Source organism: Oryctolagus cuniculus, chromosome 12, assembly GCF_051225735.1.
Source record: "Oryctolagus cuniculus isolate XC-2025 breed Fujian yellow rabbit chromosome 12, ASM5122573v1, whole genome shotgun sequence".
Taxonomy (NCBI): domain Eukaryota; kingdom Metazoa; phylum Chordata; class Mammalia; order Lagomorpha; family Leporidae; genus Oryctolagus; species Oryctolagus cuniculus.
The window spans coordinates 69,198,706-69,270,794 of NC_142878.1; the positions used below are offsets into that span (position 1 = coordinate 69,198,706).

The window sequence follows — 72,089 nt, forward strand, 5'->3', positions numbered from 1 at the left end:
GTACATATTTTAGGGGGTTATTTCCAATATCACCTCCACCGTAAAGCCTTTCTTGATTTTGCTTAGTGAAATATGATCTCTCCCATTTGAAGTCCCCGCAACTGTTTTTTTTCCATCATATCTAATGAGTACCATATCAGTAGTTGCCCTTTACTATAATCATTTGACTGACTAATGCTGCTTTTCTTCCTTTGAATTTACCGAGCTTAGAGATGATGCCTTACTTATTTTTGTTATCAGCCCACCCCCACACCAATCATAACTCCTTTTTGTGCACACACACACACACACAGACACATAGACTTGTATGTAGAACAATGCACAAGTTCCCAGGTACTTGCAGTCTTCATGAAGAGTTCGAGAAACATCCATCCTGCTGCTTCCTTTGTGTGTTTTTATTTCATTCAGAAAACATACACTAGTGCATTAATCATAGCTATACTTTTGTAGTCCCATGGCATCTAAGCTCTGTCTCACTCCTTTGGCTCGTGAACCTTTTTTTAAGCTAATTAAGACTGGAGGCACTGTTGGACCTGGCTGTCCTGCATATTTGAGAGCCTCTTTATGAAACTGTCTACCCAAGGGTCACCTGCCTCTCTGTGTCTCCCAGAGGATTCAGACAGACCTTGCCGATGCCTGGCCAACTTCAGAGAGCTCTGCCCTTCCCAGGTGGGGTTCATGTCAGCCTCCCCAGATTAATTGGCCATTCCCTGTGGGATTTGAGCATGGCGAGAGGGGGTTGTTCCTAGCCTGAACAAAAGGGACTTCATGCCTGACTTGCTCCCCAGGGAGAACAAACACAGCCATGTTTACCCTCACCAGGGCACATTTGCAAGCTGAAAAGGCCTGGGCGGGCATAGTCTTTCCTTTCCTGTTTAGAGTAATGGGGAGCCCAGCTGGGTTGGTTACTGAGTTCACAAAAATCAGGCAAAATTTTGGCAAGCCACTGGGAGACCTAGCAACACAATTCACTTCCCTCACCCTCTTTCCCATCCATTTAAAATGAAGGTTGCCTCAAAGCAGCGTGAAATCTCTGGGAACTTCTTGTGCCCTTTCAACAAATCAGCTAGATGGAGGGAGGTGACTCAGTCTCCTTTGCCCCCAAAGTCACAGCCAGCTCTGGCTACCAGCAGTCTCTGCTTCACAAAGAACAATTGACCACAGGGCCCCTCCCAGACTCCAGTCAGTCTCCCTGCTGCTTCAAGGGCCACCAGAGAGGGTGTGTACACTGGCTAATACCACTGCTCCTCTGGAGATACCTTTCAATGGCCTGCGTGTGGAAATGTGCCCGTTTGCAAATGGATTCCTCTACTTGCCAAGTGGAGCAGCTCAGTGCAAATGAAAGCAGCCTTCTTCACTTCCATTGACTGAACTTCTTGCTTTCCAAACGGGGCAGACGAGTTCTGGCCAATTACTGATTCTGCTGACTCTCAGCAGTTGAGGTCTGTTAATTAAAGTGAAAATGGCCCGCTTTCTGTGTTTCTTAGAAAGGATATATATATATATATATATATATATATATATATATATATATGCATACATATATAAACCTGTGTGAGTACATACTATATATATATATATATATTTCTTTTTAAAAAATGTGTGTACTGACTTTTTATATTGGTTTAGGAACCAGTTCTGACTTGGCCTGGAGGAAGTGTGCTAATGGCAAATTGAGACCCAGAGATACATCTCATTGCCTGATGGATGGGAGAAGCCATCCAGCCATGTTGCCTCATTTTTCTCAGAAAGAGGGAGACTGTACTTCTGCTCACGGGAAATAAATCAGGGGGCCAGAGGTCAGAGGTTATTAGTCTATTAAGTTTTATGACCTATGGCTGACGGTTATTTCTTTTAGAGAAAGAAACAGGAGAGAGAGAACTGTGCTAGCTCTCTGTTCGTGTCCTCTCTCTAATTTCCTTGTTGCATTCAATTCCGTAGCATTGCCGTCTCAGCATTTCTATGATTTCTTTCTCATTAACTCTTTCGTTTTGACTGCTGTTGCTCCAGCATCCTCTTTACCTTTTCTAGTCGTGCCAGCACTGTTTTGTTTCAGTTCCTCATCCTTCCCCCAGGAACGTGCTTTGCGCCAAGATGTGCTCACTGACAAATTTCTGCCTCCTGAAAGAAACACTGAATTAGGTTGTAGAAGTAAACCTCTTGTGTTCTTGTAATTTTTCTGCTAAGGTTACTTTCTTAATTACACATATATTTTTGTATTTCTACATTTTTGTCTTGGCTCCTCTAAGAGGTATAGAATGAGGGGGAACACTAGCTACACTTTCTTCTCATTTTTCCTTTCTATTTAATTTAAAAATAGATAAAACTCAGAAATAGTATGGTAAAAACAAATGAAAATTGTAGATTTTTAGAAACTTTAGATACAAGCAAACCTCATTTCATGCAGCTATGTGATATATTTGGAAGAACACATTACTGAGTATTAATATCCATTCTGGTTGTTTGAACAATACAAGGATTAGGGATGAAATCAGGAGGAGTGCAGCAGAACACAATAGAGCTCAGACATACTTCCCCCAAATTTTAAAAATGAGGCTGCATAGGAGTAAGGAAGACTAAAGTTGGAGACCATGTTACAGAACCAGGTTAGGATGAGCCCTGTGCCCTTCTACATCCATGATAGACATCATAAACTGTCACTGATTGTGGTGACATTTCAGTTAGGTTGAGTGCTGCTGCTTTTGTTTTTTCCAAAAGACTTTATTTATTTTGAAAGTCAAGTTACAGAGAGGAAGAAAGGAAGAGAGAGAGAGAGAGAGAGAGAGAGAGAGAGAGAGAGGTCTTCCATTAGCTGGTTCACACCCCAGATGGCTACAACAGCCAGGGCTGAGTCAGGCAGAAGCCAGGAGCTTCATCCTGGTCTCCCGTGTGAGTGGCGAGGGCCCAAACACTAGGGCCATCCTCTGCTACTTTCCCCAGGTCATTAACAGGGAGCTGGATGGGCAGTAGAGCAGCCGGGACACAAAGCAACACCTATAAGGGATACTGGCATTGCAGCCAGCAGCCTTACCTGCTAGGCCAAAATGCTTGCCCCAGGTTGAATGCTTCTTTGAGGAGACTCTGTGTCTTGTGTGTAATTCTACATCTCATCTTGCTTATAAATCCTAATGTAAAACGGGTGCTTGTTAAGTATGTGCCTGATGCATTGATGGCTGAATGAAATTATCAAATACCGATGCTAATGGAGCTCAGCTTGCAGGATTCTCCTGTTCGTATCTCTGTTCTCTGCCAAACTGTAGTCCATGATACAATTCTATGATCCCCCGAGTGCACCATGTTTTCTCACTCCATGTACCATGCATTGTTCTGTCTGTTGGTGCAGGGCCCCCTCTCTCCCCACTTTTGCCTCCTTGTTCCTATTAGTGTTCAGCTTAGATGATTTTCCTTGGGAGCCTGGCACAGTACTGCAGCGCAGAACATGCCTCAGTCTCTCTCTCTTAGAGTTGCATGTTTGACTTGTCTGTACCATTTGCCAGGGCAAAAACTTCTCAAAGGAAAGAACTGTACCTTTCAAATCTCTGTCTTCCTGGTGTCTCTCCTGGAGCATGGGAGGAACAGAAGCTCCACAGCATCTTTGGTCAGCTAATAATGAAAGAGCACCAACAACAGTGCAAAGAAATGGGAGAGAGAATTACAAGAGGGATGTGCTACCGGAAAGGTCTTTTCCTCGAGAATGCACAGCACACCCTTATCAGACACTGCAGGGATTTTGATTTCCATCTCTTTGGACCACATGATTGCATATTTGCTGTTCTGAAAGAATTGAAGGTAGGGAATGAGGCTGATGAGCCTAGCTCCTTCCATTGGAGTAGAAACGGCCAGCAGTCCCATTGTCCTGGGACAAAGTGAAGACAGTTGGGTGTGTCGTGCTACTTAAGCTGCTGGAACTTAATCCCTACTCTGTCACATATTCCTGCCTCTCTGCTTGGGTTTATATTTTACTGACTCCACAAAAATATCTTAATAATTTCTATTTCACCTTTTCTCACAATGTTCCTTTTCTTTGTTTGTCTGTTTTTCTTCTCTTGTTTACCTATGATATTTGATCTTTCAAGGACCAATTCAAATTTTGTTTCTGTATCCTGACTGACCAAAAGTTCCAAACTAATCTAGGCCTGTTGTCTTTGAAACACCTGTAACGTTGCCTCCTACACTGTACAGCCAATATGGAACATAATTATGAGCAATGCTATATTTCCCCCTGCTTTATGCATCCAGTTTATCTCTCAACAGACTATGAACCCCTTCACTGTAACGTTAGACTTTTTGTAACTCTTCAAGCCCTTGGCCCAATAATGTACTCTTTAAAAAAGGGCTAGTAGATAACTGTAAAAAATAGGTATTCACAGAGTAATATTGTCTTTAGACAGCTTTCTCATCACCCCAAATTTTTGCCTCTGTCATGAAATTTGGGGCATCTAGGTTTTATAATTCTATATGGGCATAGGGTTGTTACATAGATAATCATATGGTTATAAATATAGATTTAAATAGCTGTTTAATTGGAAACTTCATATTCAAGAAGTTCTTATATTTTCAAGCTTATTTTCTCTACTTTTTCATAAGAGGGCATAATAGCCAGTTTTTACTGCCCCTTGAATAATATAGTGTCATAAATTCTGTTTCTGGTTTTCTCCTTTCTTGGATAAACAACCTTAGCCCCTTTAGACATTTAAATGAGATGAACAGATGCTCAATAATATACTTTGTGTTCGGGCATAATTCATAGTGCTTGTTTATGGAAGTAGATGAAAATAGAAGAATTATGTATTTTTAAAGCTTTTCTTCTACATACGGTATACTTTACAGTGTGTGAGGATTTAGATGAATGGATAGATGACTGCAGCTAATATTCTCACTTCAGCCTCAAATAAAAGGGGGAAAGGAGAACATCAGGATGAAAGCAAAAATGCCCAAGATGCTATGTTAATATTAACTCAGACCTTCCGTTTGCCAGATGGTACTGGAAGAAAGCTTTTGTTGTCTTGATTATGGGCACCTTTGAGTTTTGCTAGCCAGACTCGTTTTCTTTCTTCTCTGAATCTGCAGATAGAGTAGCATTCTCTCATGCACCTCTTAAGTGCAAAAGCTGGTTTGGCATTTACAGTCATTGTATACTGAGCCAGTTGGTTTCACGGAGGGGAGGCCTTGCTTTTAGATCTATTAAAATCCTCAAGGGTTCAGGAATCTATGCCTGCTACTATAACAGCCTGCAATAGCCTCACCACAGTAAAGTTTTTCCCCAACTGTCCAAATATATATATTTGGACATATATATATGCATATATATTTATGAAGACTGTGCATATATATTTATGAAGAATTCTTTCTGATTTATCTTCCTATCCAAGCCTGGCACATAGCAAATGCTCATTAAACATTTCTTAAGCACATGCGCAAACCCAGATGCAGACACTCAATAGCAGGATATCAGACTTAGATGCGTGTCTCGGACACAGGAGATGGGTGTCACATTTGGCTAGACAGATGGTGTATGAATTAAGTGTCTTGTTATGAGCGCTGGATTTTAGTCTAGGATCTCACATTAGCTAGCTATGTAGAGGTAAGCTATAGACGTGACTTTTCATGCGTGAAATAAGGGACAGGAATATCCCCTAAGTGGCTTCCTTGCAAAAAGTTACATGATCCTAAAGAAAATATTTACTTCTGACAGTAGATGATAAAAACGTTTCCCTAAGGTAATATTGGTATGGCTCTGAAACTTTCTATCACATTCTCATTTACTGAAAATTACTTCATCATTATATCTGATCCACAGGCATGCTCCACATCATCTTCTCTGGGTACCACATCTTTTAAATAGGATCAACTTGCTTGTTCGATGTTCTTCCCACAGATTCATTATTGGATTAGAGAGGTGTTAATATTCACAAGGAAACTGCCCAGGTAGGTAGGTACTTTGTATAGGTTGTGTACTGCACAAAGGCACTGAACTGACGATGCGACTAGCAGCTGTGAGCAGGGTGCCTTGGTGCAGGTGCATGTACACTGAAGGCAGCTGAGCCTTTTTCTAATTCACTTTAAGATTTAGTATGAGCTATGGAGGTTAGGTTCATTTATTCTAAAAGATCTAAACTATACCAAACTAATTAGCAAAGATTCCTCAATGTTGACTATTTGTCACAAAACTAATTACAAAGGACTCTTTTGTTGGGGCTAAAAAAGAGATGTTACATATCAATTCCTCTTACAGAGAAAAACATTCCAAACAGGTTAGATTAAATATTTTCATCAGCCTATTTTGTTGGAATAACAATATATTATTGTGGGAGGACACCTTTTTTAAATACAATTTATTGGACAAAACTTCCTCAGGGCTAACGTAACACTGAATTTCTGCTGAATGATCTCAAAGGAATAAAGTAAATTACATGCATACATTAGACTGTGGAAACATAGGGCACTCAAAAGCAGATTCAAACAGCAGGTACCATGCCTGGCAGGGCAAGGAAAATCTTACTGCAGCCTTTGTTGGTATTCCTTCTCCCTCCTGAAGAATTATGTAAAAATTTTTGTTTCAGAAACCTATTTGTGGCTTGGGGTGCAAACATGGTTTGGTGAGGCTGCCCTAGAATTTCACAGAAATTGGAAATTGTCTGAGTTCTCTTCCAAATCAAATCAAATCACGCTGAAATCAGACTGAAGGGCTCCCGTAGCTCTCCCTTTAGCCATTAGCTGGTCCCATTAGTGCCAATTAATGTAGAGACCCTGGCAGTCTCTATGCATGATTGATTAATGATGAACCTCATTTACAGTTGCAAAAGTAATGCGATGGAGCAGCTGCAAGTATTCCTTGCCCCCTCCACAACAACCCATGCCAGGCCAGGCCAGCTGCTGACCTCTCACTATGGAAAAGCTTCCCTCCCTCTGGCTTGGGGTAGCTTGTGCTCAAGGGACAGTGGATAGTAGCAATAGCGATGGTGAAATCCAAGCTTCCATGCTTACTTGAGACCAAAAGCAAGACTGTGATTCTAACTTCCCTTTCTCAAATGAAATTTCTAATTCTATTAAGGATGGCCCAGAGAGGCTGAGACCTCTATTACTTTGCAACACAATGCTTTGCTACACGGTGCTCATTTCACTGACATCCTGTGGGCCCCATTACTAACATGAGTCCAAAACATCACACTGGCCCAATGAATTTATAACCGAACTCCTGGTCATCCCAGATACTGGCATTTACAATTTGTATAAACATGTATTTAATTTAGCTTGAATATTTCTTTACTGTAGATGCAGATACCCTTGTTATCTATTAAATTGTACAAGTCATGTAAACAAGTCCCCACCTTCCTATTCTCCAAGTTAATCAAGTATATAAAGAAGAAATCACTGGGGTACTGGGTCTCCCGTGTCTGCTGCAGTCAGAACAGTAGACAGAAGAACCTCAGTATCTAAGGAGTCAAGAGATATGAGTAGGGGCCGGCATTGTGGTGCAGTGGTTTAAGCTGCCGCTTGTGATTCTAGCATCCTACCTGGGTTCTCCTTTGTCTCAGCTGCTCCCCTTCCAGTCCAGCTTCCTGAGAACACCTGGGAAAGCGGCAGAAGATGACCTGGGTCCTTGGGCCTCTTCTACTCACCTAGGGATCAGGGTAAAATTCCAGACTCTTGGTTTCAGCTTGGCTTGATGTTGGGGCCACTGGGGAGTAAAGCAACATATGGAAGATGGATCTCTCTCTCTCTCTCTCTCTCTCTCTCTCATCTCTGTAAATTTGCCTTTTGAATGAATGAATGTAGCAATCCTCTTTAAAATGAGCAAGGGGCTGTCTCTACCTTGGAAGGAGAAGCATTTGAGGTCTGCGATCTTTTCTGCATGGATTTGGCAGGCAACTTTCTCCCTCCTCCCACCCTTTCTCTTCCTGGAAGTGAGCACTGGACATGTAACAGCAGAGTCTTTTAGGCACTGCTTTGCCAAAGCAGGATCACAGTCTAAACAAAAATCTTTGGCTTTTTGTTTTTATTTTTAATTTTTAAGTGAGAGCTGGGCTGAGATATAATGCAATGTCTGAAGTCATGATGAAGAGGAAGAGTTTGTACAGTTACTTTCAGCTGTTTTTCAAGACTTTTAGAGAAGTATATTTGGTAACTATCCCTCCTGAACCATTAACAAGCATGTAATCTTGGACCAGTCCCTAAACCTCTGTAGACCTCAGTGTGCCCATCTGTAAAATGAGACTCGTGGATTAGATTTTCTCTGTGGATCCTTACAGCTCTGAGAGGTGAGACACTATACATTAATTGCAAGTGACTCATACCTGGGTAATAAAATCAGTGGCCCAGAGCATGGTTGGAATGAAGGCTGTTTCCAGCTTTTTATTTTTTCTCCTCCTGGATGAAGATAGAAATAGCAATCATTATCTGGGGCCTTGGGGGCTGCTTGCTTGTGCTTGGGATTTCTGGAAGGGTGAGATGCATTAATTGGCTATCTTCTGGGCCTAAGTATGCTTCAAAATTGAGTAGGGATTTTCTACTTTCCCTGTGAGATTCAGAGGTGACGAGGTTCTCAAAAGAAGTTTCAGTTAAACAAGGAAGCAGAGTTCTCTCTGTAAGGCTGTAAGGAGACCAAACTTCAGTCCTACTAAGCCTTCTGGTAATTTTCCAGGGGATGGAGGGACAAAAACTTAGGTAAGCCAGAAATGTCTGATATTTTTAAATAGCAAAGGCGGAATACTTCTACATCTCATAGAGTTGGGATGATGCCAAGTAAACTATCAGCATGTACACAGTTAAGATTATCCATTAGGCCATATGCAGATTTATGTTTGTGACTTGCCACCTATTTTTAAATAATGTTAGCACCTGGAAGGATTCAGTGACTATGATACCAATTTCAATTTTTTTTTTTTTTTTGGTCAGGCTGTATAATCAGATTGCACAAAGGTTAACAGCGTTAGTTTGTTTATTTTCAGAGCCAAGCAAAAGCCTATGGACTTATGGACAGAAGTCACACAGGGTTAACTGTGTCCTTGCAAGCTTCTATTGTGAAGATGATAGCACTTGGGCTTCGCTCCCTCAATGGCTCTATCAGTGGAATAAGTGCTATAATTTCATTTCTTGTGCAAACTATTCAGATAACCCTTCACACAGAATTATAGCTTCTATTAAAAATGTGTATTCTTTCCCAAAGCTTTCTTCCTCTCTTGTTTTAATATGAAACAATTGAGAGTTATATCAGCGCATTGGGAAAGAATTATTATCCTTGTCAACATCCTTAGGGGACCTGATTAATAGAAGAGCTGCTTCTTCCTGACTAATGATGGTACAGGCGGCAGGAGCTTTCCCCAAACAATTGTGTAATTCAAGCCCTTTGTATCTGCTGTGTATCTGACAGCCTAGTCAATAGCTCCAGCTGGAGAAAAGTATTCCTCTCAATTTCAATCACAAAGCAACCTCCAAGGAAATTCTCAAGTCTGACAGGTAGGCTGGACTTAACACACCAGGCTCCACTGTGACATTCTTGCCTCACTTGAGATGTTACATTCCAAAGAGGAAGTTGCACAGGGAATCTGAGGATGAATGACAAGGAGAGGTCATGGACTATAGTATAGAGAAGAACAACTAGGTAGATGGTAAAAAAAAAAAATCTTAAATTCTTCAACACTATAATACAAGCAATAATGCAGTCTGTCAGGCTTGTATATTGAACACTCGGGCCAGCTAATCTTCTTAGTGCTTTAGATATATTAACTAAATATGCCAACCTTCTAAGGTAGTCTATTGCACTGTAATCAGTAAAGTATTTTGCCTACTAATTTTACTTTTTTATTTGCATTTTTCAACATTTTTTAAAATTTGGTTTGTGAAAATTGTTAGAATTCCATCTTTTGTTTTTTATTGCTTTGTTCCAATATTGCAAATTTGGTTTTGCAAGTTTACTCTTCGGGAAGAAAGGGCAGAGACGATTCAGAAGATATTGTTGGGACAGGTACGTTGATGAGTGTTAATTTTGTTGAGGAGCTTCTAAAGGTGTCAACTGTGTCAGTGCCTTTTCTTTGATAACTCTTTACTTATGTCTGTGATTGTGCCAAAATAGTGATACATTTGCTCCCTATTATAGGCTGAATTGTGCCCTACTCCTTGCAAATTCCTCTTTTAGTCCTAATCCCTAGAACCTCAGAATGTGGCTGCTTTCAAAGATAGGGCCTTGAAAGAGGCAATAAGGTTAAATGAGGTCATTATGGTGGTCTCTAACCCTGTGGCCATGTTTGCAGATAAGGCCTCACGGTAATAATTAAGTTTAAATGAATCCAGTGACCTGGGCCCTGATCCAATCTGACCTGTGTCCTTCTGTAGGGAAATTTGGACTCAACGTGAGACACTAGGGGGCGCACCTGCACAAAGGGATGACCATGTAAAGCTGCCGCAAAAGAGGCAAACTGTAAGCCAAGGCCTCAAAGTCAGCCTATAGAGTTGTGAGAAAATAAATTTCTGTTGTATAAGCCAAATATCCATCTGTGGTATTTAGTTATGGCAGCCTTAGAAAACTGATACAGTGCCATAGAACAAAATTAACAGGTTTTCATGCTCTTCAGTTTTACCATTTCCCTTTTAATTAGTTCAAAGAAATTTGCATTGAGGAAAAATCAGGTCTTGATTTGTCCTTTCGACATATGTATTAAAAAGTGGCCAGACTCACAGACTGAAGCTATGTTTCTGTAGGTGATTTAATCTGACTGTTTAGTGCCAGGCCTTGAAGCCTTGGGGAGTGTCCAGCACAGGAGTGGTGGTTTTTACAAACCTGCCTACCAAGCACTTAGTGTTCCTATACATTGGGAACTACTAGATATTGTAGCATCTCATGGCCATGGACACCCTTGGTCCATCGACTGTGTACCTCCAAGTAGTGACAGCAACCGGAATTATGTCTTAATACCTCTGCCTTCCTGTGGTGGAGCTGGGTCTTGAAACCAGCTGCCTGTTGCTTTGTCTTTACTTTTTCGGTGCATAGACTTAACAGTGTTCTAACATTCAGGTATGTATTGGTTACTAATTATATATTAAATACCTGTATTGTGCATTGGATAGTGGGAGAAGGATCTGGAAGGGTGTTGGTACTTGGTTGAATGTATTCTTTTTCTTGAGGGACTCCTAAAGCTTGAATAACTGATATCTGTCAGCTTGCCACATAACCATCCTGGGTACTCTTTATGTATCCTAGAAAATCAAGCCCATTCTTAAATAGTATCTTTTAAAAATTTGACATAAGCTTTTATGACAGTACCTTGATTAGACTCAAAACAGATAAAAGCACATTCTATCATTTTTAAACACAGATGTCTCCCTCTGGAGAGATGCAGTCAGTCGCATGTTCACACGCACACTCACGTAAGCACTTGCTCAGATGCTGCCTTTGGCTTCCCATTGAGGAGTTTAATCACTTTCAACATTGAGAAATATTTTTGTATATAGCTGATCTTAATCTGCAATGCAGCAGTTTATCTATTTCTTCCTTTTAGCCCCACAGTAAAAAGAGAGAACAGCTGGTCCCAAGCCTTTTTATGTTAGTTCTTCACAAACCAGGGGACTTAGAAGGGTGATAGGTCATGCCTGTCGATTACAGTATCAGATTTGAATTCATAGAACCTTGATTCTTTTAGCTCCCTACCCCTGGGAAACAGACGGTGGGGAATAACTGGTATTTGGCAGGATTTCATATGTTGTCCTGATCATTTTTCAGACAAAATTTGTCCTCATCAGATTTATCCTAATTCTTTAGCAAAATGCCTAGGGAAATACATACAGATTAACAAATAAAATTTCTTCCTGATTGAGGAAAATTCATGAAGAGACAACCAAGTCCCTCTGATTCTTCTTGTATTGCTCAAGTTTTGTTAAATACTCGTGACCCTCATGACTTCTGAGTTGTTAGTCCTCAAAAGCAAAGAATTATAGAGAACAATTAAAATTAAAAAAAAAAAAAACTCTTTGAAGTCAATCTCATGTGGCTTAAACAAACAGAAACCAGAATGGTGACTGTTTTTTTTGTTTGTTTGTTTGTTTGTTTGTTTTACAGGCAGAATGGACAGTGAGAGACAGAGAGAAAGGTCTTCCTTTTGCCGTTGGTTCACCCTCCAATGGCCGCTGCGGCCAGCGCACCGCACTGATCCGAAGGCAGGAGCCAGGTGCTTCTCCTGGTCTCCCATGGGGTGCAGGGCCCAAGGACCTGGGCCATCCTCCATTGCACTCCCAGGCCATAGCAGAGGGCTGGCCTGGAAGAGGGGCAGCCGGGACAGAATCCGGCGCCCTGACCGGGACTAGAACTAGGCGGAGGATTAGCCTATTGAGCTGTGGCGCCGGCCGGTGACTGTTTTTGAAAGATGAGCTGATATATATGCAAGTTGCCATCTTTGTGTCTATTTGTCTTATAAAGTCAAATGTAACAGAAAGACATAACTGTCCATGGCTGAGGTGTCAGTATGTACAGTTTGGGTCGTCAGCGCAGTCAGGGAGGATGGATGTTGAAAGGGGAGGGATGAAGAAGGAGGCGATCCCCAGGACATGTGTGAAAGATTTACCCGGCTTCATAGCTAATCACTAACTGGCAGGAGAGGCCTAAGGGTGTGGAGAGAAATCAGCTGGAGGTTGAAATTACTGAGTGGTGATTGGTAGCAGTTCAGCTGCTACCAATGCAGAGGAGAAAAAATTTGATGATCAAATTAATTACATGCTAATGACTGAAATGTCATTCCATTCATAAATGTAACAATATCAAGAATGTTTACCTTGATGCTCTGGATCCAGAAAAAATTTACTGGACATGTTACAATGCAGGACAGTGTAACCCTCACTCAAAAATCTCAATCAGTGGAACAAACCTCAAGGTGAACCAATGTTGCCATTAGCAAAAAAATACACGAAAACAGTTCAGATTAATAAGCTCAAATTCTTGAAGGGAAACTGTACATAATGAGTGAACATTTGGGGAATGTCAGTATGAAAATAGAAACCATCTAAAAATAGCCACATTGGATTTATATATGTTTAAAATAAAATAGCAGAAATTTAAAAATTACTGGAGGAGCTTAAAACCAAATTTGAGATGGACAGAGAATTAGTGAACCTGAAGGTAGAGCAGTAGAAATGATCTAATCAAAAGAAGAAAGAGGGGGCCGGCGCCGTGGCTCACTTGGTTAATCCTCCACCTGCAGCACCGGCATCCCACACAGGTGCCAGATTCTAGTCCTGGTTGCTCCTCTTCCAGTCCAGCTCTCTGCTGTGGCCCGAGAGGGCAGTGGAGGATGGCCCAGGTCATGGGCCCCTGCACCTGCATGGGAGACCAAGAGGAAGCACCTGGCTCCTGGCTTTGGATTGGCGCAGCACCTGACGTGCTGTGGCAGCCATTTGGGGGTGAACCAACGGAAGGAAGATCTTTCTCTCTGTGTCTCTTTCTCACTGTCTATAACTTTACCTGTCAAAACAAACAAAACAAAAACAAAAACAAAAACAAAACAAAACAAAAAAAAAAAAAACAAAGAGAAATGAAAGATATCAAGGAACTTCAGGATCTGAGCGCCTGAAGGCAAGGAAAGGGAATGGGAACCACAACAAGGATAAAATAAGCTGAAATAGTGACTGAAAAGTATCAAGATTTCAAAAAAATCTCAATTTATAGGAAAAAAAAGTTCTTGAATAGCAAGGAGTTTAAAAATAAAGAAAATCACAAATAGCTGTGTCTTAGTCAAGCTTTTGCAACTAAAGCTAAAAAGAAAATCTTGAAAGTAACCAGAAAAGGTCAGACTCAACGCTTTTTCCTCAAATGGAAAAGGAATATTAAAAGGAGGGGTTTTTTTCTAAGTCAAAACTGAAGACAAGAAACGACTGAATGTTACTTTAATTTTATATTTAATTTTTTAAAAAGATTTACTTATTTATTTGAAAGAGTTAGAGAGAGAGGGATCTTCCAACCACTGGTTCACTCCCCAAATGGCAGCCCAAAGCAGAGGCTTGTTCCAGGTCTCCCACATGGGTGGCAGGGCCCCAAGCACTTGGCCTGTCTTCCCCTGTTTTTTCAGACACATTAGCAGGAAGCTGGATCAGAAGTGGAGCAGCCAAGACTTGAACAGACACCCTTGTGGGATGCTGGCATCACAGGTGGTGGCTTTACCAGCTATACCACATGCCAGCCTCTAATCTTTTTAAATATTTCTTTTCAAGGAAGAGAAACACACATTGATAGAGAAATAGAGAGAGACCTTTTATCTGTTGGTTCACTCCCCAAATGCCTGCAATTCCTAGGGCTGGGGTAGCCCAAAGCTCAGTGCAGACCTCATATGTTAGGGACAGGAACCCAATTACTTCAGGTATCATTGCCGCCTCCCAGTCTACACTGGCAAGAAACTGGAGTTCTGATGTTGAGGATTCTGATGTGGCACATGGGCATCTTAGCTGTCAGGTTAAACATTCAATCTCAAGTGATGTTTTAATAATGTCTAAGGGTGGGGGCAGGGAAATCCTGTCGAACTAGTTATACATAGAAAAATTCTTTGGTAAATGAAAGTGCATTACAGTAAAAAGGCTTAATACTTATGTTATCTCAGAAACTTAAAACGAAAAAAAGGACAGGGAAAGAGGGTGGAGAAAAAAGAGGGAGGGGGGAAGGGAATATAACTGTTTCTAAAATTGTCTCTAAAAGTCACATTGAATCAATTAAAAACTAATTAAAATGAAAATGACAAAGTGAAATAAATGTATCTTAAAAGCTAATAAAAATATATAATAAAATAAGTATATCTTAAAGGCTAAAATAAAAACCAACAAGAGAAAACAGTACCCAAAGACCTATTCTGTGGAAATGTTAAGTGAAGATAATTGGGGCCGAAGGAAAATTACACCCAAGAGTAAGTAGGATCTATGAAAATGAGTGACTATAATTGTAATGCATTATATATAGAAATGTATGTTATATACACGTATTTGAATGGTATGTATTTATAACTATTTCTGTATATAGCTATGTCTATACAAGTTTGTTTGAACAGTTAGAATGGTTTAAAGTTAAAATAACAAGGGGTTGGTGTTGTGGCATAATGGCTTAAGCCATCATCTGCAACACTGGCATCCCTTATGGGCACCAGTTCGAGTCCCAGCTGCTCCACTTCTGATCCGGCTGCCTGCTGCTGTGCCGGGGAAAGCAGCAGAATATGGTCCAAGTGCTTGGGCCTCTGCACCCACGTGGAAGACCCAAGGAAGCTACTGGCCCAGCACTGACTATTACAGCCATTTGGGGAGTGAACCAGCAGACAGAAAGTCTCTTTTTCGCCCTCTCCTTCTCTCTAACTCTGCCTTAAAAAAAAAAAGAAAAGAAAAGAAAAAGTAAAAATAACAAAACCATATCATGAGTTTATAACATTTGTATGTACACTTTATATATGCAGCATATAATTGTACACACCAGCAATAATAGTACAAAATATTGGGGAGAGATAAATGGAACCAGGCAGTTGAAAGGTTCAAATATTTTATGTGAACTAGTATATAAGAGAAGCTCTAAGTAAATTCTCATAAAGTATACTAGAATTCTCAGAGAAACATAAAAAAATCAATACAGGCCAGCCCCGCGGCTCAACAGGCTAATCCTCCACCTAGCGGCACTGGCACACCGGGTTCTAGTCCCGGTCCGGGTGCCGGATTCTGTCCTGGTTGCCCCTCTTCCAGGCCAGCTCTCTGCTGTGGCCAGGGAGTGCAGCGGAGGATGGCCCAAGTGCTTGGGCCCTGCACCCCATGGGAGACCAGGAGAAGCACGTGGCTCCGGGCTTCAGATCAGCGCAGCGTGTCGGCCGCGGCCATTGGAGGGTGAACCAACGGCAAAGGAAGACCTTTCTCTCTGTCTCTCTCTCTCACTGTCTACTCTGTCTGTCAAAAAAAAAAAAAAAAAAAAATTCAATACAAAGGGGATATACCTAAAAAGATAATAGATGAATAAACTGCAGTAGTAAATTTTTTTGATAACCTGAAAAAAGCAAGAAAGGAGAACTAGGACAAAAGTTGATAATACAAAGAGAAAAAAGTTATTCCAAATCCAATCATATCATTGTTTACCTTAAATATAAATATCACAAGCACTACAATTAAAGGGCTGACATTGTCAAACTAGATATGATAGATCCAATTACAGTTACTCTGTCAGGAATAGTCTTTAATTATAAAGAAACAAATATGGTGACTATAAAAGGATGGAAGAAGATATTCCAGGCCGAAAAAAAAAAAAAAAATGGCTGTCACACAAAATATACTTGAAGACTTAAGCACATTACCAGAGACAAATATGAGCATTTCATAAGAATAAAAGAGTCAATACATCAGGCAGATATAGAAATTACAAATTTCCTTGTACCTGACCATAGTAGCTTCAAAATAAGAGAATTGAGAAACTGAGACAGCAAGTCAATCAATCAAAGTAAAATCATTATCACATATTTTAGCATTCCTCTGTTAATAACAAATATAGCAGTTCTGCAAAAAAAAAAGTTAAAAATAAACAAGATACCTAAAGTCGGAATGGCACTATCATACAATCTTGACAATAGAACACTATAGCCTACAGCTAAGCATGTACATGCATTCTTTCCAAGTGCACATGGATGGTTCACCAGGATGGATTGGCCATGAAACAAGTATCACTCAGTTTCAAAGACTGAACTCATAAAAACACTTCTCTGTCCTTAAGAAAATTGAACTATGAATCATCAAATATTTGCAAATAAAATAATACACTTAAACTAATGAGTTAGATAGGGAATAATAAGGAAAAGTTGATAATGTTTTAAGTAATAATAGAGAAAATTATCAAAATTTGATTCAGCTAAAGTAGAAGAATTTCTTTAGTTACTTTTCTTATTTTAAATATTTATGTATATATAAGAAAGATTAAAAAACTTAAGATAAACTGCTATGATTCCCACTTTAGTAAGGTAGAAAAAGATAAGCTAATTGAACCCAAAATAAATGGAAAATATTTATCAAATATCAATAAAAATGAAAAAATATGCTGATAGAGAAAATTAAAGCAAAAAAATTCGTTTTTTGAAAATGTTAAGCAAAATTGGTAAGTACCTGGCAGAAGTGATCAGATAAGCCATATAAAAAACCTAAATTACCAACATTATCAATAGAAGAGGGAATATTACCTTAAAATCTATGAAACTAAGAGGATCTAAGATACATTACGAGCAGTTTTACACCAAAAAATTTGATGATGAAAAAGTTGTTTGGAAAATACAAATCACCAGAAAGGACATGGTTGAAATAAAAACCTAGGTACTTGGACCTATCAAAGAATTTGAATTTGATATTAAAAATTATCTTCCAAAGAAAATTCTAGGTCTTAAAATTTCACTAGTGAATTCTATCAAACATTTAGTGAAAATTATTAGCACAGTTAAATTCTTTCAGGTAATAGAGGAAGAGAAACTATGCCCAAACCCATTTGATGACATCCACACATTTCTCTAAGGAAAATTAAGCAGACATTATCACAAAGGTATAGAGCAATATCTCTCATAAAGATGATTCAAATGGACGTAACAAAATATTTTTAAATAAAATATGAAATAAACAATGACAATACAGGATGGCCAAGTGAAATTTACTGAAGTGATTCACACTTGTTTTAACATTTAAAAGTTAATCAATAAAATACACCATAGTGACAAATAGGGAGATATACTCCCAATATTCTTAATATGTCCATTTTCCCAAAATTGATAGTTCAAATATAATCTCAATCAGAATCCAGCACGTATTTTCATAGAAATTGGTGTTTACAGTAAAATTTATGTGAATATACAATGGATCTATTATTTTGAAAACATTCTTAGGAACCAAAAGGAAAAAGACAAATGGAAGGCTTGCACTATTTCAAGAATTACTCTAAGTCAAATTTAGCAAGGTAGCATGCCATTGTTACAAAGATAGATGAATAGACCAATGAAATAGAATGGAGAGGTCCAAATGAACCTATATTTTTATGGCTAATTGATTTGCAATAAAGGTGTCAAGTGAATTCAATGAAGACAGGATAATCTTCTCAATATGCTACTGGAATAATTGACTATCCCTATGGAAACGAAATGTTCAGCTGTATCAGCTAAACATTACATCGATGATGCTTTTAGTAGAGAACATACAAGAGTATTATTTTTCAACCGTATTATTTTTAATTAATTAATTAACTGAAGAATCAAAGAAAGCCCCCAAAACAGAGAGTTCCTGTCCTCTGGTTCACTCTAAATGCCTGCATTGGTTGGGGCAAGGCAAGGCTGAAGTTAGGAGCCAGGGACTCAATCCAAGTCTCTAACAGGGGCAGCAGGGATGCAACCACTTGAGCCACCACCACTGCCTCCTAGGTCTGTATCAGCAGGAAGCTGGAGTTAGTAGCTAGAGCTGAGAACTGACCTAGGTACTTCACTATGGGATGTGACTGTCTTGTTAGGTACAGGTCTCCCTCTCCACCCCCAGATATGTTTATTAATATTAGGAAAATGAATAGGAAAGCCAGAATACAAACCAAAAATACTTAAAAATATATATTCACAAATTACATGACTGACAAAAGACTTGTATCTAGATTATATTCAGAATTCTACAGCTCAGAACATATGAACATGCAAGTTATACACAAATTAGTTTCCACAAATGGCCAATAAATACATGAAAAAGAACTCAGTGTGGTTAATTTTAATCATAAGAGAAATGCAAAACAAAATGCTTTGTCAATAAAATCCCCATACAATGGCAAGGATGCAAAAATCTAACCATACTGATATTGCAAAGATGTGAGTAACTGGAACTCCCATACATTACTGACATGAATGTAAAATTGCTTAACTGTTTTGACAAAAGAGTTTGACAATTTCTTTTAAATTGCCTGCCCTTTGACCCAATTTTATACTCCAAGAAAAAAATGAAAACATGAGCTCAACAAAGTCTTGGCCTAGAATATTCATGACAGCTTTAATCACAATAGCCAAACACTGGAAACAACCCATATGTACATCTATAGAAAGTAGACAAGCCAATGTATATTCATATAACAAAATACCATTCAAAGATAGTAACAGATACCTATAGATTCATTCAACATGAATTACTCTGACAGATAATGTACAGAGTACATTCCAAGATGTAAGAAGTACATGCCTGAATGAATCCATTCATGTCAAGTTTTAGAACTGGCAAAATTATCTAAGGCAAAAATAAAATCAAAATATTTACGGCCTGGGTTGGGAGACAGAGGGGTGCGACTGATATGGAATGCAACAAAACTTTCAAGGGAGACAAGAATGTTCCTATGTGGTGAGAGAGGTTGGATTGTGGGTTAGCCAATTGCATCCATTTTTTTAGATCTGCATGTCTAATAATTGCATATATTGTATGGATGCATTTTATCTCAACAAAAAATAAAATACTACAGATACTAGTAGTAATAATCAAGTGATAAATTCAAAATGTTTGAAAGCATAGAGGAAACAAGAATCGCAGAATGTTGATAACTGTAGGAGCTGGGTAGTGGGTCCTTGAGATGTCAGTCTGTTATTTTACATACTTTTTGTAAGTTTTAAATTTTAACATCTAAAAGTTAAAAATAATTTTATATTCAATACAAATGGTAACATTTTAACTGTTGGAAAATGGAGTTATCCAGTAATTATTTAAGACAAATCTGTATAGGTATTCTATAAAAGTTTAAATCTAATTGTTCAGTCACATAAATAAAATAATTTTCTTTAAACTTAATCAAGGAGAACAAATCAATAATAAGATAGTGAAAAATCTGATTAATCATAGCCTTGGCAGCTCATGACAAGAGCCTAGGGTGATTACTGATGCCATAAACAAGAGTGTCAATTTGTTAAGTCAACAACAGGAGTCACTGTGCACTTACTCCTCATGTAAGATCTTTGTCCTTAGTGTGCTGTACATTGAGATATAATGCTATAACTAGTACTCAAACAGTATTTTTCACTTTATGTTTCTGTGTGGGAGCAAACTGTTGAAATCTTTACTTAATGTATGCTAAACTGATCTGTATATAAAGAGAATCGAAAATGAATCTTGATGTGAATGGAAGGGGAGAGGGAGTGGGAAAGAGGAGGGTTGCAGGTGGGAGGGACGTTATGGGGGGGAAGCCATGGTAATCTATAAGCTGTACTTTGGAAATTTATATTCATTAAATACAAGTTAAAAAAAGGAAAAAATATAGAAACATGAAAAAAAAATGAGTGACAAAAGTTAACAGATATTTTACTAATATACCAGTAGCAAATAAGCATGTGAAAAGATGTTCCACATCATTTGTCTTCAGACAAGTGCATATTAAACCTCCAGTGAGATGTCATGACACATCTAGTTCAACAACTGAAAAAGATTGACAATACCCAGTGTTGGCAAAGAGAACAACTGGTGGAGATACAAAATCAAATCTATGAAAAGCATTCAGAAGTTTCCTCCCTAGGTATTTACACAAGAGAAAAAAAAATGTACCCCAATACTTGTGAAGAAATGTTCATAGTAGTTTTATTCATAATCATCAAAAACTGTAAACTACCCAAACGTTCATTAACTACAGGATAAACAAATTTTGGAATAACTATACAATGCAGCGTAACTCAGAAATGAAAGGTAACAAACTTCATCATGACTGAACCTCAAGATCAGGGTGTTAAGTAAATACCCAGAAACTATAACTCCACTCCAGTGAAATTCTAGGAAAAGAAAGCACATAGTAATAGAAAGTAGGTCTGTAGCTGTGAGAGTTCAGCAGTTCATCACAAAAGTGCATATGAGATCAGAGTCAGTGAACTCAGGGGGCTTCCATAGCCTTGGCAGCTCATGACAAGAGCCTAGGGTGATTACTGATGCCATAAACAAGAGTGTCAATTTGTTAAGTCAACAACAGGAGTCACTGTGCACTTACTCCTCATGTAGGATCTTTGTCCTTAGTGTACTGTACTTTGAGATTTAATGCTATAACTAGTACTCAAACAGTATTTTTCACTTTATGTTTCTATGTGGGAGCAAACTGTTGAAATCTTTACTTAATGTATGCTCAACTGATCTTCTGTATATTAAGATAATCGAAAATGAATCTTGATGTGAATGGAAGGGGAGAGGGAGTGGGAAAGGGGAGGGTGGCGGGTGGGAGGGACGTTATGGGGGGGAAGCCATTGTAATCCATATTCTGTACTTTGGAAATTTATATTCATTAAATAAAAGTTAAAAAAAAGTGCATGTGAGAATTTGTTGGGGAGGACAGAAACATTTTGTATTATGATTGTAGTAAAAGAAACATAACTGTAAACATTTGACAAAACTCATGAAATAGGGCAGGTTAAAGGGCAGATTTTGGGGCTGGTGTTGTAGCAGATAAAGATGTTGCCTAAGACACTGGCATCCCGTACGGTGCCAGTTCGTGTCTCAGCTGCTCTACCTCCAATCCAGTTCCCTGTGAGTGGCCTGGGAAAAGCAGTGGAGGATGGCCCAAGTGTTTGGGCCCCTGCTACCCATTGGGAGACCCAGATGAAGCTTCTGGCTTCAGCCTGGCTCAGCCCTGGCTATTGCAGCCATCTGGAGAGTGAACTAGTGGAGGGAAAGTCTGTCTCTGTCTCTGTAACTCTTTCAAATAAATACATCTTTAAGAAAAACAGAGTCACAGAGAGAGGGAGAGAGAGAGCAAGAGAGCGAGCGAGCGAGAGAGAGAGTCTTCTATCTGCTATCTGCTGGTTCATTCCCCAAATGGCCAAAATGGCCAGGGCTGGGCCAGACCAAAGACAAGAACCTGGAGCTTCATCCAAGTCTCTTACATGGAGGTGGGAGCCCATTGAGCTGGGTCACCATCTTTTGTTTTTCCCAGGTGCATTAGCAGGGAGTTGGATCAAACTGGAGCAGCTGGGAATCCAACCAGACCCACTTGGGATGTGGTGTTGCAGGTGGTAGCTTTACCATCTGTGCCCCAACGCCGAGCCCCTCACCATCTCTTCCTATCTGTAACTCTGACTTCCAAATAAACAAAAAACATAAATGCTTCTATGTGCTCAGAATATATTTTTCATGGGAAGTTTAATTTTCTTTCTGGTAGTTTTTCTCATAAGATAGTAAGTATGATCACAGAAAATGCAATTGTACAAAACTCATTAAACATGAGGATGCAGCATGGAAACCAGGGCCTGTGGAAACCTCAGCATTGGCACAGGGAGGCTCAGCAAACACCAGGCTCTTCTTAGAGCTGGTCCTGTGCCTTAGCCATAGGAAGAAGTCCTGTCATTGACACTGCTGAAGGACTGTGTGGCTTTAAACACAGAGTTCCCAGATCTGTGCGCAGTGAGGCCAGCTCACACACTGCTTCTCCCAGAAATGTTTCTTGGCGTTGTTTCAGTCTTCTGCGCATCTCTCAAGGCTGCGGAGGGGAGCTCATTGTTCACATCTGCAGTGGAGGAAATGAAGCACAGGAAATGATGTGTGTGTATTGTGAGACGGATGGATCTAAATGGGCAGTCCTGGACTAGTGGAGATAGCAGCCTATCCACAGAGGTTTTATTTTGGCAGTTATTTTAAGGATGAATCATTCAGGGGCCTGGGCCATGACGTGACAGGTAAAACTGTCCCCTGCAATGCTGGGATCCTTTATGGGTGTCGATTTGACTCCTGGCAGCTCCACTTCTGATCCAGCTCCATGCTGATAGCCTGGGAAAGCAGCAGAGGATGGCCTAGGTGCTTGGGGCCCTGTACCCATGTGGGAGACGTGATGAAGCTCCTGGCTTCTCTCTGGCCCAGCTCCAGCCATTATAGCCGTTTGGAGATTGAACCAGTAGATGGAAGATCTCTCTCTGGCTCTCCCTCTCTCTCTCTGTAACTCTTTCAAATAAAAAATAAATAAATCTTTAAAAAATTCAAAATATGTTTCAATAGCATTACTGGAAATTTAGAATGTGAACAGTTTTCTGGATATCTTCTGAATTTATTTTCTAATGGGCAAATCAAAAATTGAACATATTTATGGTGTAATGTAGGGTATTTTGGTATTTTTATACATGTGGAATGGCTAAATCAAGCTAATTAACATCTGTATAACCTCACATGCTTATCACCTTTTTATGGTGAGAACACTTTAGTGCCTATTAGCCACTTTAAAATAACAATATACTGTTATTAACTACAATCACAAGGATCCACAGTAGATGTCTTGAACTTATGCCTTCTGGCCAACTGGAATTTCACATCCTTCATTTCTCTTCTTTTAAGGCTCTAGTTGTTTTTTTGTTTTTGTTTTTTTTTTTTTTTGGTACCACAAATTATAGACAATGGACACCACTTGGGTTTTAGTATTGCCTTGCTTACTAAAAGCTGCCAATTCCTAGGCTGCCAACAGTTTCCTGACCACATTGGCAACCCATTAGGAAGATCTGACAGCAGCATAGGCAGGAGTTGTCTGCTGTCAACTCAGTGCCAGAAGTCTCTGTTGCTGGGCTTCTCAGGGCTATGTCATGGCAACAGGTACTTCTAGAAAGCAGAGTGTGTATATGTGTGTGTGTTGGACAATATTGAGAGGAAGGAAACAGGTGGTGGGGAGAAGTCTTCATGTTTCCCATGTGATTGTCAGCTGTATTTGACTCTGATTCTTAGCCACGTGTCAGACTCTTGGTGCGAAGTCTTTCATTCTCCCCTCTTGAATTTTTGCATTTTCATCACTGTGCCATTCTGCCTACGGCTGATGTAGGTGTGTGAAGAGCATGGATTGGCAAAGGAAGGGATAAACTCGAAGGAGGAAGACTTCCTGGCTCTTGTATAAACCAGGATAAACAAAGCAAGCAGTTGCAGTGAGGATGTGAGAAAGTTAAAGATACAAGAGAAATTTTGAAGGCTTAATTCAGAAGTATTGATGATTGAACTCACTGTGGGAATTCTGCAGAGGGCAGCTGAGCGCCATCCATGGAGCCAGAAGAACAAAATGCTCTGGCTGGTTGGGGTACTGGGGAGGATAGCCGTGTATCACGTGAACATTCAACACGAGCCTTAACTGCTGATGTGAATCTCGTGGCCCCGTTGTCTGTCTGTGTGCTATTCAGTGTGAGTCTCTGCAGCTGAACTTCTTTGTGTCCACTTTTATGCCCACCTGCCTAGTGTCCTCTGTTTTCTGACACATTTTTACTCAACTTCTTTTGGTTTCTTGAGTGCTCCTTGTTCTGTCTCGGTGACTCTGAATTATGTCCTCGATTTTTAATTCTCGCCCCCCTCCCTCTAGGCCTCCTTCCCTGGCTCACTGCTATCCCCCTTTCAGATTTCCACTCAGCCTTCCCGTCCCTTGAAAGCCTTGCTTACATCATCCCCTCTTCTCAAGGCCCAAATTCCGTCATTCTTTGATGTACTTCTACATAGTGTTTATCTCTAATATTGAAACTGGACTCTTGGCTCTCTTTACTTTTATATTTTAAAAATTTAAGTAATTGACTTATTTATCAATTTGTTATTTAGTTTGTATATGTGGGGACCCGTGTGCACTGGTTCATTACCCAAATGCCCACTACAGCCAGCAAGTGCTAGGCCAGAAAGTGAAAGCTCTTTTACTTATTTTACAATCAAAGACCCACAAGATGGGAAATGTCCTTAAAGAGCATCTCATCCCACTTCACTGCTATTTCTTATCTTTTTGGAATGCTCCAGCTAAGTGTTGTCCTACTGACTCTTGAATATCATTGGGGAGGCAATCTCACCGTGAGCAACTCATTCCATTTTGGACAACTCAATCCATAGTGAATAGTGTTTTCTGGAGTTTCCATTCATTGGTTTTCTTCTTCTTCTTTTTCTTCTTCTTCTTCTTCTTCTTCTTCTTCTTCTTCTTCTTCTTCTTCTTTTTTGGCAGGCAGAGTGGACAGTGAGAGAGAGAGAGACAGAGAGAAAGGTCTTCCTTTACCGTTGGTTTACCCTCCAATGGCCGCTGCAGCTGGCGCGCTGCAGCCAGTGCACCGTGCTGATCCAAAGCCAGGAGCCAGGTGCTTCTCCTGGTCTCCCATGCAGGTGCAGGGCCCAAGGACCTGGACCATCCTCCACTGCACTCCCTGGCCACAGCAGAGAGCTGGACTGGAAGAGGAGTGACCGGGACAGAATCTGACACCCCAACCTCCGCAGGCGGAGGATTAGCCTAGTGAGCCGCGGTGCCAGCCCCATTGGTTTTCTTCTACCTGTGGGATCAACCAAAACATACTAAATATCCCTTCCACACAATAGTCTTACATTACTATTGTAAAACTAGAATGGATTCACACTTTTGTATTTCTATACAATAGAAATGTGACAATCAAAGGTTTTTTGAATTGGATGTGAATAGATGTTTAATTTCTTTTTTATTCACCAAATTACAGAAATTACAGTTTAGCTTAAATTCTGATTCATGCTGCTTTTGAACTAGAGCTCCCCTTCTTAAACTGTACCACATCACTTTCTTGCCTCTTTTCTTTAGAGTGACATCAGTCACCACAATCTAATTGCTCTTGTTACTGCTTCTTGGTGTGTGAGAAGTGGGTGGTCAGTTTGATGACATCTGGCATTAAATACTCGCTGACTTCTCTCCTTTCTAGAAATACCCTGATACGTTGCACTGCCACAGGCAGCCAGCTTAGGTATCCTAGGGGTGTGGGGTGCTGTGAGGATGGTGAAAGCTGAAGCCACTTCTGCTTTCAGACAAAAATAAGTTCTATCGGGTTAGAAAAGCAATAACTTAATTTCTTTGGAGTAAAACGGAACCTAATTTTGCAGCTTGGCCTAGAAAGTTACTATGTCTATAATCTTCGTTAAATGAGTTGATTTCATTCAGCCCTAGGGGTCTTCACCTATAAAATGGGAATAATATTGACTGTGCAGGCCCGTTGTGCTAATTAACTGAGCTTTAGAATGCTTCTTCTAGTGTAATGCCTGACTATTGCTTCTCTGTTCCAAAATTAGCATGGGCTATAGATGATCTCTTAGCTCTTGATGCTGCCGCAGCCCTCCACACCCTCTCACACACGGCATTGCTGCTCAGGGCACCGTCCAGTCCCGCATTCAGGCCAGGCGGTGCCTTTGGCTCTGAGCTCTGACCTGCTGTCCTTGGATGATTCTAAAAGGGGAGTTCCCCAGCAGTGGGGAAAGCGTCAGGCATCCATGGAGCCGCCTCACCCTTGTTCCTCAGAGTAATAAAGATACCTGTAATGTGTAGTCTGATGAGGAGTTGAATGTTTGTAGGACCCAGTGTGTTAGGTTCCTGAGTAACTAAAGTTGCTTTGCCTCTGAGGTCCTCTTGTGGTTGTTTTCGTGGGATGACTTTGATATTGTGAGGTATGAAGAGGGTAGAAATTTGATCGGACTTTGGTGTTTAGAGGGGAGGCTATTGGAGTATGATTAGATTCCCTATGGTTGATGCTGGTGGTCTGCTAAGGGAGGACAGAGGAATGTAAGCGAACAATAAGAAGAAGAACGCTTTCCAGAAGCCCTTTCTGAAGGCTGTGAAGAGGAGGGACAACTTAGACATGAAAGGTGAACAGTATTTGGTAGACATTAAAGTAGCCTCATTGTTTCAGGGGCTGTATACTCTTCTCTCTAACAGGAAACTATTTGAGATAAAATTCTGATTAATACAGGGAAGCTGACTTTTTTAGGAGTCTAGAGTTGTGGGATCTATCTATCTATCTATATCTATATATGAATGGTATATAGATATGATATTGTTATGCGGCTATGATATAGATATATAGATATATCTCTAGGCTATTGAAGAGTCCTAAGCATGTAGCCATGAGAATTTGCATTTCATAAATATTTTCTTGATCACAATGCAATGAATCTGAGGGGGTGGGGTAAGAAGCTGGAGGCAGATAATTTAGTTACAAGGCCATTTTTGCAATATTCAGGAGGAGAGATAATGAGGGATTAAGCTAAGAAGAGCCATTGGGAATAGAAGGAGATGATGAGGTTATCTAATAAAAACCTATGGCGAAGAGCAAACATAATAGAGAAAATTTAGATTATTTTTAAATTGAAATAAGCTATTGGTATCTGCTGTCACTGATACTTTTCAATATAGCACAAATATTCTGGCCAATTCAATAATTTAAAAAATAAATAAGATGTATATATATTTGAAGGGTTCAGGCAGTATGCTATTATTTACAGATGATGGGATGTGATACATAAACACACAAGCTTGAAAACCACAGACAAGCTATTAAAGCAAAAAACAATCTATCAGTATGCTAGATTGAAGATTATATTAGAAAGCAACACACAACAGGCCAATACACAAATTACACCAAAATCAATTGTGCCAAAGACCTTATTTCCCCATAGGAAACCCCCTCAATATCTCTCTCCCTTTTCCTTTTTCATACCAATGGGTGATAAGGAAGAGCCTGCCCCTTGCATGAGCACCCGTTAAGTAGACCTAGGGAACTGTAGTATGTTTTATAGTTTTCCTATACATTGTCCACATTGAAGTAAAATGTCCTTGATTAAACTCTCCTGCTAGGACTCTGACAAGTATAATTCCTTCTCCAGATGATTAGTGTTAGGCACCATGGAAAGTCCATTCTTCTTGCTTGTCATTAGTTCAATAAACATTTGTTATCAAGTGACCCATGACAACCCCCTTCCTGGGCACTAAACAGGAAGAAAATCTGATCTACTTCTGGGAAAGGTTTACCAACTCTAAACAAGCCAACAAAAACAAGGATCACAGAAAAACAAGGCTTCTCTTCTTTTGAAAATTGTAATATCTGAATGTGTATCCTGTAGTTTCTGAATCAGGCTAACCACATGGGCAGAAAGTCATCCCAAAATACTTTTTCAGTACTGAGAGACTGAGGTGTGAGAAGAAGAAATGAACAGCGAGGCTCCGTGAAACTTTCACACCCCTGGGTAATGTGAAAAGAGGAATTCTAGCAGAGATGTCAATCAAGATTATAGGAATTCAAAAAGGAGGAGTTTCCAGGAGAAGGTCACAGCCAATATCATCACACTGTTGAAGGATCTAGTCAGGTGTGGTCTGAGAAGAGAGTTACAGTCTGAAGCAAGAGCAGGTGCAATGGAATGACGCTGCTGAAGCCCCACTACTGTGTCTCTAGAGGTGCACGAGGGGTTAGAATATCTGCACATCCTGACTTCCCTTCCCCTCTCCTCCCTTCCTCTTTCCTCCCTTACTTCCCACTTCCCTTCCCCTTCCCCCTTTTCTCTTTTTCCTCTTCCCCATTCCTCTCTTCTCCTGGTGTAGGAGATGGTTTAGAGCGACAGGAGCCTGTTCATTTAGTGTTAGAGGAAAGAAAGTGAGAAAGTTGCAAAGGGAGAGAGTGCTCACTGTAGCACCTTCATAAGTTTGAGTGTCTAGGCTGTTTTTGAGTAGCTGGTTTATTTTAATCAACTTTACCTTCCATATTACAATGCGTACATGGTTTTCAGTGTTAAAAGTTCTGAATTCCTACTATGTACTCCCTCCCCTCTACCCCCCCATCCCTCACCTAGACACCAGAGGATACTTCAGAAAATTCATGCAAAATGGAATTAAAAGTTACTTTAATTTTGGTGCACTTAAAAATTGGCTCCTAAGTTTTCCTAATACACACTTGCATGAGCCTTTTGAAGACCCCCTCATACATGTTACTAACAGTACCCTCTGTATTCTTAAAGCCTGCCACTTCCCCGTATGACTGAGCTGCTCTGATTCAGCCTTCTCACCCCGAGTGCTGTCTGTAGCCCTGGCTGGTACTAGAGTGATAGATAAATGACTCTCTAGTAAAGTAAGTACCATGGGAAAAAAGGCAAGTGTGATGATCACAGCCAGAGCACATGGGTCACTTCTTAGGACCTTTCTGGCTGAAAGTCATTTCCCTAATACTTGAAATCCAGATACAGGAAGCAGATGGTTAGAGCTTGGCAAGAGGCAAATTGGAACAGGGATTTCTTTGGAATGGATGCTCAGAGGAAGGTCTAGAGAGTGTCCTGTGCTGAGAGGGAGCAACGGCTACTTTGTCCAGCCCCCTCCTTCTTCCCAAGGCTTTTAGATAGTTACAGATAATTAAACAGCCAGTATGAAGGGTTTTAACTTTATTTTGCACTACTTGGGATTCATTTCCTCTCCCACACTCTCCCCTGCTGTATTTCCTTCCTAGTTAATATTAATGCGATTTCAATCTGACTTCGCCTCCACTCTACTTTTTCAGCCTCAGTGATGAGTCCCTGGCACTCAGGTTAATTTTCCCTTTATTTTAATGATTTCCGCATTCTCATCTTGACCTTTCCTTCATGTCTAATTGACACCCCCAGACTGCTGTGAGGAAATTAAGTTGCCTCCATCCATTTCAGAGGACCAAAGTGTGCATGGCTCAGTAACAAATTCTCCATTTCATTTTCTCCCATAACCAGTGCCCATAGAGGTGAGTCAAAAGGAGCAACAGGTGAGTGACCTGTGTGTCCATGCTGGTTAAACATTTATCATATGGCAATAGCACATCCACCCCATTTCCTAAGGATATGAGGTATTTCACTGAAGTAGCTTTTAAATTTTTTTTAAAAAATATTTACTATATGTATTGGAAAGTAGAGTGGCAAAGAGAGAGAGATAGGCAGAGATACAGAGATAGAGGGAGAGAGAGATTTCTTCTAACTGCTGGCTCAATCCCCAGATGATGGCAATAGCTGTGGCTGGATCAGGAGCCGGGAATTTCACCTGGATCTCCCACATTGGTGGCATCAGCTCCACCATTTGGGCCATCTTCTGGTGCATTAGCAGGAAGCTAGATTGGAAGCAGAGCAGCCAGGACTTGAACCCGTGCTTGTATTGGATTCAGGTGTCATAGGCAGTGGCTTAACCCACTGAGCCACAAGGCCGGCCATCATAGAAGTGATTTTTAAGAATAACAAAAGTCATTTTCTCTTAGACTCTTATATTAATAGGAATCATATTTTTAAGTTATTTAAAAGATTTTATGTATTGATTTGAGAGGCAGAGCTGCAGACAGAGAGAGGGAAAGACAGAGAGAAAGATCTTCCATCCTTTGGTTCACTCCCGAGATGGCCACAATGGCCAGAGCTATGCTGATCCAAAGCCAGGAGCCAGGAGATTCTGGATTTCACACATGGGCACAGGGGCCCAAGCAGTTGGATCATCTTCCACTGCCTTTCCAGGCAAATGCAGAGAGCTGGATCAGAAGAGGAGCAGCTGGGGCTCGAACTCGCACTCAAATGGGATTCCAGTGCCACAGGCAGGGGCCCAGCCCACTACACTACAGCACCAGCCCCAACTTTTTCTTTTTAAGTGGAAGTCTTAATGAAGAATGGTAATTATGGAAAAGCACATTGTGAATATTAGCATCAATGGATAATGCAAATGGAAAATGGAGGCAGTGCAGGGGGCTATCTGGCTGGCTGGCTGGTTTCTTAGCTCTGCCAGACTCTCCAAGGACGAGCTGGACTGCTTTCAGAGGTTGGGTCATTTCTCTCAGACTCAGTGATTTCAGTTAAAAAATGAAGTATTTCATTCAATGATGCATTTCTGTTATGTCTTCTAGTTCTGCTTCCTGTGAGTGGATTTGAAATTTTCTGGTATTAATTTTTTTCAGGGTTGTTATGAACACTTGTTATTCTATTGGTGTATTTAAGAATATGGTTTATTGAGTAAATGAATGTAAGTAAATGAATACAAGACCTTCCATAATAGGGAACCATTTGTGAAATAATTGTGTCTATATTGGTAACTTTTTACCTTCTCAATTAGCAGGTATTTATAGCTTGGTAACTTTCTTGACTTCTCAGTTAGCTGTTATTTATATCTTTATGTTATTTTTCAGTTCAACTTTAGTGGCCTTTTCCTCTCTCTTCTAATTTTAGATTTTCAGGCTATGAATTTGGTTGTCAAAATCACTATCTTTGTTAAAAGTACTCATAATGTGTTCTGGATAACACATTGACTTACTATGAGTATTACTCTTTAGATCATGAATTTGATACCATTTTTGTTAATTTATTTGTTCTACAAATATTTCAGATAAATGAAGTTGCCAAATAAGTATATTATTACATTAAGATATTGGAAAATTCCCACATATAAGTACATTAATACAAACTGACCAATTTCTGTTGCATTTTAAATAGTAAAAGTGAGAACTAAATTCTGAAACTGGTCAATGAATCTTAGAATATGTACGATATGTATTAAAAATAGAATATCATAATCACAAAATAATCATGTCTGTTAACCATAAATTTCATCTGAACTACTGTGGTAGAGTGAAAATAATATTACCTTAGGAATCCAGCAAGATTTTTTTGCATGGAAAAATGGAACAGAAAGATAGGTTTATTTAGTACAAACATTTTTTAAATCCATGCATACTTTTTCATAATTGCATCTCCACAAACTGTTTAAAGACCCCCTCTTCATATGTTTATAAGGGGGAGTCATCCTAGGAAATTTCTGAAGCATTCTGGGTTTGTCAGGCCCTGGCCTGTGAGGTGGGGAAGAGGGCATCCATCTCCCAGGGCTGGTGAGTAAGTACATTGCTTACTCACTTTAACAAATAGAAGGCTTTCGGGAATATATTTGCATTTCCTTATTTTCATTTGCTACTGGTCAAAACATTTTGGTTACCTTGAAATTGTTTTCAGAAATCAATTTTAAAATAATACTAAAATGCATGTTATTGTTGACGTATAATACAGGAAGATTGGGCAGCTTTCTTGGATCCTTTCTTGTTCCATTCCATGATGTGGCTTCCCCAATTTCTTTTGCTTCCGGAGACATGGATAGGGGAGACAGCTTATACAAGAGTGAGTAGTGTATTTCTTGAGGCCATCACGACCACCCACAGTCCATTGTTCAGAACTCAGTTTCACAGTAATCCTAACTATAAGGAAGGCTGGGAAATACAGATGAACACATGAATTTGGATGGACACCAGTAGTTTCTGTCATGTCTTAACAGAAAATGACAGGTTAATCCCAGTGTGACTTACAAGCTCAATGCTCTGATTTCCAGTTCTGTCTGTTTGGTCCTTATGAGCTCGGCTGCACATTTTAATGGCTGTTCCTAGGTGTTTTGTATTCCTAGGTATTTTGTTTTGGAAAACTTTTAGTTTGTCAGGTTCGCTATAATACAGAGAACATAAGTCCAAGTTTGCAGCTGTCTCCACAAAATATTGTTTGAGCAGTAATTGAATTTTCAGAATTGAACACAGTGACTGACATTTAGGAGGTGACTGGAAAATGCTGGCTAAATTGGAAAAATAATAAAACCTGGGGTTCTCTAGAAAGCTCTGTGGGGCATTTAAGGAATCTACAAGTTGTGAAACCTGACAAGGGAGTGCCTGTGAGCACTCTGATTGGAAGGCCTTGCATTTGTAGGTCATCTGAGTGGAAATCACCCCTCCCTCAACTACGAAAGTGTGGTGTCTGCTCCCACAGTGTCATCATTTCTAGAGAGATCTTCTCTTTCCTTAATGCTCATAGCTTCATGACAGGGTTATTTCGAGGGAGAAGGCTTTGTCTGCTTCATCTTGCGTAGCATCAAATGCAACTATGAGTTGAGTGCTTTTCAGTCTTCTGTTCCCCTTAAATTGATTTTTATTTGAGGATGAAAGTACATGGATGGCTGGCGCCGTGGCTCACTAGGCTAATCCTCCGCCTTGCGGTGCCGGCACACTGGGTTCTAGTCCCGGTTGGGGCGCCGGATTCTGTCCTGGTTGCCCCTCTTCCAGGCCAGCTCTCTGCTGTGGCCAGGGAGTGCAGTGGAGGATGGCCCAAGTGCTTGGGCCCTGCACCCCATGGGAGACCAGGATAAGTACCTGACTCCTGCCATCGGATTAGTGTGGTGCGACAGCTGCAGCGTGCCAGCCATGGCGGCCATTGGAGGGTGAAGGAAGACCTTTCTCTCTGTCTCTCTCACTGTCCACTCTGTTAAAAAAAAAAAAAAAAAAAAAGGAAAGTACATGGAGCTTGGTGCTTTAAATCCGGATTGCAAAAACCGAGAGGGCCTTCTTACCTGCAGATAAATATCAGATTTTTACCATAGTAGATCCCAATATTTTACTGCATCTGGAGATTCATAAAGGGTGCAAGATTGGGAGGTTGTGAGGGTTGGTCATGGAGGACTCCTCAGCATCTCTGTACCAAGTTTGTGTTTACAGACTGTATAGTATATTTTTATAATATATTTGTATAGTCATTACTTAGGTGCCCCAGAGAGCCAGGTTGGATATTAGCACCTCGAGAACACCTCTATGTTTCAGTTTAGTTTCATTTCCTGGTGTCATGGCAGATGAGTGCATGTTCCGTTTTCTGTTGGCAGGTGTCATTACCCACATTCAACTGTGTTTTCCTTGTAATTTACTTCTTCTATTCTTTTTGAAGTAAATGTCACTCACTGTTTCTTATAGCTCCCATTGGTCTAATGTGTATAAAATGCAAGTGGAGTGCTGAACTGCTGACCAGTCTGTGGTATTGCAGGCAGCAGATCAACAGGACCATACCATGGAAGTGGGGCAAACCTTGGGAATAACCTTGGGCAAGTCCATTAACCTGCTTGGCCTCAGCGTCTTTATCGGTACAATGCACATGTTAACCTATATCATCACTTCAACTGTGACATTCTAGGATTTTAGTGCTTGTTGATGTTCCTATTAATGGTTAGTTTCTGCATTTCTGTGTGAATTATTTGGAGATTTTTCTTATATCTGTACTTATTATTGACATGCCCCACTAATTACCATTTTGTGTATCTATCCATGCATCAGAATTTTAAATGTAAATTTAAATTATGTGTTCATGTAACACAATTTCACATAGCATTGTATTAAGGAAAGCAATCTAGAAGTAACTAAAATACTTTCTTGAAATATTAAGTCTAAATTATATTCCAAACAGTTTACTCCTGTTTCTCAACACCCTCTGTCCTCTGTTCAATTCTCTATTTTCATAAACTTTCATAAACTTTTTTTTACCACGCTCAAATGCAGAAGACTCAAATCCATCGCTTCCTCTTTTCCCTTCATTCTTGCTTATTATTGCATGTTTTCCAGGGGTTATTCTTGCCTTTTGCAGCCCCCTAGAAGTACAGTTTGTCCCCAGTTCTCAGAATGTTCCTATTCTACTCTTTATCCTCTGCCCTATCCTGTTCTTGGTAAGAATACAAGGTGACAGACAGTGACTGTTCAACTGTTTGCCATATTCATTTCTAACTAACGATACTTCGTGAATGACTGTGAAAAGCAAGAATGATAATTCAGGGAAATCATGATGAGAAACATGAAAGCGATTTTCTCCCTGGTGATAGGAAAGAGATAAAGATAAAACAAAAGAAGGAACTGCCTAACAACAGCCCCTTCTCTTTCATCATTGAGTTAATTAAAACACAGGAAGTCACGGAATCTTGGAAAGCCAAGCTCTTCTCTCAAATATAAGAAAAATATGGGATGTTTAGGGGCTAGTTCCAAAATGATGGAGTATCTAAGTGACCATTTTGGGTTATAGTTTTACTAAAGAGCCATTCTAGCATGTTATTTATGAGATAGAACACTCTCAGTAAATAATCTAGTCTCATTTTCTTGAGAGGTCCTTGAGTTGGTCACTTTCAACCAAGCGTATTCCTGTCCAGCTAGGAGTCTACAAATGTGTGTAAATCATTGAATTAAGTGGGCTGGTGACATGGAAGACTGAAGCTCTTTCTGTCAGTAGAATGTCTTGAGGAAGGTCATGGCTACACTGTCTTGGAGGCTGATGACATCAGGGCTGACATCTGTGACTGATCTGGTCATCCCGGATGTTTTCCTGTTTTCCCCACAAGATGATCGCTGCAGCCTTAGCTTTATGTCTGCATTCAAGCAGAAAGGGATGGGATCAAAGCGATTTAAACCTGTTTTGTTAGGAAAGCATAAGCAAAAACCTCACCCAAACAACCATTCCCAACCCCCACCCACTACTGCCCCAACATACATGGTGTTGAGTGGAACTGGATCCTGCAGCCATCCCTAACTGTAAAGGAGACTAGGAAGCAGAGGAGAGGATCGGTCCATAGGTCACTGCCCATGCTGTGAATATTACTGCTCTAAAGAGATTGGGATGCTTCTCCTTAGGAAAATGAGACAAGGGCCCTTACAGAGCCGACCCCCACTTGTTCTGCTGCATCTCTTAAGGAAGCTGAGAATAATCTTTTATACAAATTTACTTAAAAAGAAAACAGATAGTAAGCTTTTGTAGCTTTTTTTTGACAGACAGAGTTAGACAGTGAGAGAGAGAGACAGAGAGAAAGGTCTTCCTTCTGTTGGTTCACCCCCAAAATGGTTGTTGTGTCCAGTGCGCAGCACCGATCCAAAGCCAGGAGCCAGGTGCTTCTCCTGGTCTCCCATGCGGGTGCAGGGCCCAAGCACTTGGGCCATCCTCCACTGCACTCCCAGGCCACAGCAGAGAGCTGGACTGGAAAAGAAGCAACTGGGACAGAACCAGCGCCCCAACCAGGACTAGAATCTGGAGTGCTGGCGCTGCAGGCGGAGGATTAGCCAAGTGAGCCACGGCGCCGGCCAAGCTTTTGTAGCTTTACTAGAAGGTTTTTATCAAACCATCTTTGACATATGAGAGCAGGAAGGAGAAGGATGAAAGGGATAAGAAAGCAAAAATATGGGAATGGTGTTATGGCATAGTGGGTTAAGCCACCACCTGTGGCATCCCATATCAGAGCACTGTTTGTAGTCCTGGCTGCTCCACTTCCAACCCAGCTCCCTCCCTGCTAATGCACCTTGGAAGGCAGCAGAGGATGTTCCAAGTGCTTAAGTCCCTGCCACCAATGTGGGAGACCTTAAGAAGTTCTAGGCTCCTGGTTTCAACCTGGCCTGGCCCTGGTTGTTGAGGTCACTTGGGGGAGTGAACCAATAAATGTAAGATCCTGTGTTTCTCTGTCTCTCTGTTAGTCTTTCAAATAAATAAAAGAATAAAATAAAGCTTAAAAAAGCAAGAGTATCTGTAGGAAAGGTAATGGGACAGCAGAAATTTTTCCTGCTGGGACCAGAGTTCAAATTTATCTTTTTCTGTAGAATTCGTGATCCATTCTATCATTTATTTTATTTCTGAGGCATTATTTGTACATTCCACATTGATGCTTCTAAATATTTTATTTTAATGAATTTCTTAGCACTGAAAGGGATACAGAGTGACTACTGGGATATACTTATTTTTCTGTTTTGTAGAAATAAATGAACAGTTGAATGCATAATTCTCTTAATACTTGGTGGACATGGTGGTATTGCAGAACAAAATAAAATAGTCACCATGTAGTTGTGGAGAGTTTTTCTGTCTTGGAGGAAATAAATTTTCCAGAATGTTGGAGAACTGTAGGCAGAGGTATCTGGAAATATTTGCACACTGAATCTGTGGTCACAACTTTACAGATAGCCATCTGCCTTTGAATTTGTTGAAGAGTTGCAAGAGTCCAGTGTTTAATAATACTCCATTAAATGTACTGAATCAATTTATTATGTAATTTCTTTTTAGTGGAGATGGAGACCATAGGTATATAAAGAAGAACACTTTTCAGGTCTGGTACTTTGTGTGGGCAGTGTCTTGCAGCCTCATGTCTCCACTGGAGGTTCAAGTTCATGCGTGCTCTGCAGAAATACAGTTTCTTTCCCAGCCCTATAGGCCATCTTGCTCCTATTAAAGTACTTTATCTGTGGGGACTTGGGTGATGAGGCTAGGTCTTTGCACATGGTTCTTCCCCTCTTGCTATTCCCCAGGAATTCAGGTTTCTTTTTCTTTTTCTTTTTTTTAAGATTTATTTATTTATTTGAAAGGCATAGGTCCAGAGAGGCAGATACAGAGGCAGAAAGAGAGAGAGAGGTCTTCCATCTGCTGCTTCACTCCCTAGATGGCTGCAACAGCCGGAGCTGTGCCAATCTGAAGCCAGGAGCTTCTTCTAGGTCTCCCATGCAGGTGCAGGGGCCCAAGGACTTGGGCCACTTCTACTGCTTTTCCAGGCCATAGCAGAGAGCTGGTTTGGAAGTGGAGCAGCCAGGACACGAACCAGCACCCATATGGAATGCTGGCACTGCAGGCAGTGGCTTTACCTGCTACGCCACAGCGCTGGCCCCAGAATGCAGGTTTCACAAGCGATAGCAGGACAGGAACACTGTGGTTCTGTATTCTCTTCCCAGTGTTTTAGTAACCTGCTACAGAGATGTCTGTGAAAGGAACACACAAAGGTGGAACAAGCCCCTATATTGGAAGGGTACCAGAAACCATCTTATTGACTAAAACGATCTATTATACTAGCTTCAGATTCCACATGAAATAAGCTGCAAGGAAAGACAAAATATAAGAAAACTTGGGAGACACCTGATAAGGCCTTGATAGCATATTTATTCATAATCCACCCAAATCCTGAAAAAGATTGGTATGTCTTCTCCCCTTACTGGCGCATTAGGAGAGATCTATTCGGGAAATACAGAAATGAGAATGTGTCTGCAAAGATGCAGTCCTGCACGTCAACAGGCAGGCTTACGTCGAGAAGTAATTCCTGGAATCTAAGGCTGTCATGTAGGTGAATGATAAATGGAGAGAATGGTTATTGAATTCTAGCAAAGCAGCCCTGTCCTTCTAGGGTGGTTTTCCTTGGCCATCTGTGTATGAATGACTTTAGCACCCACATAGCTGTGCATTTGGAGCAGAAATAACTAGGAAGAATCTAAGAAATGTGGGCTTTTACCAAAGCAAGCCAAAAGCCTGTGGGAATAACACAAGATCAGGAGCCTAACCAAGCAGAAAGCAGCAATCTTTATTACGATGCAAGGAGCAACAACAAATTGAAAGGCATGAGCTATATCAACCAGTTATAGATACAGCAGGAAAAGAAGCCACACAGGAGGATGCCATGTGGAAAATGTTCTGTGAGCTTCGTAAGGAAACACAGAGCAGAGAGCATGATGCAGAACTAACATCCCACAGGCTAATTCTTGCTGTCAGGTTACCAAGCCTTGATTTGCAATGATTGCCAAAAACATGGGAGTTGCTCAAGATCATCCCCAGCCCACTATCACTGTAATCTCCCACAGCAGATACGGTAAATGCTGCCCCGGCAGAGGCTCTGCCGGCCAGGCACTGGGGGTCTGGGCCTTTACCATAGTGCCGAATTCAATCTACTTTGCTTCTTCTCTTTTCTGGCTCAAGCACAAGAGTTTCTGGGAAAGGGGCACCAAGGAAAGCCTTTAATTACTCCATACTGTTTCATGTGGCCAGAGTTCCAGTCATGGGGAGGAGCAGAAGAGGTTAGCTGGCTGAACATTTTATTTCAGTGTCAAAGATAAGACAAAAACTCTATACCCTGGACTGGAAAACAGCTATGTTTTCCTAAATATATGATATCTGAAGACAGACAATGCCCAGCATCAGTTTATAAATCATTCCAAACCTCAGTTTGAGTTTCTCAGTATAGCCTGACTATTGTCAAACCAAGTATCAGTAACATGTGGATGCCATGTAAGTGGATAAAAGACTTACTGTCTTCAGAAACTGTTCCATGAAGAAGTGACTTTATTTGAAAGAATGAGCGACAGAGAGTGAGGGGTCAAGACAGAGACAATAGAGAGAAACCTTCCACCCATATATTCAAATGGCTGCAATGTCTGGAGCTGGGTCAGATCAAAGCCAGAAGTGTGGAACTCTACCTGGGTTTCCCATGTGGGTGGCAGGTACCGAAGTACTAGAGCCATCTTCTATTGCTTTCCCAGGTGCATTAGCAGGGAGCTGGATTAGAAGCCAAGCAGCTGGAATCTGTACCACACTACCATAAGAGATGCCAGTGTGAGCACTTCTCCACAATGCCAGCCCCAGAAGTGGCTTCCTGGCTTCATTAGAATTCTGTTTTCAATTGAAATATTATTAAATGTTACTGAAATACCAAATGTATAAAATAGACATAAACAGATTTCTTAAAGCTTTTTTATTTTAAAATAATTGCAGGGTCATAGGCATTTGTAACACTAGTTCATCAAGGGGAAAGCCCCTTGCTTCTCTTCAATGTAAAATCTTATGTAAAACTCAAACATAACACCACATCTCAAAACCAGCAAATTGACATCTCTGTGTGTATAATCTATAGACATTACATTTTAGTAAAACGTTGTAAATACTGACTTGACTAAAAAAAGATCTCAGATATTACTGAAAACATAATTGAGGTGTGCATTATTTTCTGGTTGCTTAGTTTTAAACATTTTGATGCCTATCATCATGCCTTCATGCTACCCTTAATTAATTAACTGGAGGAAAATATGCTTTTGAAGCAAGGTTCTTCATTCATAAAGCAGATATAAATCCATGTTTCAGAGACTCTTTTTAATAAGTTCTGTTTTTTAGACTGCCATCTTATGCAATCTGATTAGATAACCATTTAAAGCATTTAGACTTGACAGCTTTCCTGGAATTATAAAACTCCTCAATCCTTTCCTCTTAGTGTTCTACATGAGGGCATGCATCATTAGTTTCATCTGCAACCAACCAGTGACCTTCCTGAATCACACAATAAATTTACAGTAGCATTCTTTAGGGGGTTGCCGTGTACCATAGATAGACTTTCATTACCTTTTCTCTCACAACTGGAGAAATTGAAGAAATTAAATTGTGTTACATCATTAGGTTAATAATTCAAGACTTCAACATTTTTAAAATTTGAAAGAGAAAGAGAGAGGGGAGGAGAAGGGTAAGAGAGGAGAGATTGTCCATCCACTGGTTCACTTTCCAAATGCCTACAATAGCGGGGGCTGGGCCAGGCTGAATCAGGGAGACTGGAACTCAATCCCAGTCTCTCATGTGAGTGTCAAGGAGCCAAATACAAGTGCTGCCTTCCAGATGCACATTACAGAAAACTGGGTCAGGAACAGAGCTACCATTTGAACCCAGGGACTCTAATATGGGATCCAGGTGTCCCACATGGTGTCTTAACCTATGTGTCAAATGCCCACTCCAGGATCCAACATTTGAATGCCAGTTTGTGGTAAATGAGGAGGCCGTGCCAAGATGGCTGTTGGCAAGCAAGCATCAGTTACTCAGGAATGCCTCGGGAAACCACCTGGGAAACCACCTGGCAATGGAGCCTGCCTGGCAACAGGCTGTGATGGGTTAAGGGCATAAAATGGCCCTTGACCAGATTGGCTGCCTCAGTTATATAACCTGATGTACCAACTGAAATAAATGAGTCTGTGGGCTGCTCGCCCCCGGCCCGCTTTCACCTGACTCCCAGGGTCTTTATGGTGAATCCATGCCTCTTGCCCCCACCATGCTCCTCCTCTCAGAACGAATCCACACAACACCAGTTGAATGGTAAATCAGTCCTATTAACCGTTACAATGGTACCTTAATTAAGTTATGGAAAAACAGAATTAAAGATAGATTTATTTTGGTGCAAAAAATTTTGAATTTTTTGCATGCTTTTTTTTTTCAAAATGTTCACTTTTCATGAACATTATGAGGACCCCTTTTATTTATGGGCTTCAAATGCTTTTTTTAAAAGATGTTTTATTTATTTATTTGACAGGTAGAGTTACAGAGAGAGAGAGAGAGAGACAGAAAGAAAGGTCTTCCTTCTGTTGCTTCACCCCCAAATGGCCGCTACGACTGGTGCTGCGCCAATCCGAAGCCAGGAGCCAGATGCTCCCTCCTGGTCTCCCATGCGGGTGCAGGGGCCCAAGCACTTGGGCCATCTTCCACTGCCCTCCAGGGCCACAGCAGAGAGCTGGACTGGAAGAGGAGCAATCGGGACTAGAACCTGGTGCCCATATGGGAATCCTGTGCTGTAGGTGGAGGATTAGCCAAGTGAGCCATGGCGCCGGGGCCCTTCAAATGCTTTTTACACCAAAATAAATTTTTCTTTTAATTCCATTTCTCCATGAACTTTCTGAAGTCACCTTAACTATAATGAGTCTTTATAGGACATAGAGTAATCCCTTATTCTTTGGGACTAAAGAGTCTCCCTAGGGTCCACATGAGGTTCTGCTTGTTTGGGGGCATCTGGGTCCAAATATTGACACACTAGTCACAGAGATTCTCAAGCTCTCTTTTTGCAACAACTATTCAAAATACAGACTTTAACTCGGAGCACTGCGAGACCCACGTGGACAGCTCGTCCTCGCCAAGCGGCTCACCGCCCACCTCCGTGCTGGGTCTGGGGGGCCTGCGCATCAGCTCTGACTGCTCGGATGGCGAGTCGGACCGCGAGCTGCCCAGCAGTGCCATGGAGTCGGATGGCAGCCCAGTGCCGTCCAGCCAGCCAGCCTTCCTCATCCAGATCTTGCCCTACCTCTACCTTGGCTGCGCCAAGGACTCCACCAACCTGGACGTGCTTGGCAAGTACGGCATCAAGCACATCCTCAACGTCACGCCCAACCTGCCCAACTCCTTGGAGCACGGCGGGGAGTTCACCTACAAGCAGATCCCCATCTCGGACCCCTGGAGCCAGAACCTCTCCCAGTTCTTCCCTGAGGCCATCAGCTTCATCGACGGAAGAGGCCCGCTCCAAAGAAGTGTGGTGTCCTGCTGCGCTGCCTGGCGGGCATCAGCCGCTCCTTAACGGTCACCGTGGCCTACCTGAGGCAGAAGATGAACCTGTCGCTCAACGACGCCTATGACTTTGTCAAGAGGAAAAAGTCCAACATCTCGCCCAACGTCAACTTCACCGGGCAGCTGCTGGACTTTGAGCGGACGCTGGGGCTAAGCAGCCTGCATGACAACCACGTGCTCAGTGAGCCCCTCTACTTCTCCACGCCCACCAACCACAACCTGTTCCCGCTCAACACGCTGGAGTCCACGTGAGACCTCATGTGCTGGTGTGCACGGCTCAGTGCCCCTCCTGGTCCGTGCCGCCAGGGCCAAGTGGGAGGGCCCAAGCCTGCTGGCCCTGGCCTGAGGAACACATAGACGCCACCCATGCCCGGGTCCCAGGCAGAGGCCTGCCTCTCAAGACTTGCTGAGGGCCTGCAGAGCTCAGACATAGCCTGGGGGACCGCCGGGGCCTCTTGTGCCCGGAGCACCTTTGTGTGGCCGGCCTGGCCGCTGGGGCTGGTTTTTTTTTTTTTTTTTTTTTTTGACAGACAGAGTGGACAGTGAGAGAGAGAGAGACAGAGAGAAAGGTCTTCCTTTTTGCCGTTGGTTCACCCTCCAATGGCCACTACGGCCAGCACCCTACGGCCAGCACGCTGCGGCCGGCGCACCACGCTGATCCGATGGCAGGAGCCAGGTGCTTCTCCTGGTCTCCCATGGGGTGCAGGGCCCAAGGACTTGGGCCATCCTCCACTGCACTCCCTGGCCACAGCAGAGAGCTGGCCTGGAAGAGGGGCAACTGGGACAGAATCCGGCACCCCGACCGGGACTAGAACCCGGTGTGCCGGTGCCGCAAGGCGGAGGATTAGCCTAGTGAGCCACGCCGGCCTAGGGGCTGGTTTTTAAAGAGGCATCACGGCCCTGAGTTTACTCCATACTTGGGGCACGTGAATCCGAGCTCCCTGGAGCAGAGAGAATGTGCAAGCTCTTCTTGATTTCTCTCTCTCTCTCTCTCTCTCTCTCTCTCTCTCTTTTTTTAATGGGAAGTATTATTTTTCAGGCTCCACACAGCAGTGGATTGTTATCAACCGATATTTCATCCCTTTCTTGGTCCTGCGAGAGAGAGAGAGAGAAGCGTTCTCAGTTTCATTCTCCCCACTTCAAAAAAGCATTATCGGTGTGTTTCACTCCCGTTTTCCAATGGGAAAGACAAACCCTGCGTGGATCTTGACCAAATGCATTTTGCACATGTGTGAAGCCTCCGTTTTGTCGGCAGACCCTGCGGTGACTGCCGCGGGTTGTGGTTGGTGGCCTGCACGGGGGTCTCGGCGTTCTCTGCGTTCCCATTGCCCCTCTGGAGGTCCCTGCCTGAGGCAGAAGGTGGGGGGGTCCTGCTGCTGTCCTAGTGGAGTGGCACCCCAGGGGACTGCCAAGCAGTAGCATTAGCCCTCTGGGCTCAGCTCCTGGGAGCTCCGAGCCCGGGGCCCTCTTGTACACACAACCCCTCCTCTGTCTCTTCTTCTCTCGCTGGGTGTGTAGGGGAGGGCAGCCCCCCCCTCACCCCACAGACACCTGCCCTGCACTTTCCTTGTCCCATGCCTTCTGCCACCAGGAAACCTGCACCCATTTCAGTCCCGTGGCAGGGGCGTAGGCTCTGTCCGTCCCACCCCAGTCTCCACAGAACAAAGCCACGGATTCCGTTACTCCCCTCCAGTTTTGTTCCTTTTTCAACCTCGGTTCCACCCAGCATCAGGACTGCATGGGAACTGGGGTCCCTGCTGGAGCCAGCACTCGTTGCGGGAGCCAGGCCACGGAACTGCACCCCTACCACGTCTTACCTCACGGGGGTGCTCTTCAGGGATGCTCTCGGGCAACGGGTTCAAATCTTGCCACAGTCGAGAAATTGACAAAAAGCTCCCGCACTGGACATGGTTCTCTCTCTCTCTTTCTCTCTCTCTCTGTCTCTTTTTAATTTTTAACAAGACAAATCCAGAATGATGCATCAGATTTGTGTGAGCGAGGGCTTGCCCGAGGGTGGCCAGTTTCGCTTTCTGACGGTATGAAGGAAGATTTGTGACCCTACGTATACACACACACACACACACACACACAGATGTATATAACTCCCGAGCCAGCAACGGGAGTTTCTTTATATTGCAAATAAATATTATTTTTTCTTTAAAAAAAAAAAACAAAATGCAGATATTGATTTCAGAGTATATTCTCCCAGGTATCAGGAATTCAACCTGTATTTCTTATTTTGTTTCTAAATGCCACTGCACATAACAACAGCAAACAGGGATAGTAGGAAATATGACTCCTTTGATGTTTTCATCTAACTAGAATGTCCTATGAAAATAATGTCCAGCTAGGAATACTTATTTTTCCGTTTTTTGGGGAGTTATATTTTCTTGTTAAGGTACTATGGGCATTAACTAGACTGAAGGGAAGACATTGTACTAAAATGTACTTTTTCTCTTGGTTTTTCCAATGTTCCAGCCACAAGCAGCTTGGGGAATGGATTTATGTGTTAGTCTTTCATGCCCAATCTGTTCCTTAAGGGTAGATGCAAGTTATGTGGGCTTTAAACTTGTGCAGGTTGTGAGCCCTCTTTGAGAAAGGTAGTACAAGAGCCAGCATTGTGGAGCCTCAGGTTAAGCAGCTATGTATGATGCGGACTTCCAGTGCTGGAGCACCAGCTGTGTGCCTGACTGCCCTGCTGCCAGTGCAGCTCCCTGCTAGTGCACCTGGGGAGACAGGAGAAGATGGCCCAAGTCTGTGTGCTTGTGCACATGCCTCTCCCTCTGTCATTCTGCCTTTCAAATAAACAAATCTGAAAAAAAATAGCTAACAGAAGCACCTTACAATTTTACAACATGAACTCATTATCAAGGGACCTTTCAGCTCATAGGAAGAGAGCTGTGCAGGCACCTCTGGAGAACTCTACCTAGAACAGCTGTCCGGTGTGGACAATCGCAGCCTCTGCTGGGTAATGCTGATCTTCTGAAGCAGTAAAGGAAAGAGAGCGTGGCACAGGCATAAGACCTGTTTCAGAGCTAGACAAAACTTGAGAATTCCCCAGAGTACTGGGATGGTGAAGGTCAGAGAGAGGACATGGCTGTCCCTGCGAGGGTAATACCTAGGATCCAGTAATGTGCCTAGCATCTGCCAGATAGTTTTGGTAAGTGCTTGTGGACTGAAAGAACGAGCACAGTGGTATTTCTTGACAGGTCTCATGGGTAGATGATTCTGATTCTAATGAACCAGTGAATTAATCCTATGGTGGTAAACGATGCAGATTTAAAATTATACCCCTTTTAAAAGTTCTCGATTTCTGTCTTTGAAACCCAAAGCTGGGACTTTGACTCTGTAATTGTTCTCTACGCCCAGGATGCCAGAACAGTTGCCTTTGCCTCTGCAGAACAATTAAGTTCATGGTAGAAATGTGCAAACCTTTATTGATAGCTGATCAGGCTAGCCCAGGAAGCAGGAGGTCACGGCAGGCTATGAAGTGTTTCTGTGAGGCAAGACACTCACCCAGAAAAATAGAGTATTTTTGAGTTTTAAGGTGCTGTGGTGTCCAATTTATTCACAGTACATTTTCAGGACAAAAATGTAAGGATGGATAAGTGTAATGAAGGGAAGGAGTAAAAGCATTTGAAACTCAGTAAGTTCCAGATCATTTTCATAAAAGTTGTTTCCAGTTGCTGTCTCTCCTCCTGACCAGCCTTTCTGTCATGAGGCACCCAGGCCTCTGCGGTCAGGCTCCTGATGGATGTCTTCATCAATCCAGGAAATCTCCAGTGGGCCATTCGTACCACCTGCCACCCAGGTGGCGGTCATTGGAAGGCAGCTAGGAACCCAGGAAACACACTGGAATGCCATTTGAAAGTGAGCTGAGTCCTGCACCAGAACAGAGACTGGGAAACAGCACAATGTATGGAAGGAAGGAAAAGATTAAAAAAAAAAAAAGGCCAAAGAAAGCAAAGCGGTATCCCAAAACTGACAAATAAAAAGTCTTTCATCCTTAAGCCAATTGCATATCATTTGTGCTTTCATAAGTCATGAAAATTCAATATTTCTCAGGCATGTTATAGTGGTGGAAATTCCACTCTATTCATAATCATCTCTTTGTAATAATATTGTGTACCCTTTTTTTGAGAGTGGAAACATAGGGGAAGAATTCTTATATTAAAAGGCCTGCTCTCTCTCTTGAGCATGTACAATTTGGGACATGCTCAAGCTGTGGAGTTAGAAATGTGCCAAGGGATTCCAATACAACCCCATCAAGGTGGCATGTACCAATGCCATCTCACTAGTCCCAGTGATCAATTTCAGTTCACAATTGATCATACTGGTAGGTCTAAGAGTCAAAGGGATCACACAAACAAGACTAGTGTCTGTGAATACTAACTCATAGAATAAAAAAAGGAGAGAATGATCCAACATGGGAAGTGGGATACACAACAGACTCATAGAATGGCAGATGTCCTAAACAGCACACTGGTCTCAGAATCAGCCCTTAAGGCATTCAGATCTGGCTGAAGAACCCATGAGAGTATTTCAGGCATGGAAAGCCAAGACACTCTGGCAAAACAAACAAACAAACAAACAAACAAAAAAACAAAACAAAACAAAACAAAACAAAAACCTAAACGAAAGATCTCTGTGAGTGAGATCCCAGTAGAAAGAATGAGCCATCAAAGAAGGAGGTACCTTTCTCTGAAGGGAGGAGAGAACTTCCACTTTAACTATGACCTTGTCTAAATAAGATTGAATTTGGAGAACTCAAAAGGCTTCCATAGCCTTGGCAACTCATGACTAGAGCCTAGGGAGATTACTGACGCCATAAACAAGAGTGTCAATTTGTTAAGTCAACAACAAGAGTCACTGTGCACTTACTCCTCATGTAGGATCTCTGTCCTTAATGTGTTGTTCAATGTGAATTAATGCTATAACTAGTACTGAAACAGTATTTTACACTTTATGTTCTGTGTGGGTGCAAACTGATGAAATCTTTACTTAATATATACTAAATTGATCTTCTATATATAAAGAGAATTGAAAATGAATCTTGATGTGAATGGAATGGGAGAGGAAGTGGGAGATGGGAGGGCTGCAGGTGGGAGGGAAGTTATGAGAGGGAAAAGCCATTGTAATCCATAAACTGTACTTTGGAAATTTTTATTTACTAAATAAAAGTTATAAAAAAAAAACACCTGCTAATACAGACCACATCTGAGACCATAATAACAAATCTTGATTGCAATCATCTTCCTGAAATGGTGTGTCTAGAGGTTGAATGAAGTCATATCCATACAGATTCTACGTTCTGTATTGTAAGTGCTGATGGCACCTGTGGTCTCTAAGAGGTGCCCACTTTGTTGCCTCAGAATGAGTATATCTTACTTCTCAGTGATGCTTAACACAGACTGCTGAAAAGTTTCCAGGCATGTGAATCTGTGAGGGAATTATACCTGATGGCCAAGAAGGGTCTCCATGTGGTCTTTGTGTACTGCTGAAGAAACCATGCAATTGGTACCATAAGAAAAGTCGGGGATATTTATCAAATCCATAGCACTGGACCAAGACAATGATGCAGTGGGTAAAATTTCCCGTGAGTATCTGCTCACCTTGTTAAGTTCGGCTATTGCTCCGTGTTCCATACACTGTCAGTTCCCTACTTGTCTTTTCCCTTCCACACAAGTTGTTCCTCTGTTGATTTATTCCAACAAAGTCTTACTTGGGACTTGGGGAGAATTCATAAGGATTTATTTAGGCTGTTTTCCTTAAACTTGACAACTTGAATGCTCCACCCTTTTTATACTTTTTAAAAATTCATATAAGGTGAACAAATTTTGTGTATTTCATATATACAGATGAAAGAGCATAGTGATAACTTTCCACCCTACCCTCCCTCTTGCTTCCTTTTTTTATTCTATCTGATAATTTTTACAATGGCATATTTTCAGTAAATTTTATAATTATAATAGTAACCCTCCACTAAGTATAGAATTCAAGAAATAGTAAGAAAAAAACCTGCTGTTCTCAATAGTATAGACAAGGAATGTAAACAGTAATCAATCCTCAAAATGTCAATTTTGCTCATATATGTTATTTTTTGTACTCTGTTACCACAGATCAGAGAAAACATATAGTATTTGTCTTTTTGGGACTGGATTATTTCGCTAAGTATAATGGTTTATGGTTGCATTCATTTTGTTGTGAAAGACAGGCTTTCATTCTTTTTCATAGCTGAGTAGTATCCCACAGTGAATGTTTACCAAATTTATCCAATAATTGGTTGATGTGCATCTGAGTTGGTTTTATATCTTAGCTATTGTGAATTGAGCTGCAATAAACATGGCTATACAGATAACTCTTTTATAAAGAGTAAAAATTGTTGAGATCAAAGTATTAGCTTAAATGACTTATTAAAATAAGCATTTATGAACTTAAAATTAGGCATACTTTATGACTTAAAAACGAAGTACAAGAACACATCTGAAACAAGTTTACATGTTAAATACCTAGGAAATTACAAAACCATCAAAAGTGAAATGAACAGCATTAATATAATGTGCAGCACAAACCTGTTTTGATAAAATTATATCGATTCTCACATTATGATAATTTTGCTCATTCCATGGGTTAAGTTCTTTTGAGTTTGGTATCATGTAAGTTCTATGGTGACTACACAGGTGCACTGTAGGAAATAATAGACAATTGACATTTGACATTAGGACAGGGCAGCATCAGAGCAATTGAATAGGTTTGTCAGCGCAATAAAATAATTCCAATTGTTTTCTTATCATTTTAAAAATCTTGGAATTTAATAATTCTATTCAAAACAATAATTCTTTGGTGGTTTTCCCACCATAGGCGATTATTATTACTATGGATAAAAAAGTTATTGTAGGATTTATTCCCTCCTTATCAAATTTCTTTTGTATCTAAAAATTCCTTGTGTATTTATTTGAAAGACAGAGGCAGAAACAGCAGAGATTTCCAAAAATAGCCCAGAGATGTCTTGCATCCCCTTTATCCACCCTGTTTCCTCCAGAGGTAAAGTTTCACATAACTCGAGTAACCTATCAGTTATCAAAACCAGGAATTGGCATTGGAACAATTTACAGGTATTATTCATTATTAAATTTCAGAGAAACTTTGTAAATACTTGAGTATAATGTGGCCTCAGGGATGCCTGGAAAAATTATGAAAGTGTGTATCATGAGCTGGCTGCTTCGTTTGTCAATGTTCTGCTGCCTGTTACGTTGTCTGCTAGTATCCATTAGCTAATCCACTGAGGGAATTATGCACTCTGAGCAGTGTTCCTTATTTATAATAATGCATACAAACCCATGTTTCAAATCATGTCATTGATAATTTTTGTGTCTATGTTGATGTTTTGTGTAATATGATTAGATCCTTTTGGAAATTGATATATAGCTGACAGTTTTCTTAGAATTAGAAAATGTTTCATTTCTCTCCTTTTATTGTTTTGAAAAAGTACATCCATCATTAGCATTATATTCGATCAAGTATCTCTGCAGGAATGATCTTTCTAGTCATTTTTTAATTATTTAATTAAAACTAGATTTTATGTGGTGTATGTAGCTGAATAGTCACATGTAAGCTATATAAGTTCAGATAGATATAGACTGATGGTCCAGTTCTTCCCCTCCCTTTATCTTGAAGAATGTTCTCTTCACACAAGATCACCTCTGTATTTTATTATCTTATGTATTTACTGACTTATGGCTTACTTGTGAATAGGTTTTAAAAATACACGAGAAGTCTAAATGCTCTATGGATTATTTTATGTTCCTTTTGGAAGTTATGAATTCTACTTCAGAAGAACTGGTCTACCAGATACAACATTCTCACTGTTTCTTCCTTTTCTGGGTTCAATCTTGTGTTTCTAAACTCACAACAGCAAACTCCTATTAACTCATCACATATATCTTGAGGTTTCACAGCTCCTCTCCTTTGTAGGTATGTTCACACTCATCTGGAGTTCTTCTTCTGTCCTGGAGAACTCCTATCCTTTTTTTAAAAAAAAAGATTTCCTGTCTCTGGATTGCATGTGTATCCCATGTGAATCAACTGGCATACTGAGCTCATTAGGCTATGCCGTTTCATTACGTCCCTACTCACTTGAGACTAGTAGCTATAGTCTTTTTTCTCAGTGTTAAGTGTTTTGGACTAAATTTATTTTAGATTTGATCTTGTCCCAATAATGCAAAGGCTTAGTTTTAGAGAGTGCTGAGTGCTTGAATGATATGGAACCAGCAGAAGAAGTGTAAGGATGGTATGGGTCAGATTATTTGCCATTGCAATTTTTAACCATGAAGATTTTCAAAACTGTTGAAGGCAGAGCAAAGAAATACCTACAAAAAAGTTAACAATTTTCCTTCTGAGGAATTCAATTATTTGATCAATATGAAATGATCCTGAGGACAATAAAAATTTTCCTACAGTACATAGGTGTGTTGTTTCTGTTGTGATTTAAATGACCTAATATTTTCTTACACAAAGGGTACAATGAATATCTCCTAGGCGTTGTAAAGGACCATGTGGCCCTGATCCCTCAGAGACCCCAGCCCACACTGCAGCTGTCAGGACTATAAATTCTGTTGTGTGGCAAAGGGGGCAGAAAGAGCTCAAACTAGATTTAGAAAGCAGTCTTTGTAGTCTTATGTCCTTTGAGAATGCACCACAGAGTGTACATTTCTCCTGCCAGTGTGCTGTTAATGCAAAGGGGACACAGCTGCTTTGGGCTCTTCTCTGTGAGAGTTGTTTCCTAAAGGAACTAGTACTGGTCAGCGAAAATAACTCATTGCATAGGCCTGAGGATACAATATCCAGGAATCGGAACCTTCCACAATGCTAATCAAATACCCCGTTTTATGGCTAATTGTTATATTTTCATAAAGTATTTGACTCTGGTGCTCTTAGGAGGGAAATATCTCACACACCACAGCGACTCAAACCACTCAGTTGTAAGCAGTGAAGTTAGGCAGGAGAAGAAAGCACAGTTGAGCCCACCATGAGGGGTTGTGATAGATGAAGCCTTGATTTGTTTGTCCTCGGATAACCCGGTCCACATTTGGGGGCGCAAAAAGGAAAAGATGATGAAACAGGAAAAATGGGACAAAATGTGTGCAGGTGTGTGTGTGCGTACCTGTGTGTGCATAACCAAAAAAAATGGGACTGGAATCGGCCCTAGAGTGCTAGGGTTGACATTGGCTCTTTTCAGATTGAGAGAAGCAATTTTGCACATCTGTTCCCAGCTATCCTTCAGAAATGTCACTTTGGTGAGCTGAAATCCACCCTGGTGGGAGTAGTTACACCGCGGCATGTAGGGGCACAGCTACCAATCAGGGCTTTTTGTTTCCTCATTTCTTAGGAACTGGTTATTGAACATTTGTCAACTCTCACCTCTGGAAATGGAGTAGATTTAAATGACTAAGACAGATCCAGAACCACGGGGTTGGTAAGGGAGACTTTTTCTTTGGTGTCTCTGTAGTTTACTATATGAACTTGTTACCAGTATCTCCCAGGGTCCTGGCAGGAAAAAGATAAATCACTCAAAAAGAGTATTCTGATCAGAGTTTAGAGAGTGCTGGACAAAAAAGAGGAGTTCGTGCAAAGAAAAGTGGAAATCCCTTGTTCTACTTTATCTCCAAGAAGATGGTAAAGGGAGCTGATTCCGTAACATGGAGACAGAGCGGCTGTGTAGAGAGGAACTCTTACTAGGACCTGTCACCTTTGGAGAAAGGAAGTAGTAAGTGGCTTCAAAGAAACCCTGAGAGGGGTAGAAGGAGAATACTCTGAAGTCACTTTTCTCTCTGACAATCTGCTCACTCATCCGCCCTAGTGGACAAACCCAGTGGGAAGCCATAGTGCAATGGGGCCTGCTAACGCTGGAGGTGTAAGTGGAAGATATGCAGCACAGAACCCATGGATGTTAGTTTTATGTGTTTCTGGTGTGTGTGTGTGTGTGCATGTGCACCGTGTGCTCGAGTGAGTTCAATGATGCAAGATACTAGGCCTCAGAGACCTGCTTTTGTTGATTGATTACAAAAGAACTAACAAAATATAGATTGCCCTGTCAAGGCCCAAACTGAGCTTTGCTAGTGGGACTGCTGGGTGTCCAAGAACTCACGTCAGTATAGTTGCTGCTTCCTGTACTTCAGCAGGAAAAGTGGCTATACGTAAGTAAAGTGAATACCAAATACAGATGTTTTCATCAAGGGACCATCCACCACAGGAGTTGACTAACGAGAAGCATTGGCTTTTCTAACGAGGCTCTGCCCAACGGTGTGCTTAGAGCTGGTTTCTACCAACTTCACAAGAGTTGCATACATCTCTTCCCTATGTCAGTTCAACAGCACCACATGGCAGCTCAAAATCTGCCATGATTTGAAAATTTACACTTTGGAAATCAACAAATACTCTGTTATTTATTTTCTTCCCCCAGAAACTCATTTTTAAACATTGAGCAGCACACCACTGATTTTGCCTATGGAAATATTCTTAATAAATGAGCAGGAAGACTTCTAGGAGACAGACTTTCACTTGGGCCTCAGATTTGAGGTTCTTTCCTCCTTGTTTTATCATCTTCTCTCAAAATTTGATTTCTGGTTTCCCTAAAAATTCCCAATTTTTGAATTCTCCCTAGTCCCAGAAGTCCCACAAGGGTGTCAGGGAATTTGTAGAGTGGGGAACCAGGATATTGAGAAGGTATTTGGCATACTTAACTTGCTACATTCACCCAAAATGTGAAGAATTGTAGAGGTGAAGGCAATAAGAAGAAGCAGATACTGGGAAGCTCTCTGCCCTTCCTCTGTCAAAAAGCAGGCCTTAGATTTGCAAAGGCAAAAGGTGTCACTCCTCCATGCCCCTCCAAAGAGAACAAAGATTAACCTCTGAAGACAACCTAAGACCCCTGTGGTCCTGGAGGTGATACCAGAGTAATCTACAGCCCCAGGCTTTGCTAAGTAGATTTTCTCTGCCATTTATTTGCCCTCACGAAAGTTGCTGCCCCTAGAGACTCAAAGCTCCTTGGCTTTGTCTTATCACGTCCCTAAAACTGTTCTTGGTTGAAGATGCTCAATACACCACACACTGTAAATCAGTCTCCTCTTTGAGAACAGCTCATTCCCTGGGTGCCTCGCATGCATATATGAAAAAATGCATGCGAATAAACTGTTTGCTTTTCTCTTGTTAATCTCTCTTTTGTAACAAGGATCCATTGCAGGTAAGACTCTATACAGGTTGAAGAATTTTTTTTTTTCCTTTCCCTGTGATAGTGTCATTTTGGCTTGCAAAAAGATCCTGAATTCGTCTGTATAGGCTTGTTTTTTAGTATCATTCGTGGCTTATCCTATATTCACAACTCTCCTCTTTTCTATGCTGCTCTGAGGCAGATCTGTGTGGGTTGTACGCTGAGAATTCTATGCCTTCTATTTTCCTGTTGGGTTTACTCAATGGGAAGCACCAACATATCAGAGGAAAAAGAGGTGAATCAGTTTAGCAATGTCTGCCAATGGCCATAACTCCCTCCAATTCACATAACCCACCCACCCCTACCCCTATCTTTTCATATTAAGATGCTTACAGCTTTATCTGTTCCCTGCATAGCAGGCCCTGGGTGCACCACCAGAGCTATTGTTTCCCTTAACTAAGTTCATTTCCTCCTTCAAAGAAATCCTTTGTTCAGTGCTCAGTTACCTCATTTGAGTGGATCATCTCTCTGTTGTCAGGACTCTCATTGCTACCTTGCCATAATGGTGCTTTGAAATGGATTTTTAGTAGGGAGAACATGGACAGAGATTTTCTTTTTTTTTCATTACTAATGAAACTTGTCTTGCACAATCAACTTCTAAACAAACTGCAGCACTTTATTTAGTTTCCAAATTTCCCTAATGCAAGATCTGGTCTACAATTCAGGCTTCATGGACTCACTCTTCCAAGGAGTGATGCCTGAAGTAGGCAGGCATACAGGTTAAATCAATTAGGTTTGTGAGCTGGAAGACCACGCCTTTGCCACGCCCCTGTATGACCTCACGCCCTACCTGATACCTTCACCACGCCCCTGCATGACCTCATCCCCCTACCTGGCCACACCTGGGTGCCCACCAGCCAATCAGGTTAATTAACCACTCCCCTTTGAAAGTGGGTTAAAAGCCTGGGACACAATGTGTCCGGCCCTTCTCTTCTTCCCTGGCCTCTTGCCAAGAGGGGGCTTGCTGCAGCCCTGCACCTACAGGGCGCATGGCCTTCGGGCCACCTACCCTAGGCTTCCTGGCCTAGATGCTCCTCCATGTGGCTGGTTCCTGGTGCTCGGTATGAACCCAGATTTACCCTTCTTTCTCTCTTAGATAAAGCTCTCACTCTCCTGTGCATCTTTCTCACTAAATAAAAGCCTAAAATGTACCATGCTGCCTCATTTATCTGTGCCAGTATTTAGAATTCTTCTCTAAATATTAGGCAAGAACCCTCTTGGGCTTATTGATATTGGGGATTTAGTAATAAGCGTATGGTGATACGTATGGCATCCCAAATTCCAGTAACATATGTGGCACCCGGGATGGCGCTTCTGGGGAACTTTCAGGGGCCACATTTTTGTATAAATTTTAGGGGGTCATCTCTGATTTCAATGCCCATTTTGTTTGATGTCACCAAGTTATTCTAATTTCTGATTTGCCTTTTCCTTCCATTGGCTCATGATTTCCATGCTCCTTTTATTGCACCCACCCCTTGTGTCCTTGTGCTTCATCACTGATCTTAAATCCAGCAGATATTCCCCATTAATGTGTAGCAATATCTTCTAGTCCAGGGGCATTGCTGCAATTGCAATTAATCATGTTAGTGTGGTACATTCATTAAAGTGTTTGTAAATGTCACCATGACTGTGGGTATCTCCAGTACTTGCAGCATATTGAAAGGCTACCAACAAATCTGACAAAATAGTGTCCATCAACAGTCCAAATACTAGCACTTGCACATCTGCTATGCTTAAATTTTTTGACTGATGTATTCATTTTCTGAACAACAGAACAAAAAGATATCTAGCTAGATCAATTTTTTATATTAACATAAAAATGCTTTAAATATTCACCATTTTATACTAAGTCTCCTGTGACTTTTTGCCTTCTGGAAATCCGTCAATTACAAACTGAAGAGAATAAAAAAAAAAAAAAAAAAAACCTGTAAAATGCAATACACATTGGCAGGTAGGGAGTCCAAAGCTCACCAGAGAATGCAATTAGCAACATTTCTCCAAATCCATGTAAATGAACAAATTGTGTTACTCTCTTGAAAATCCATATTTATTATTGCCCCAAAGAGACTTAATCAGCATCTAATTTTAAGATATTCCTCATAAGAAAATGATAAGCATCGCTGAACATGATTAAAAAATTCACAGTGAAAAACCAAAATATAAAAAACAAACATTAAAAAAATGCTAACTTCATTAGTGAAATTATGTAAAAACAAAACAATGGATTATTTTTGGTCTCAGAATTAAGAAAATGTCTGATGAATGTTACTGAAGGTAATACTGAGTTGTGTTTGAAAGCATGGCTTGAAGTATGGCAAGCATGGGGCTTGAAGTACGAACTTCATTTTTAACTGTGTGAACTTAGACATTAAACTTGATTTGGTGGAGACATATTTTTTAATCTATAAAATGGGAATCATTAAAAATATTCCTCACAGTGTTGTTGAGATTTAAGAATAAAAATCTCTGAACAGAACGGGGTCAGCCAGTAGGTAAAGTCTTGGAAACTGTCAGTAATTATTATTAAAGATATGATAATGAAAATGATCTGTGATGAAGAGGGCAATGAGTTGGAGAGACACTTTCTTCCACCGTAATGAGAGTGTAAATTGGCATACACTGTTTGGAAGGAAGTTTACCTGTATGCCTACAAAGCTTGAATAAATGTAATTCTTAATAAAATCATTTCTAATCATTTATCTAAAGTGACTTATCACAGATAAACCTACAAAGATTATTTTCAAGAATGTTCATTTTGGCATTATCTATAGAAAATCATTAGAAATGATGTGTAAAAATGACAATATTAAAATCATTCAATGGGATCTTATGTAAAAAATGATATTTTTGAATGATATTTATCTTGAAAAGTATATAACATGAAAAAGCAGAATATAAAATATTCCTGTGGCTGGGCCCTAATGTTTGTTTTAAAGTACAAGTTTTTAAAATTATATGTGTATGGAAAAATATGGAATTTGAATTCATCAGATTTGTTGACTGAATAGTATTATTTCATATAGTTTTTGCTCACTTCTTTAGATATTGGTGCACTATAAGATTTTTATGATAAGCATTAATGGTTTCAAAATCTGAAAACAAATCTGATGAAAGGTTCCTTAAGTACTTTAAAAGTAATTAACAGATCTTCAAGCTAGAACAATTGTTGATTATCTCCTATTCATCTTTGTTTCTTGACAATTGTATGCTCAATTAGATGTGTTTACAACTTCATGCACAATTGATGGCCTTTTTTCATGTGATTGTAATTACCTGTCTAGCCATCCCAACTCCAATTTAGTAGCCAAACATAGACATAACTCATCTCCATTCTCAAGGCATTGATCAACTAGTATTTCTTGAAAGTACACTCTGTGTGCTAGGCATTGTTAATTCTTTTGTGTGTTATGTTTACTTTACTTTAGTCTTTATAATTAGCCCATTAATTAGGTATGCTTTTTCGCTATATTACAGAACCCATATTTGAGGCCTAGTGGGATTAACTTGCCCACATTCACTCACTCCAGAGACTGGCATTTGATGTCGAATCTGCGCCCCTTCAGGGTTGAATTTCTTGACCTCCACATATGGTGCCTCTCAGAAAATGTCTCATGCATAACTGGCTTCTGTTCTTTGCTGTCACTATTGGAAAGAATGAGAAAAAAATCCTATTCTGAAATATATTCTAAAATTTATTGATGTCTGAAAATTTAATATAAAGTAGCTTGTAACTTAATAGCTGGGGCTAATAAATAAAGCAGGTAAACACCTTAAAAATGGAGATAGTCGGGGCTGGCGCTGTGGCTCACTAGGCTAATCCTCCGCCTGCGGCGCCGGCATCCCATTTGAGTGCCGGGTTCTAGTCCCAATTGCTCCTCTTCCAGTCCAGCTCTCTGCTGTGGCCCAGGAAGGCAGTGGAGGATGGTCCAAGTGCTTGGGCCCTGCACCCCATGGGAGACCAGGAGAAACCACCTGGCTCCTGGCTTCGGATCAGCGCAGCACCTGCCGTGGCGGCCATCTGGGGAGTGAACCAACGGAAGGAAGACCTTTCTCTCTGTCTCTCTCACTGTCTGTAACTCTACCTGTCAAGTAAATTAAAAAAAAAAAAAAAATGGAGATAGTTGTGTGGGCATTTTGCTGAAGACAGTAAATTTACAAAAAATAAAATACCAAGGGCTTAATCACATATAGGAATTGTCTTGAAAACTAGTTTTTTTTTTTCAAGAAAAAAGTTTAGAAAATCTACATGTAAGAATTTCTTTATTGTTTTTAAAGATTTATTTATTTATTTATTTATTTGAAATCAGAGTTACACAGAGAGAGAAGGAGAGGCAGAGAGAGAGAAAGATCTTCTATCTGCTGGTTCACTCCCCCAGGTGGCTGCAACAGCCAGAGCTTCTTCTAGGTCTCCCACGTGGGTGCAGGGGCCCAAGGACATGGGCCATCTCCTACTGCTTTCCCAGGCCATAGCAGAGAGCTGGATCAGAAGAGGAGCAGCTGGGACTTGAACCGGCGTCCATATGGGATGCTGGTACTGCAGGCAGCAGCCTTACTCAATACGCCACAGTGCCAGCCCCAAGAATTTCTTAACAATGGACAAATTCCTTATTTTATTTTGCCTTCAGGTTGGTGGTTTTAGTGTATGGAGGGATTTTCTTTACTATTTCATCACACAAAGGATGCTCATATGGACATCTTGTAGTTACCCTCAAGTAGTTTCTAGTGGGGATCTTGCTTTTCCAACTGGAGAATGAAGGTAGAGAAGGTGATATATTTTCTCATATAAAAGTATTGGCTGAAGTAGAAATTAATTCTTTTCCTGGTTTTGTCACAAATTTGCTACATTGCTTATCCAGGGACTGTAACAGCAAGGGGCACATCTTCGTATCATGACAAAATATTTTATAATTTCAAACATGCCTTTTGATTGTATTATTCAATGACAATAGTACTAATGCATACTAGGTATATGGTAAATATTTACATATTTGGAGGTTACTACCTGGGCCAATGTATTCTTCAAAGTCTAGCTGAATCTTAACTTTCTTTATGAAGTCTTCAGGGTTTTTCAAACTGCCTCAACTCATGTATAGTCAGTACTGCAATTCACATTATTTTTAAGCACTGCTTAATAATTTCCCATATGGAAGTCCTTGTCTTTATATAAGTTGTAAACCAATTTGGCAGAGCAGGATTTTTTAATACACAATTTCATTTCTTATGTACTCTCTGAATTCTATCACAGTGCTCCTTGTGTGGGCATTCCTATGCTCAAGTTCCCATGTTGGAATCCAGGTCTTCTCTATGTCTGCTGCAGTCACATCATCACCACCATCATCCTCTTCACATCAGGGAGCAACTTTTCTGCCCTTCTAGAGTGAAAGACAGCAGCCCTAGCTCTATCCTCGACTGGAGATGGGAAACTCCTGGCTATTATTTTCTGTTTAATAATCTTTCATATGTTCGAAGGCTATTTCCAGAGTCTGAGATCGTTAACTTTAAAAGAGCTTCAAATATTGGACAAGGGCAATTGCTGCACAAGAGACAATCAGAGGAATGATGCGAACATGTTATGGGGAGCAGAGGCATTGTATGTGTTACCTGCTTGCTACCCATCTCTCCACAAAGTGCAGGCAAGCGCAGGGGAAGATGAGCTGTCAGTCTCTTGGTGTGCATCATTTGTCATGGGTCTTCTTACATCTCCAGAGGCAGGGACACCCCGTTAGTATTCAGAGCTTGTCATGGGACCAGTAGCCTCTATGCACACTGAGCGTATTTTTGTTCTTGTCAGTTAATGTAGCTGAGAATGGTCATACTGCAGGGTTGCAATATTGCTGGTGCTGTTTGCAGTTGAAATTAAAATCAAATCTCTGAATATAGATGTAAAGATCGATGTTTCTCCTCACACTCCAGAGTGGTGTAGGGTAATTTCAGAGTGCTCTTTTTGTAGTGCTTGTTTACACACACACACACACACACACACAAACTAAAACCCACAGCACAACCCTGGTGTAAGATGAAGTTCTCATGTGGGAATTAGATACAGGGCGAGAGACCACTCTGAAGAATATGCCTGTGCCTTCTGCACCTACTGCGTACTTTCAGGAATAATGATTTTGCGCCCTCACTCATACATCAATTCACAGAGAGGTACTTGCTTCTGGGAGATGGCATCAGAAAGCCAAAGGCCAGTATGAATAAGAATCACAATCTGGCCACTGCCCTCCTTTGACTGGAAGGGAAACCATATCATTCCAGATTGCAAAATCACTTTTCTTTCCAAGTTTAGTTGCCCAAAATCTGAGCTGTATGTTTCTTGGCTATATTTCAGGATCATTGCTTTACATGCCTCCTTTTCATTTAATGTAAGAATTGTTCTCACTCTTCCAGTGCTCTCCTTGATTTTTGCTTTTTTAGCTTGAGAAATTCAATTAAATTCATCTGAAATATGGAAAGGAGAGGCACTTAAGGGCACCAATAAATAATAGAAATATTAAAAGAGTGAAACTATCTTCCTTTGAGGGGTCAGGAGGGTTTGATTGTACTCACAGATTTTAATTAATCCATTATACTTTTCTGGCAGTCATTTGCCTTCTCCATCTAATCCTTTCATTCAGGTGTGGGTAAATATTCTTTGGCAAAAATGCTGAAATTGAACCAATTTTCCAAACTCTAATTCTTCCTCTAGTAACTACTTTCTGTTCCTTCAATCCGAATTGATGTCACTGAACACTATTCACTAGGGACAGATTCCCTGAGACAATGTCAATTTCAAAAATATTCCCCCATGTCTCTTATAAACACATATATACAATTTATTTTGCTGTAAAAATTTGAAATTCATGTGTACTTCTTTCATAATACACATTTCCCACATATGCTAAAAAATTTTGCACCCCAAACATTTTTGTACTGAAACATCCTCAAATATTTCATTACATTTTTCTGCAAACTTTTTTTTCCATACAATTTTTGAAATACTTATATACACATATATAACACATGCATATCATACATATATACACACATATACATGAATGTGTACATTTAAAATGGACTATATATGTATTCATTTACACATATATATATATACAGTTGATTCTATTTATCAGTTTTACTCTACCAAGTGATCAGAAACACTGAATTAGCAAACATGATCCCAGGGCTCCTAGAGGAAATTCAGGGTTGGGTCACTGTGAGCCTCTCATCACAGCATTCTAGTCAACTGATATGTGACCTTGTTTTATGTGTTGGTGTTAAAGGATTCCTGTTTAATATATGTTGATGAATCATGAGCATTTTTAAAGATTTATTTACTTATTTGAAAGTCAGAGTTACACAGAGAAAGGAGAGCTAGAGAGAGAGATGTCTTCAATCCTCTGGTTCACTCCCCAGATGGCCTCAGTGGCTGGAGCTGCACCAATCTGAAGCCAGGATCCAGGAGCCTCTTCTGGGTCTCCCACATGGGTGCAGGGGCCCAAGGACTTGGGCCATCTTCTATTGCTTTCCCATGCCATAGCAGAGAGCTGGATAGAAGTGAAGCATCCAGGACTAGAATTGGTGCCCATATGGGATGCCGGCACTTCAGGTCAGGCCTTAACCCGATGTGCCACAGCACTGGCCCCATACCATAATTTCTTTATCCGGTTATCAGTTGATAGAAATCTGGGTTGATTCCATATCTCAGCTTTGAGAATTGAACTGCAGTGAACATGGGGTTACAGATAACTCTTTTCTTCTCTTTGAACTCTTACAGATAACTCTTTCATCTGCTAATTTTGTTTCCCTTGGGTAAATTCCCAGGAATGGGATTGCTGGGTCATATGGTAGATACATTTTCAGATTTCTGATGTATCTCCATACTGTGTTCCACAATAGCTGTTTACATTCCCACCAACAGTGAATTATGGTAACTTTTCTCCCACATCCTCACCAGCATTTATTGTTCGTTGATTTCTGTATGACAGCCATTCAAACTGGAGTGAGGTGAAACTTCATTGTGGTTTTGATCTGCATTTCCCTGATGGCTAGTGATCTTGATGATTTCTTCTTTGAAAAAATACCTGTTCAAGTCCTTTACCCATTTCTTAACTGGATTGTTTGTTTTGTTGTTGAGTTTCTTGAGCGCTTAATAGATTCTGGACATTAATCCTTTATCAGTTGCATAGTTTGCAAATTTTTCTCCCCTTCTGTCAGTTGCTTCTTCACTTTGCTGAGTGTTTCTTTTGCAGTGCAAAAGCTTCTCTGCTTGATGTAAACCCATTTGTCAATTTTGGTTTTGATTGTTTTTCTGGGGTCATTTCCCTAGAAGTCCTTGCCTATGCCAGTGTATTTCAGTTTCATAACGTTTTCTAGTAATTTGAAGGTATTTGGTTGTGATGTGAGTGGATTATTGTGTAAGTTATAAGATAGGGTTCTTCTTTCATACTTCTGCACACAGAGATCCAGTTTTCCCAGCACAATTTGTTGAAGAGACTGTCTTTGCTCCAGGGATTGATTTTAGTTGCTTTGTCAAAGACAATTTGGTTATGGATACATGGATTGTTTTCTGGAGTTTCTAATCCATTTCTTTGGTCTAATGTCTTTTTTATTCAGTACCAGGCTGTTTTAATTAAAATTGCCCTGCGGGCTGGCACTGCAGCTAACTAGGCTAATCCTCCACCTGTGGCACTGGCACCCCGGGTTCTAGTCCTGGTTGGGGCGCTGGATTCTGTCCCGGTTGCTCCTCTTCCAGTCCAGTTCTCTGCTGTGGCCTGAGAAGGCAGTGGAGGATGGTCCAAGTCCTTGCGCCCTGCACCCGCATAGGGGACCGGGAGGAAACACCTGGCTCCTGGCTTCGGATCAGCACAGCGTGCCAGCTGTGGTGGTCATTTGGGGAGTGAACCAACGGAAGGAAGTCCTTTCTCTCTCTCACTCTCTCTCACGTCCAACTCTGCCTGTAAAAAAAAAAAAAAAAAATTGCCCTGCACTCTGTCTTGAAATCCGGTATTGCGATGCCTACAGTTTTGTTTAACATTGCTTCAACTCTTTGGGGTCTCTTGTGTTTCCATATGAGGTTTAGCACAATTTTTTTCCAGATCTGAGAAGAATATCATTGGTATTTTGATTGGAATTACATTGAATCTGTAAATTCCTTTAGGTGGTATGGGCATTTTGATGACACTAATTCTTCCAATCCACAAACATGGAAGATTTTCCCATTTTTTTGTGTCTTCTTCTATTTCTTTCTTGAGTATTTTGTAAATTTCATTGTAGAGATCTTTGACTTCCTTGGTTAAATTTATTCCAAGTTATTTGTTTTTGAAGGTATTGTGAATGTAATTGACCTTAGAAATTCTTTCTCAGCCATGACATTATTTGTGTCTGTGCAAAGGTTATTGCTTTTTGTGTGTAATTTTATATCTTGCCACTTAACCAAACTCTGTTATGCATTCCAATAATCTCTTAGTGGAGTCTTTTGGATCCCCTATATATAGAATTAGGTCATCTTCAAATAGGGATAATTCTTCTTCCTCCTTCTCAATTTGTATCTCTTTGATTTCTTTTTTTTGCCTTAAACTCCCCAAAATATGTTGAATAGCAATATTGAGAGTGGGCATCATTGTCTACTTCCAGATCTTAGTGTAAATGCTTCCAACTTTTCCCAATTTGGTAAGATGGTGGCTGTAGGTTTGTCATAAATTCCCTTGATTATACAGAGGAATATTCCTCCTATACCCAATTTGCTTAAGGTTTTCAGCATGAAAGGATGTAGTATATTATCAAATGCTTTCTCTGCACCTATTGAGGTAATCATATGGTTTTTGTTTTTCAGTTTGTTAATGTGATGGATCACATATATTGATTTGTGGATGCTGAACCATCCCAGCATACCAGGGATAAATCCCGCTGGGTCTGGGTGAATGATGTTTCTGATATGTTGTTGGATTGTATTAGCTGGTATTTTGTTGTGGATTTTTGCATATATGTTCATCAGTGACATTGATCTGCAGTTTTCTTTGTCTCTCTTTTTTTGGTTTAGGAATTAAGGCAATGATGGCTTCATGAAAGGAGTTTGGGAGGATTCCCTCCCTTTAAACTATTTTAAATAGCTTGAGAAGAATTAGAGTTAGTTCTTTAAATGTCTGGTAGAATTCAGCAGTGAAGCCATCTGGTCCTAGACTTCTTTTTGTTGGTAAGGTCTTTTTTTCTGATTCAATCTCCAGCTTATTTATTGATCTGTTTACGTTTTCTGTGTCTTAATGACTCAATTTTGGTACATTGTACGTGTCAAGGAATTTATCCATTTCTCCTAGGTTTTCTATTTTGTTGGCATATGGTTCCTAGGCCTTTGTGTTACGTTCTAATGATTCTTTTTTTTTTTTTTGTGGTGTCTGTTGTTACATTTCCTTTCATCTACAATTTTATTGATTTATGTTTTCTCCCACCTTTTTTTGGTTAGTTTGCCCAATGTTGTATCAATTTTATTTATTTTTTTCAAAAAAACTAACTCTTCACTGATTTTTTGTATTTTTTTGTTTCATTTTTGTTTATTCTCTAATTTGAATTATTTCTTTTCTCCTATTTTGGGTTTGGTTTGTTGTTTCCTTAGGTCCTTGAGATGCACTGATATTTCATTTATTTGGTGCCTTTCTAATTTCTTGCTGTAGGCACCAATTGCTTTAAACTTCCCTCTTAACAGTGCTTTTGATATATCTGTTAAGTTTTGATGTATTGTATTGTCATCTTCATTCATTTCCTGAAATTTTTAAATTTCTCTTGATTTCTTCTATGATCCACTGTTCATTTAGGAGCACATTGTTCAGTCTCCATGTGTTTATGTATGTTTTAGAGATTCTTAAGTTGTTAATTTCCAGCTTCATTGCACTGTGGTTGGAGAAGATGCATGGAATGATTTTTATTTTTCTGAATTTGCTAAGACTTGCTTCATGGCCTAGCATATTGTCCTTCCTAGAGAAAAGGCAAATTTTTCTGTGAAAATTCCTAAAGTGTTGACTTTATGGTTATAATTAAAGTTGAGTGCTAGAAATATAAGCAAATATGGAATACGCCAATAATCAGGAACAATTATAAGTAGTTATATGTGTTATATTTTAATTGAATGCCGAGTAAATGTGTAAAACAAAACAACACATCTAAAAGCTTCAGTTGGCAACGTTGGTAATTTCCTGGCAAGTCCTAAAGTGAGTGGAGATGCAACCTGATCATTTGTTATCCTTGACTAAAAGCACTTATCCTCAGAAGTATGATAGAGACTACAGTGCCCACCAAGATCAAATTGTAAGAATTGTAATCCTTCCACACAATGTCCTTGTCTTGTCACTAACATTATAATCTAGTTTTTAAATTACAAAAACTTAGATTCAATAGCATCCAGACACTCCACGTCTTCTTCCCTTTGTGTACTCTTGAAATGTTTGAGGGGGGATATTTTATTTATTTATTTATTTATTTATATGAGGAGAACAGATGTTATGTATTCACATATACAATTTTAAACACATAATGATACTTCCTTCCTTTCGTCCCACTTTTTTCTTTCCTTCTTTTCTTTCTTATTTTTTCCCTTTGAATTTTTGCAATAACATACTTTCAATTTACTTTATAATCACAGGCTTAATCCTCAACTAAATAAAGAATTCAGCAAGTAGAAAGTAGAAAGATTGCTTTTGGGTAGGAGTATAGACAAGGATAATAAATAATAAATCTGAAGATATCAATTTCATTTATATACATCAAATTTTTTCTCTCCATAATGTCACAGGTTGGAGTAGTACCACAGTTTTATATACAAATAGCATTGCTTTTATTTGTGAACTTTCAAAAAAAATAGGAAATTACATCTAAGGTTCACACACACAAAAACCCAGTTGAGTGTGACTACCAGCAACATGTGATGTTAGAGTTTACTTCTACAGCACAGTAGTCTTACCAAAAACCTGAAATGGAGAACAAATATTCAGAGTCTTATATGCATGTCAGTGGAGTGCTTTCTAAGTTTGTCCATCTCCTCCCCTTGGCTATTTTTCTAATAGCAGTGGTGCATTTTAGGAATCTTTGTAAACTTCATTTATGTCACAGTATTTCAGACTGTTTAGTTTACTCCCAATAAAATCCATTTTGGATTTAATAGAATAAGATATCATCATTGATTTCAAGCAGCTTGCATTTTAGTAATGTATTCTTTGCAGTTTTCCAATTCAGAAAATTTCCCACCCTTTGTGAGCAAATAGGTTGGATTTAACTTCATCAATTTGAAAGGCTATAAAGTTGTTTTTAATTGGTTTTTCAAGTTGTTTTTCTAGTTTTTTTTCTTATTAAAACAATGTCATGTTTATCGTAAGAAAATTAGATTTGTGCAAGTAGGGAAAGGATGTCATAAACAGGAGATAGATACTTGCAAAAATTGTATGTGCAAGGAAATGGAAGCAGGAAAACTGTGCTGCAGTATGGGGAAGAGAGAGTCTTATGGAGGTGGTTGGTGCCTGCCATGCCATACTGTACTGAACACATTGTTGACTGTATATGAATTGGAATCCAGCTCAAGATTGGTGAAGGGGAAGAGACAATAAAGAACGTTTCCATTTAGCTTGTGAAATTGAATGAATGCTGATACAATACATTGAACTAGGTGCCTCCAAAATTTTTGTTGAGGAATATCATAAACCCTGCCCTGAAATGTTGAAATTATTTTGCCTTCAAATAGAAATATAGAGCAGGCAACTGTATATAATCATGATGGTCATCATAATAAGGAGTAACACAATATACTTCTTAGGTTTTGCTAAGAAATGTTCTAAGAGCTTCATGTAACAACTCATTTAATCCTGCCAACACACCTAGTAGGTAAGAACCAATATTAGGTGCACTTTATAGATAAGGAACAAAAAGGTAAGGGTTTATGGGTATGTAAGATTGTGTGGATTTAGAAAGCAAGGGACCATGGAGTTAAATAGGATTGCTAAACAGCTTTGAGAGCTCGTTTGAGGATAATGAAGGCAACTTTGTATAAATACCAGTATGCTGTGTTTGGAGTGGGGCACTTGATCATTTGTTTAGAGACAGAGAGAGTGCGGCTGCATGAGAGGTGAGATGCAATGAAATGACAAAAGAGCAAAAGAATTTATGATATGTTGGGGCCAGCATTATGGCCCAGTGAGTTATGCTGCCATCTTCAATGCCAACATCTCATATGAGTGCCAGTTGAGTCCTGGCTGCTCCACTTTGGAACCAGCTCCCTGCTAATGTGCTTGGGAAGGCAATGGAGGATGTCCCAAGTGTTTGGGTCCTTGCCACACGTGTGGAGAATGGTATGGAATTCCAGACTCAGGCTCCTCGCTTCAGCCCAGCTATGTGGCCATTTGGGGAGTGAACAAGCAGATGGAGGATTTCCTTCTCTCTTTCTCCCCCCCTCCACTAATTTATGATGTATACAAGAATGTTATTAAAATAATGCAGGATAAGAAGGTGGGAAAAAAAGAGTACAGTTGGGATTGACAGAAGATTAAAGAGTCAATAGATTTCCTTTAAGCCAATCTGCAGCCCCCATAGCTTCCTTGAATATCTGGAAATATGATCTCTGTACATAATGCAAGCCTTTGAAGTGCTTTAACTTAACTGTCACAAAAATGGGATTAATAATCTCAGGCTTAAGAAAATTGTACTTGTTCTTTTTTTAAAATATTTATTTATTTATTTGGAAGTCAGTTACACAGAGAAGGAGAGGCAGAGAGAGAGAGAGAGAGAGAGAGGTCTTCCATCCGCTGGTTTACTCCACAATTGCACAATTGGCTGCAACCACTGGAGCCAGCAGCCAGGAGCTTCTTCTGGGTCTCTCGGTAGGTGCAGGGGCCCAAGGACTTGGGCCATCTTCTCTTCTTTCCCAGGCCACAGCGCCATTTGTGCTGATTGTGCTTGTTCTTAATCAGTAAGTCCTGTTTCAGCTGTTTTTCTTGAAATACCAAAAATAACCTCAGTGGGATCGAATCCACAAAGGTCTTTTAAACCCAATAAATCCAATCCCAATAAATCTATCACCATTAAGGTAATTTCTCATATTTATTAGTCCTTTACCTTAAAGATTTATTTCTGTGTTTTCTAGAGTGGAAGTTTAATGTATAAACCTAAATTTTAAAAAATGAGCCATTTCATCAGGCTCACATGTGAACGATAATAATTGCTAAGGTATCTTAAATAAAGAACAATAACTATTAGAAGTGTTTCTTTTGTATCTTTTTTTAATTTTTGAGATAACATATTTTCAATTTATATTTTAGTAAAAGGCTTAATGCTCCACTAATGAAGAGTTCAGGAAATACAAATAACCATAGTGCAGCAGGAATATAGGCAAGGAATATAAACACTAATCAGATGAAAATATTTCACTCATATATAATAAATTTTAAAATAGTCAGCAGTCATTGTTATGATATATTACTACAGTTTTGATGATATGTGACTATTAAGAAATAATGCTGGACAACACAATTTTGGAAAACATTTAGATGTTCAGCCCCAAGGCCCATCCATCACTATTGAGATATCTACAAAAAAAAATGTTTAGGGTCAGACAGGTGAAGACTGAACTCTTAGGCAGAATGGCAGTGAAAGGAAACATGTCTCACAACTGTGTGATGAGCCTATTCTTTAAGCTATCCAAACCGATGTGAGTAATTATGCAGCTGTGTAGTCAAGGTGATTTGCTTGCACATTTGAGGGACTGTAAAGATTCTGACCTTTTCTGAAGTATTATGAACAGAAAGAGCAACTGTCCCTTTAAAACTTGCCTCTTGATGTTAATAAATTAGGGACCTCTCACAACTCCATTCAAAACTCCACTTATTGTAATGCTGAATTGATGTTTCCAGGTGAAATGAACAGCTGCCAAGGCGGCCTGTCAAGACAGTGCCTTGGGAATCTGATACTTTGTTATCCATGTCGTGCTATTCTATGCTGCACAGTAGTTGAAATAATGGAACGTCTAAGTGACTCTTTCAAGGTCTATATTCTCGTTAGCCAGTGGAATACCTTCAGACTCTTCCAACCGCCTGTTCTTCCTCAGGGCACAAGAAACAAGCCAGTTGCCTAGAACTAAAGTCTTTCGCCTGTTTTTCAAAAAATAAATTTGTAAGCTGAATTTGATCTCTGACATGTTTGTCCAAAACTAAGCCACATGCTTCCCTAAAATCAATATCTTCTTTCACTGGTTAATGATATTTTCCATTTTTCAGAAAGTTTAAAATATCTTGTCAGTCCCTATATCCACTAATCAAAGACAGTTTGTTCTTTTTGTTTTAACCCCTCCAAACTCCAGCCCCCAAGAGAGAAACAGAACTGAATTACCACTATTCAGGAATCCAGTTATATTTCATACTGCCGGAACAGGATTTCTTCTTCTTCTCCTTTTATTTAAGATTATATTTATTTATTTGAGATATAGAGTTACAGAGAGGGAGAGACAAAGGTTTTCCATCCATTTGTTCACTCCCCAAATGGCCCCAGTAGCTGGAGCTGAGTCAATCTGAAGCCGGGAGCCAGGTGCTTCTTCCTAGTCTCCCATGTGGTTGCAGGGCCCAAGTACTTGGGCCATCTTCCACTGCTTTCCCAGGCCATAAGCACTGACCTGGATCAGAAGAGGAGCAGTTGGGGTGCATAACAGTGCCCATATGGGATCCTGGCATTGCAGGCAGAGTCAGCCTGCTATGCCACTGTGCTGGCCCACCACAATTTCTTCTTGAAAGTTTTATGAGGAAAGATATAATAATCAAAATTTGGCTTGACAATCAAATGAATTGTGTGAAGCAACATTTTGAATTTAGCATAAATGAATCAAAGGCATATTTCAAATAATAGCAGGAAATGTCTTTGGAATGCCTTATATAGGATCTTTCTGAAAGCAAAATAATTTACAATTTGTCACAGTACTTGACAAAATTAAGGATTACTATTCACTTTACGGAGTTTGCTGAGAAGAATGAAAGATTTCAAGTACTTGGAGAATATATTGAATTATTTCTTTTCATGAACCAGGATAATCTTTTATTATTTTTATTTTCCCAGAAATAATAATAGAAAATTCTATGTGCCCTATGTATAGAATTATGCTAATTAAATGCAGTACAGCTGATTTTTTGAAACATGTTTCCTATAATGTCATGCAGGGCTGGATGGAATAGAAAAATGTTAGAATTCTAGACACTGTAAGAGGTACCTTTATACTAAGGCTAATTTGTGTGAGGGTCCTCATTCAGCATTCCTGAACATAACTTTATGGTGTTCTATCTTCATCCCTGGAGCGGGCAGTGGGTTTTTAGCATGGCCATGGAGCTTTCTCTCTCACAGTGCACACACTGTACGCTGGAAGAGCCCTCAGAAGTCCTCCATCATGACTGTAATTTGGTCTCAGAGAAGAGGTTCATTTCCCCACAGTGTCTCTTTCTGATTCCTTCTGTCAAAATGAGGTCTTTCTCTCTTTCCACCAGATTTTTTTCTCATCGAACACGTTTATTTTCCTTTTTAGTCTTACTACAACCGGTAGTTTGAACATCCTGTGTGTCTAGTGTCCGCTCTCTAATAGATTGCTAGCTCTGACGTCATCACACAGTTGCTGCACTCCGACTACTATCTTCACAGCCACCTTCCTGATTTCAGCCACATGGCTCACGAGGACAGTGTGTTGCCTCCAGAGGTCCTTCATTCCATCTCCGATCCTTGTCTGTGCTGCAGCCTTTGGGGGGCCTCTCTCCTCAAATGAACATTTGCAACCTGGCATGCAGGGAGTTATATTGTCGGGGGGCAACTTTCATCCAGCGGAGTCCAGAGATAATGGATAAATGCTTTCATCTGTTTCGGGGTGAACAATGCTGAGCTGTCAGACCTACTCATATGTGGAGTGGCTGGACTTAATCATTGGCCCTATTAAGCACTACACATTGTGAGCATAGCCCGTTTTTCCAGCTGTCTTGACTGATGTGTTCACATACACATTGGAAAATCTCAATAATTTTACTTGATGCAACAAACACAGGTACCTGAGTTTGTAGAAGATTATAGCGCTGAAGTGTGCATCCTCACATATGTGGTGTGTCTGATGGTTTACCCTGTGCTTTACCTAGGATTCTCCTGCCCATTGTAAATGATCAGCCGATCTGAACATTTCAGTTTTGCATTTTATTTAAAAATTAATTGACAAATTTTATTTTATTTGAAAGGCATGGAGTTGGGGATGAGAGAGAGAGAGAGAGAGAGAGAGAGAGAGAAATCCTCCTTGCATTGGTTCACTCCCCAAATGTCCACAACAGGCAGGCAGAAGCCAGGAGCAAGGAATTCAATCCAGGTCTTCGACGTGGATGGTGGGACCCAATTACATACCTTCTGCTTCCCTAGTTGTTCACTAGTAGGAAGCTGCAATTAGAACTCAAGCCCTGGTATTCCAACAGTGGATGTGGGCATCCCAAGAGGCATTTTTTAAGCATGGTGTTAAATGTCGGGCTCTCATTTTTTCATTTTATTTGGCTCTGTCTTCACACGCATACTCAGAACTCCTCTTTGTGAACAAAGATCTAGTTCTTGTTTCTTATTCCCAGGAAAGATTTATGAGGATCCAGGAATGTTTCCCTTATTCTGAAGCATGGTGGCTTCACCACCTCTTCCCCACTGCGTTCTGACAGGCACAGCACAGTCGTCTGCACTCTTCCGCTTCTTAATCCTCTTTGGAAAGGACCTCTAGTTTATCTCAGAATTCCACAGTAAATCTCACAGCCCTCTACTAAATTACTGTGCCTCCAAACTTGGAAATTCAAACCAGCTGACTTTTGAAATTAGTTTTGTTATATATTGTTAGCCGTCGCAAACCGGAGTGAGGGGAAGGGTTTATTGGGGAACACCCTACAGACCGGAGTGAAGGGGCGGCGAAGGAAAAAGAGAGAAAGAGAATATAAGAGAGAAACAGAGAGGAGAGGAGCTAGCAAGGAGAGAAGATAGAGCAGAGAAGAGGAGAGAGGAGAGCAGAACCAAGAGAGAAGAACCAAGAGCAAAGAGACCAGAGGAGGAGGCTAGAGAGAGGAACCGAGAGAGAAGAGTCAAGAGAGCACGTGTGCAGGAACAGGCCCTCTTAAAACTTTGCCTGAGGGCGGGCAGGGAAGCAGGAGCAGCGAATCCCATTAGGATGGGGGTGGAGCCTGGCTCAGGTAGCTGGGCCATGCGGCCACCTGGCTAAAACTGCTAGAGTTTCCTAACAGTTTTCCTGTCCCAGAAGTTAAATTGCTGAGAGATTTTCAAAAACCCCCTGAAGCAGTGGAGAAAGCAATGTGGTTGGCTGGCTTTAGAACCTAAGGGTCCCTTGCTGCAGCTCAGAGTTTTGAGGTAAACAAATGGTCCTCTAGGGGTTCCTGGGGCAGAGCTCAGCAGAATGAACCTAGTAAGAAACCATTTGAGGCCGGCGCCACGCCTCAACAGGCTAATCCTCCACCTAGCGGCGCTGGCACACTGGGTTCTGGTCCCAGTCGGGGCGCCGGATTCTTTCCTGGTTGCCCCTCTTCCAGGCCAGCTCTTTGCTGTGGCCCGGGAAGGCAGTGGAGGATGGCCCAAGTGCTTGGGCCCTGCACCTGCATGGGAGACCCTCATGGCTCCTGACATCAGATCGGCGCAGTGCGCCGGCTGTGGTGCGCCGGCCGTGGCGGCCTTTGGAGGGTGAACCAACGGCAAAGGAAGACCTTTCTCTCTGTCTGTCTCTCTCTCACTGTCCACTCTGCCTGTCAAAAAAAAAAAAAAAAAAAAAGAAAGAAAGAAAGAAAGAAACCATTTGAGTCACCTGTTCAAAGGCAAAGCCTGCATAGCAAGCTTAGAGGGAAACACTGCTCACCAGGTCACTTACATTATAACAAGCCTTGAAAATTACAAGGTTTTTTTTTTCAAAATATTGAATAATTTCTGCTTCAGACATGAAATAATTAGTATCCCATCTGATTCCTATTTAGAATACAGAAGAGGGGCTGGCATTGTGGCATTAGGGGTTAAGCCACTGCCTGCAGTGCTGGCATCCCATATGGCCACTGGTTCAAGTCCCAGCTGCTTCACTTCTACCCAGCTCCCTGCTAATGCCCTAGGAAAGCAGCAGAGTATGGACCAAGTGTGTGGACCCCTGCACCCATTTGGGAGACCCAGAAGAAGCTCCTGGCCTCAGCCTTGCCCAGTCCCGGCCATTGTGGCCATTTGAGGAGTGAAC

The 72,089-nt window shown here is 40.6% G+C and overlaps 1 pseudogene; it reads left to right on the forward strand.

The window, feature by feature from the left end:
• Positions 1 to 20,376: 20,376 nt before the first annotated feature.
• On the forward strand, positions 20,377 to 41,847 carry LOC100353368 (dual specificity protein phosphatase 7 pseudogene; annotated as a pseudogene).
• The last annotated feature ends 30,242 nt before the right edge of the window (positions 41,848 to 72,089 follow it).